Source organism: Haemaphysalis longicornis, unplaced genomic scaffold (assembly GCF_048455015.1).
Source record: "Haemaphysalis longicornis isolate Haplotype H1 unplaced genomic scaffold, Haemaphysalis longicornis Haplotype H1 scaffold_12, whole genome shotgun sequence".
In the NCBI taxonomy this organism is placed as follows: domain Eukaryota; kingdom Metazoa; phylum Arthropoda; class Arachnida; order Ixodida; family Ixodidae; genus Haemaphysalis; species Haemaphysalis longicornis.
In genome coordinates this window covers 31,855,897-31,927,985 of record NW_027526225.1, presented here as the reverse complement: position 1 = coordinate 31,927,985, position 72,089 = coordinate 31,855,897, and the positions used below count along the sequence as shown (strand labels likewise).

At 47.0% G+C, this 72,089-nt stretch overlaps 2 protein-coding genes and 1 pseudogene across 3 annotated transcripts in view; 2 read left to right on the top strand and 1 right to left on the bottom strand.

Annotated features, from left to right (window-relative positions):
- Positions 1–4,089, top strand: part of LOC144161912 (receptor-type tyrosine-protein phosphatase alpha-like) — a 12,010-nt gene extending 7,921 nt beyond the window's left edge. Inside the window, exon 4 of the mRNA XM_077692469.1 lies at positions 3,877–4,089. Coding sequence (XP_077548595.1) covers positions 3,877–3,951 — 75 coding nt within the window. The 3' untranslated portion in view covers positions 3,952–4,089. The remainder of the gene's footprint in view (positions 1–3,876) is intronic.
- A 20,564-nt stretch (positions 4,090–24,653) lies between these two features.
- On the bottom strand, positions 24,654–68,358 carry Crk (Crk proto-oncogene, adaptor protein). 2 transcript variants are annotated; one of them, XM_077693135.1, is made up of 8 exons: positions 67,706–68,358; positions 60,517–60,639; positions 59,458–59,611; positions 56,069–56,119; positions 49,351–49,479; positions 46,107–46,259; positions 40,070–40,147; positions 24,654–27,554 (listed from the first exon to the last, which is right to left on the bottom strand). In XM_077693135.1, exons 1-8 carry the CDS (start codon positions 67,738–67,740, stop codon positions 27,417–27,419), a joined length of 861 nt encoding a protein of 286 aa, XP_077549261.1. In that variant the 5' UTR covers positions 67,741–68,358; the 3' UTR covers positions 24,654–27,416. The 2 variants fall into 2 exon arrangements, with proteins under 2 accessions (XP_077549261.1, XP_077549262.1); XM_077693136.1 differs by having other exon boundaries at positions 68,288–68,354.
- Positions 37,151–38,490, top strand: LOC144162549 (uncharacterized; annotated as a pseudogene).
- Positions 68,359–72,089: the final 3,731 nt, after the last annotated feature.

Here is a 72,089-nt window from a genome sequence, read left to right as displayed (position 1 = left end):
CAAATACTTTTTTTCCGGCGTTTGCAATCGCCTACTTGCTTCCCTGCTAGGGGTCGGGGATGTAGGGAAAAAAGGCCTTAGGAAACGGTTGGCAGAAAGCAAAAAGAAAACGCTGGCGTGGCTTGACGTTCTTGGCGGAATATTTTTCAGATTGTGTCACAGGATTTACAACTTTAAAATGTGAAAAATGTCCTCCCAATAGGAAAACAAACTTTTTTAGAGCCTGACGCTGCTTTGAGGGGCAAGTCCATGGTCTTAGGATAGACTTGAGAGTTACCAGCCCTTGCTCTAGGCGTTCAATATCTTCAAAAAACGGGATCTTGATGCCAAGTAGGCCACCCATTCAAATATAATATGTTCAACAGTTTCTACCGAAGAACAGTAGTCGCAGTACGGGCTGGTCGTCAGTCCGAGGCGAAGAAGTAACTGTGGGTATAAGTCAAGTTCAGTCGCAGGCGGTGGTATAATGTTTCGGTAAAAACTGGTGGCGTACGCACGCAAGAACTATCTTTATCGCTGTGCAATAACCAGTCGGGGGTATATTTTAGGCCTGTCGACTGGCTCTACACTTATTTCCTGTACGGCGTTGGACATTCCTAAAAACAATGGGATAGTGGCGGTCTACTCATAAATCGGTTGACCTAAATAAACGAAGGCACTGTTATTCGTGCAAAAATACGTTTAATATAATGAGGGCGAATATTTTTTACATTATAAAAACCACTTTACCGAATAGACAGATTTTTTAATTTTGCGGGCTACAACCAACGCCGCAAGGCGTTTGATGCGGACACTGTTTTTACAGCAGGGGGCCGAGAAGCGTGTACGTTTTATGAAAGACCTCGTGCTGCCGACAGTTTTCTTAAAGTTGTAAGAGGCGGTGCTGCGGGATGTAGTTTCACTTACGAAATGCCAGAAAAAGGGGGTCTGCAGTACCTTGACATATGCCTATGAATCATCCGTTAAAACGTAAGCTGGGGGTATAATCCGCAATCTCAAACGGAAATTATTAGTTACAATTCGGCCCACTCAAACATTACGAAAAGGATAACAGCGAAAAACTGCCTGCTCCTTGCATTAGATAAATCGTGCGAACACCGGGTCGGCACTAGCGTCACGACACAGGTCCAGAGCCTAAAAAGGGCAGGTTTATTCCCAGAACAAACCGTTGCTGGTGTGGCGGAGAGCCATGTCGCTGAAGTAAAAAGCGGAAGAAACACAGCTGAGAGAAATGAGGAATCTGAAAGAGTGAGACCAATGGTGGTCCCTTACATCCATCAGTCTGCCATCGCCTCAAAAAAGTGGCTGAGAAATTTGAGGCGTCCGCTGTGTTTGCAGTTCCCACAAGTTGGCGCAAATGCGTCTCGAAGTGTTGTCAAACGAATCAACCTGAGTCACGGCCGCTCGATGGAAACCTTGTTTCCATCGAACGGCGGTGCCCGAGTGCTCAAATAATCAGGCCACGCGCTTTGTACCCTGTTGTAGTGGCCGATCCATGCTGATCCATGTTATCCGATCCATTCATGTTATCCATATTATCCGATCCGCTCAGCCGATCCATGTTATCACGCGGAAGCTTTTACTAGGTTATGCATGGCCAGTTAGTAAAAGCACAAAGTACCTAGTGTATACTTTGACAAATAACTGGTTAATGTTCTGTTAGTAAGTGCCGCGACCTTTTTTTCTAAGAGTGAATTGTGGTCTCCTACATCCGGCAGATCTCCCATCGCCTCAAAAAGGTGGCTGGGAAATGTGAGGCGTCTGCTGTGTTTCCGGCTCCCCACAAGCTGCAAAATGTGTCATAAAGTGAATTGTGAAACGAGTGTAATGGACCTGAGTGCTCGAAGAATCGCGCCACACGCTTTATGCCCTGTTGTACTGGTGAAGTCTATCGCATCCCCCTGTCCTGCCGTAAATGCTGCATTGGGCAGACGGTGAGATGCCTAAACGACAGACTTAGAGAGCATATGGCTCAGCAGTAGAGGCTGCCATGGGACGGGGGAACTTGGACGACCATTGTAGCAGGTACAAGTGCACTCCAGCGCAGGATACCTCCTAATCACTATACTCCCTTATGCAAAATTTGTAAATCGCGTGAACTGCAGTGTGGTCTGTCACGGTGCATAGCTGCTGTGTATCAGGAAGTGATCGTGGGATGAGCGAACTCACGGCGGCGCGTGCTACTCTGTCATTATCACGCAGCGTCTCGCCTCTGCAGAGCATGTTATTGTAAATCGTGTGTTGGAGCCTCCCGCACAAATGTTAGCAATGGTAGGCCTCTGCGTCGGCGGCGCGAACTGCGTCTCAGGAAGCGATCGCAATCTGCGTCTCGGAAAGGGACCGCGAACTGTGTGTCTCAGGAAGTCAACGCATCACCGTCGCGCGCACGACGGCACGCGCTGCAATGGCATCATCTCACAGGGCGGTGTCACCGCCCAGCATGTCTCACTGCCTCCCCCTCCCACTTTCACCATACGTCGCCGCCGAGGAGCGTCTCTCACAGCTTAGGCATATTGCCCTCCCCCTCACACTTTCGCAACCCTCCTCCGCCGTTTTATTATTATCATCGGTTCTCCCTTCGTTCGCCTCGTAACGAGGCCAACGTCGCCGTCAAACTGCAGTAGCGGGCGCCAAAGTGCTGCGCATTAAAAACACAGGTCTTGCGCAGATCGAGCCGCTAACGCGAAAGAGAAATTTGTGAGGCATACCGTAATGGCGAAGAAGGCGACGCATGTATCAGCACCACTTCCGCAACGTTGTTCAAAAAAGAAGTGTGGTTCCTGAATCACAGAATAACTCGCATACGTGTAAAATAAATAAGTTCTCTCTTTTTTTCTTTTATTGACGCATGCGCCGACAAGGTAGCGTCTTTGTGTACGTCTAGTAAAAAATATCAGTGGAAGTCTAGCGTCCGTGCCATGCTTTTCTTTTTCCGTGTTCCGTCTTTTTCTGTTTCCCGGTGGAGCTATATACAGTCAAAATCTTTATGAGAGTAAGCACGGGAGCGCGTGTCACTCATTGCATCCAGAGCAGTCTAGCGATTGGATGTTGAACTGTCGTAGTTCGTACATTTGGAGGATCCACTCCCTGACAAGGTTGATTGCGCTGTAGTATGATGCGGTAGCGGCGTTAGATATCGGGAAACGATTCCAGAGAATACATGTGCCGATGAGGAGCCTTTTATCATGCGCTAAACAGAGCGAACCCATCAAAACGTTTGCTTTCCTCTGCCGGATTGGGTGATAAAGACTGCGTTATCCTCCGTGACGTAACTAACGCAGCAGGCAGCCTCGCGATAAAGCGCTTTCAGGGAGTGGGCCCGCCCACCGCACAAACTGCGAGAGCGCGCCATCCTCTCACCAGAGCGCTCTGCATATATTGAGCGGCACGCGCTCCCGCGCTTACTGTCATAAAGCTTTCGACTGTACCCAGCAACGTTTTATCAGTTGCTGAAGTTTACATATGTGATCTCCGGAGTGAACTAGATAGCGCCAGAATGATGTCCCAAACGCTCTCTCAACGTGATGAACGCCAGCCTTCATTGTCGCCGCTTTCTTAAATGACCCGGGAACACTGAGCCACGTCGCACGAATATCAGCGCCGTCAAATTCAAATTACGAACAACCTCTAATGACAGTGTCAGTTTTGAGCGGTGCTTCGGGGAAAGAACGTGGAAGAGTTTTGTCACTAAAGTGCTAACACTGAAGGGTGTGCGGTTATGGAAAGAAATAAGTAAAAAAACTCAGTGTAAACATAATGTTCTGCTGTAAGAGTCGGATGATAAAAATTGGATATTTTCTATCGAGAAAAGTACGGTATTCTCATGGTTCGCAGCAATACTGATCTACTCTCCTTTTACCGTTGTGAATTTTGCAGGATCAGTACGCCTTCTGCTTCGACCTTGCCCTGAGCTTCCTGGACACCTTCGAAACTTACTCCAACTTCCAGTAACCGCGTTGGAACGCTTGTGTATTTATTGAAGCAATTTTATTTAGCACAGAAATGTAACACTATGAATGAAATTGTCCATGTAAAGTAAGAGCTTGCGGAAATTAAATAAAGCTTTTTTCTACGTGTCTTGCAAATCCATCTCCATGTAATTCAAGCCTCATCAGTCGCTGAGGTCGGGAAGATACCAGTTTGCAACCACGACTAATGAAAAGCGTCCAAGCGGTCATCATAGATCGGCGATATATACCGACAGACAGACAACCATACATACAGGCAGACAGACAGACAGACAGACAGGCAGACAGACCGACAGACAGACGGACGGACGGACGGACAGACAGACAGACAGATGGACGGATAGACGGACGGACGGAAAAGAAAAACAACGAAGTGAAGAGACAAGGACAGAGTGAGGCGCTGAACTTCCAAAAGGTTTTATGGCGAACGGGCAATATATATATATATATATATATACATATATATATATATATATATATATATATATATATATATATATATATATATATATATATATATATATATATATATATATATATATATATATATATATATATATATATATATATATATATATATATATATATATATATATATATATATATTCGTACACCCAGGGACTCGCCTGCTCGTGTATGCAAATTGTAGTTTTTCAGGCAAGGTGCCATAGGCCATGCTATCGCATTAAGCGTTGAAATTCGCAGTCCTCGTCGTTTTCTCTCTGTCCTTGTCTCTTCTTCGCGCTCTTTTTCTTCTACCAGACAAAGGGAAGTGCGCCAGATGACAATGCTAATATTTTTAAGGAAGGGAAACTGGTAGGAACGAAACTCAAAGAAGTATATTTGCAACAACGCCTTCCTAATATTCGGAACAATCTAGTGAACTGTAGAGATCACCGAAATTTATTCATACAGTATAGAAATCGGGGCGAAGCTCTTCTCGGATGTGCAGTTCAGCTGTTCTTCCCTGTGGCGGATCCAGGCGCCAGCGACGCGGAATGTGTCCACCGCAGAGGGAGCGGCGCGGTTCCAGGAAGTGGGAATGAATGACTTTATGGCAGCCAGCTTGTTAAGAGCGAGCGGCCTCCGGGTCACGCCGCTCGCGTGAGGACACTTAGTCTGGGGCCGCAGCCGTGTCGTCGCGTTGTTTTGGCCCGAGTGCGTGGTGTAGCCGTGGGAAAACATTGGCGGTACGGCGGCTTGAAGGGCACTCAGGGAGCTTGGCAGTAGCTGGCTCCGGGCACATCGCGTTTTCGTTTAGCAGGTTGTAAAACCATTCGGTCCGCTGCGGCTCCGGAGACGGGGAGGCTTGGAGCTGTCAACTGGAGCGAGACGGCGGTCAATTTAGGGGAAAGTGCTCTCTTTGTTGGCCCGCGCGCGCGGAGTGAAGGCGCGCGAGGGTGTGTGCGTAACGGCCCGGTGTGCGCGTAACGGCCTGAGCCGGCCGCCGTGTCCTGTTGTCCCTACGCGCTGTTTCTGGCCCACGGTCCAATTAACGGGGCATCGCCTGTCAACGGCGGAGAATCTTGGGGACGCGCCGGGTCGTTAAGACGGATGGTTATGGGTTTCAGCTGGCGTGGAGTGGTTGTCCGGTTTTGGACGAAAATCGTGGGAACAGGCGATGCAGACCGCGTTCGTAGAAGCTTGTCCCTGGCGCTCGCACATGTTTCCGCGGGTTTCCGAATGTCTGTTGTAACTGTCTCATTTGCTTTTGATATGTTCCTTTTTGGTTGGTGAGAGAGGGTGACCAATGTTTCAGAGTTACGGGGGGGCGTCGCCCACCGCAATTTAAACCCGGATGTGGTAACACGACCAATCAGATCGCCAGGGGATTATGATTGGCCCGTGTATCGGGGTTGGAGACAAAGTGATCCATTAAAGACACGGGACACGAGGTCTCAGGGTCGAATCCTCAGGGTTTTAATGTGCTATGCACGGCCGGCGTATTGCCGAGCTAGCCAGGTCAGGCTAGGGAGGATATCACCACTTGGGTAGTCTTAGGTCAGGGTCCGTCGCTGACGGGGGTGCCGCGGGCACAAAGTCTTAGCTGACCTAGAAACCCACTTTATTACTTACTCTGTCGACTTCAGTCTGTAAATATCCTGTATATGTCTCTCGCTTAAATATACAGTTTTAAAAACCCTCAACAACTCTCATCGTCGTGTCATCAGTGCCGCAACCATCAGGCACCAGCACAGACCATCGGAAGACTTCTTCTACACGCCACAACATCGGCGCATCGAAGCAAGAAACAACGAACCATAAACCTTTACTCTCCCATTGCGGCCGTCCCAACTCTGGCTGCTTCTTCGTGAGCGTCATCCACACGAGCACTGCGCAGCGTCGGCCGGAGAAGGCGGGCAACACGCCGTGCGGGTTCCGGCTGTTGATGGACACCATTTGGCCGCACTTGGGCCGGATTATGACCTGCGACATCGCCGTGACCAGAGAACTCATCACTTTTTGTCACAGAATGCGACGTTTGCTCTGCTCCCAGCAAACACATAGGTCAGGTAACACTTTTAAACTTCGTTATCACGATAGAAAAGTCTGTTCGGCTTGGTATTGCAAAAGCTATGCGCACAGGGTTTCGTGAAAGTCGCCCTACTGGATGACTGGTTTCAGCCTGTCCGTACTGTTACGGTTCAGTGCGCCACTGCCATGTTCGCGAGTGCTGCAGGTGTTGCGGAGTGCTATTGTGTTGTGTAAGCCTTCATTCACACAGCTGTTTTTCACCCCGTCGCGTAACCGTCTTCAATCATGAGCGACGATTTTTCGTGCGATTTCTCGCTGAAAACAGTGCGACGGTGACGGAAAGCCGAGCTCTACGTTTCCGTTCCGTCACCGCGACGGGACCACGCCGCGTGGTCAACCAGGCAATCACAAAACAAATTTTTACGGCTAAATTTAGCGAAAAGTGAGCCCACTGAAAAATCTAAGCTATTTTTTAGGCTAAACTCTAGGCTAACCTAAACTGGCCGAGGTTGAGCAGTTCCGCGTGGCTTCTGGATAACAGTGCTGCGCATGCGCGAGGAGCAGTGACGTCACACGGCGCACAGAACGTTGCTCGTTTTCCGGCGTCTCTCACACGTAAACGCTTACCGGAAAATGTGCTCATCATATGGACGCCAGGACACACGGGTCACAAGCGGAATGAGGCCGCCGATGCAACAGCCCGAGGTCTTCTTATCCCGGCCCCCATGTACCAAGCCCCGTCCTTGGACATGGTGAGCGTAACCTTCACCGAATATTTGAGCATACTGAGAATCAACAGAAGATTCCACCCCATGACAAAAGCCTCACTAAAGATGACGAGCACACTATCAGGAGACTACAGACAGACACATTACCCACACTGGCTAGACTGCACTGTTGGTGCCCCACGTTATATTCACCTTTTTGCCCGCACTGCCGGGAGAGGGTAGACGCGTACCACACAGTGTGGGAATGTCAGTACATACCAACCGTACACCCCCTGCCAGCGATGGCTGGTAGAGAGAGCCATAGCGGCTATGGAGGCCAGTGGAATCGCGGAATTGGGATAGCCACCTTCTTTCCTCCGTCTTATTTTCTTTCCTTTTGAATAAAGATATTTTCAATCAATCAATCACACACCCCACGCGCCCAGCGTCTTCGCCGACATCCGTTCCGCACGTGGCGGCCCGGTCCACTTGATGATAATGCGAGGTGTGGCAGGGTGTGGAACCGATGGCTCGTGCGTCGCAGCAACACCGGCGTGCGCCTGTGGAACTAGCTTAGCCCTGGGGCTATTGGTGACGCTGCGCCGGAGCCGCTTAATAAATTTTATAGGTATTATTCTTAGCACAAACAGCAGTAACATAGGCTGGACGTTTTAATAAAAAGGTGTAGTCAAGCCCCGCGTAAGAGGTGATAAAACCGAACGTTTTGTGACAATCGGTACACGGTTAATGCTCCAATCGAAGACCATGTGGACGTGAATGTATTGGTTAGTGCTGCAAAGCTTAGGAACTTGGAGAACAATTGCAAGGTGCCGCTTCGAGAACATTTACCGCAATGTAACAGAATTACAGGTATGCGGACACTATCATCTTTTTTTTTCACAACTGACTTAAATTGCCTAAGACGTCCACGTGGCCTGCCCATCGTATCTTTTGGTATACATATATCGGGCTGTGGGGACACCCTAATGATGGCAAAAGACGTTCTTTTAGGGAAGCAGAATTGAACCTGGCCACCACACTCTTGTAGCATATTGTACCAGTGACCAGTATCGAGTGAAGCAGGGCAAGTGTTTTTCAATGGGCGAGATAAAACTCCTCCGCAAACCTTTTAACGCAACACCGTTACTTGGCTAGGTCAGCAAAAGCATGAACCCTGATGGTGTCCGCGGAAAGCGTACCCACCCTTTTTCGCCCTTAAAAATAACAACAGCTGCTAAGCGTTTGCTAAGGCGTTCCATACGGTTCCACTCCTTCCATTGCACGCGTACACACAGAACAACAAACAAAATTATCAGCGCACTTTTTTCCTAAAATGATAAGAAAACAATCACAAAGGCTTTTTTTTAAATAGGATTAAGTGGTTTTGCTACGGGGGTAGTGGATAAAAAGGTATCCCCAATGTAAATGCGGTTCTCAACCCACGCGTTCACGGGGGCGGCTTTTAACACGAAAGTGTTTTATGCCAAGCTACACCAAGATCTGACCAGCGTCATATCTGTCATGGAAATGACGTCGCCAGAAAAAGTTTCATAGACGCGGCTGCTCCCGTATTGGAGCCACCAACTCTCTCGCCGCAATGGGAAGTACACAGCGCTCTGCCCACTGCACTATTTTTTTTTTTAGTTCAAGCGCAAGTTGTTCTACGAACACGCCTTATATCTTTCCCAGTACTTTCTTCATTCAGATGCCGCATAGGAGAAGTGAAGCGAAGTAGGCCATCATAACACTAATGAGCGCCTACATGGGACCTCGATGCCAGCGTCTTCGTGTACACGGGATGCGGGTGGATCTTGGGGTGGATTGAGGCACCCTCCGCCACCTACTGCTTTCGGTTTCGTTTCGTTCGCACGGTTTTCAAGGGGCTGTAGTTTCAGTCGGATTAAGCAATGTTCCGGCGCGTCAAATCCAGTTGATACGTCTAACGGTGCCGTACCGATGTGCAAGTTCATATGGGTGCACAATAAATGCTCCCGTGAAGTTCACTTTCGTGTTGTACCGATTCCTATGAAAGAGGCGTCGACCACATTTTTTTATACTTATGGTACCAAACTTCGCAGTTTGTTGCACTTGCGAAGCCACTCAACGAAAACTGTTAAAAGTGTGGCACCAGTCATGGTGAAAAGGATGCAGCACTACTTATCTTGATCCCGTTGCTGAGAATGAAGTCATCGCTGGGTTTATGTCTCTAAGCAACAGCAATTCCTCCGACGTGGACGGTTTTCAGATAAAGCCCGTAAAGTTTGTCGTTGATTTATTAGCGAACTGCCTAACACACCTTTTTAAAGTATGTTTCTGAACTGGAGTTTTTCCACGCAAAATGCAGTCTGCTAAAGTTGTAGTACTATTTAAAAAGGGAGATCGCAATAATTTCTCAAACTACCGGCCTATTTCCATTTTGCCTGTTTTTTCAGAAAAAAAATTCTGAAGCGCTTATCATCACTTTCTGATCGCTATAATATCATTTCCCCCACTCAATACGGTTTCAGAAAGAATAAATAGACTGAGTTGGCATTGCTTGATCATAAAGAGTTCATCCTGGACAGTTCTGAAAACAACAATGTCGTTCTAGGTATTTTCCTTGACTTCACAAAAGCATTTGATTACGTAAATCACGATATTCTTCTTCATAAGCTACATCGATATGGATTTCGCGGGAAAGTTCATTCTCTAATATCATTTTATCTATGCTATCGATCGCAGCTCATTGAAATTGGAGAATACTTTTCAACAACTAAACCAGTTAAGTGTGGCGTGCCACAGGGTAGCATTCTAGGTACGTTTCTTTTCATTTTGTACATCAAAGAGATTGTTAACATCTATGAAACAGTTAAATACATAATATATGCCGATGACACAAGTTTATTTTTTGCCGGTTGCTCAGGTATTGATTTCGCAAATCGCGCAAATAAGACTCTTGCATGCATCCAACAATAATTTAAAACTGAATACTAGCAAAACAAAAGCAGCACTTTTTCATCCACGTCGTAAAATCAGCGCAGTTGAACCTATTGTAATCAGTCAGACTCCAGTTGCATTCGTTAAATGTTTGAAGAGACTATGTCATGGAATAAAAAAACTGACTATTTAATCCAGAAATTATCCCAGGCCACTGGTCTTATGCGCCGTTATTGTCGTTCTTTTCCCGCCTCAGTTAACTTTCTACTTTACAACTCCATTTTCAGCTCTATGCTTCACTACGGCGTACTCATTTTGGCTACCACAACTCGGGAAAATATAGGAAAAATAACAGTTTTACAAAAACGAGCTATTCGCCTAGTCAGAGAGGTTCCATATCTTTCTCCTACACGAGAACTTTTTAAAAGTACAATGTTATTAGCATGGATTCTATTTACAGTTATAAACTTTGCCGATGTTACAAACAAGGTTCACTAATTAATTTAGCCAGTCTAGAAAAGCTCTCTCCGATAAAGCTCTCTCTCAGCTCTACCCGCAATCCTGAAACCTGGAAAGTAAAAAAATCCCGAACAAATTACGGAGAACAAATGTTGCAACACAGATTGCCGTCTTTACTCAATAATTATCAAGACATTTCTACCATTCCTTTTAACCATCTACGCAGCATCTTTACGCTTAACTAATGATGTTGTTATAAGTATAAATATCTTCTTCTTTCTCGCTATCTTATTCGTAAGCTTACTACTTTTCCAAACCCTGCTCAGTATGTATTTTGAGTGATAGTCACTGCGTATATTGTATATACGTTGCGTTTTTTGTTTGTATTGATTTTTGTTAATATTGGCAATGCCACTTGCCGCCTGTCTGCACCGGGGGGCTGGTACTAGTCAAGCTGTTTTTACGGCTTTTTTCCCGGCTCCCTTTGCGCGAAAGTGATTGGTTTATTGTTTTTTCGCGCAATAAAAACAAATCAAATCAAATCAAAACCAAAAGAAGTCGCCGTCGGTGAGTGCTCTCTTTGCCGCAAAAACTGTTGAATTCGCTCAAAAATGACGACGCTTCCGCACACAGAATCACCCTGTTCGGGCTCCTTTACGCAAATTCAAGCCTTCCTTGTGAACTTTTGCACATGCATAGACGACATTAACCTGAAAAGAAAGCTCATCGAGGTAAAGCCAAAGTTGCCCAACATTCTAATGAACGGAAATGCTCAAAAATAGAGAATTGTCGTCGAGCAGGCAGGTATGGTAGAAGTGTGGTTTACTTGTGTACGTTGAAGTTTGCTTATCAAAGAAGCGGTTCTATTCTCAGTGTTGGCCGGCATTATAGGTGCTGATGGGTGCAATCGGTATTGATTGGTACGACCGCTACATTTTATGCGAGGAGTTGCAAGTTGCACTGCGAGCAAAGCAAACCTGGTGAGGTTGGAGATTACCTTTGGCACCACGTGACAGAGTGCGCTGTCCCTACACGACCTTCTATTGTCACCAGCTGTTATGGGCTGGTGGCTAGCTATATAAAGCCAGTAGTGATTTTCTCTAAAGTGCTGATGTATGCAACTTAAAGAAAAAAAAATCGTGCCAATCCACCCCGTGAATGTGGTTGGAAAGCAAAGCTGTAAACGGCACCCATAACGATTACCCATGCGACGTCACTTAAATTCACTCACATTGCTCTGCAAATAGTAAAACCAGAGAAAAGGGGAATGCAACACACCATTTATTACCTCAAATAAATATTCTTGGTAAGGTTAAAGCATTGCATGATGCATGAACGGTGTTTGGTTGAGTGGTATTGATGTAGCACAAGAGTGGAAACTTTTTTTATAAAATTAAAGTAAGCTCCAACCCGGTGTTAGACGATCTGACTTCTCCGTCTCTGCGCTGCGGACGGAGGCGACGAGATTTGCGGCAGAGAAGAGGAGGAAGAATAAATACTTCTGTTCAGATTTCTGAACGGCCCTGAGTGCGGTCCAGGGGAGTGGATCCTTCTTCACTGTAGCCCATACACAGTCCGTGCAGCCTGTGCTCTCTCCACCAGCTGAAACTGGGTAGGCAGAGAGGGGCTCGACAGCAGCATCTCCCATTGCTCTTGTGCGGCAGTTGATGAAAATAGAGAAGGGTGCCCAGGGCTAAAGTCGCGCACCCCGATTATGTGGCAGAGTGTTCCTACTTCTGAGCAAAATTTACATTCAGCGTCGGAGCGATTCGGGTGCATTAAGTGAAGGCGCGTCGGGTGTGAGAAGGAGCCGGATTGTATGAGCCGTAGGGTAGTGTGTTGTTCTATGGAAAGGTCAGGGTAAGGAGAAGGTAGGGTCTGTCTCAGAAGGCGATGATGCTGCGTTATGTCCCTGAACGAGACAAGCGGGTGACTGTCCTCGTGCAGCTCCATAGCACGGGAGGTAAAAGCGCAGGCTTGTTGGGTGAGCGTATTTGTTGCCCTCCATTGAAGCGTGAAGGGGTATCCAGATGAGCTGAATGGAACCGTTTGGGGAGTGTTTTTTTAGCACGCGCAGTGCAGATCAGGACACCCAACCCGACTGTTAATTCCAGTAGGCTTGCTGGGAATCGGTAACTACCCTCCGAACCCCTGGTTGAGTGAGAGCCAAGGTGATGGCTGCCTCTTCTGCTGCCGTCATTTCTTGGGTCCTAAGCGAGATACAAGCAAGGAGGTTGGTTCTGGAGGTAGCCACGATGATGGCGTATTGCTGCCCTCGATGTTTGGAGGTGTCTGTGTAGATAACTGCATGATCTCCACCGAGGGTGGTGTTTAGCGCTTGAGCCCGTGCTTTTCGGTGACTTTCGTCATGTGAGGGGTTCATATTTCTAAGCAAAGGGAGCATCTTTAGTTTTAGTCGCCAAGAGTCTGTGAGTACGTCAAGCGGAGTGACATTCTGGGCTGCGCAGCCAATCTGGTGAAGCATGCGGTTACCCACCGCAGTTCTGAGTCGGACCTTCTGGTTAGAAAAATGGCCTTCTATCAGCTCTTCCAGCGTGTTATGGAGCCCTGTGCTAAGCAGCCTCTGTGTGGACGCACTCATGAGAAGTCGAATGGCCTGCTCGACCGCCTTTCTAATCATTATATAAAACATCTCTATGTCTTCCTTGTCGAGAAGAAGACAGGGGGTTGACGTAAGTGACTCTCGAGAGGACAACAGCTTCAATTAATCGAAAGGTACCGGATTCCTTTAGGCCTCGCTTCTTGGTGGCAACTCGCCTGATCATGTGTATGATTTGATTAATGCTGTTTTTAAGGCGCTGCAAGGAGACGTCACTCTTGGTGTTAGCCTCGAGATGTAGGCCCAGGATCTTGATGCTGGGGCTTGGATTGATGGCCTGGTCATCGAGGAGTATTTGAATGTATTCCTTGTTTTGGCGTGAGGGCGGACAAGGAGCTGCGATTTTTTACGCCAACACTGGAGGCCCCAGTCTTTAGCACATTGGCGTACTAGAATTGAGATGCCATGCATTGGTGTGAGTTTCCTTTAATTTTTGTAACTCTTAGCACATGAGCAATTGGTGCGCTCAGGGACGTTAGACGGGCGTGAGTGGTCGCGTGACGCTTTCACGTGGCATTCAGGGAGAACGCAGGGGGTAAACCCGTAGATTATAGATATGCTTGGTGAGTACACCACCTGTCTTCTCCGCCCTCGCGTGGGCTCGTAGTTAAATCAAGGGATGTAAGAGACCCTTTTCTTCGAACAGTATGTCAACTAAGGCTGGGCAGGGTACTTCCTGACTATGTTGTCACCCCCGAGTACCTGTCGGGGGGTATTTCTGGATTTTTGAAAGAAGTAGTTGGGAGTGTGAACTTTTTGAGTGCACGTTTCTCTAGAGATTATTTAAGCACAGTGAAGCGGAAAACCCTGTACAATGGTATTTTGGATGTTGTCTTCCCTGTGCCCTTGTACAGAGCTATGTACTGTGGAGGACCCGGCCAGGATGTGCTCAAAAGGGTGAAAAGAATGCAAGTACAGCCTGGAGTAAAGTCTTTTATCTTTCGGCTACACACGGGAACATTATTAGTCCGGGCTTTTACGGAAGAAAGGGGGCTTTTTGTGACATGGGGGACAGATTCCTATAGCTGCAAATCGCCGGAGACGATAGACCACGTTTTTTTGCATTGTTGGGAGGGCGTATATTTTTGGGATGTTTTAAAGAGGACACTTTGCAAAGACTTCCCACTAAACCCTCATGGCATACGGTATCTCTCCGTAGACAAAAAGGGTGGAATGCCTTATGACTTAGTCATGGCGCTGGGCCTCCACAGCATATGGCGCTTACGCACAGCAAGACTGTACAACGACGTAGATGCCCGTTCCGCAAAGCAGCACTTCAGAGAAAGTGTAGGTCATTATGTGGAGGTAATTAAATCTCAAGATGTCTCGCCTGTGTGGCTGCCAAAGATAGAGCAGCTTACGTCATTGTAAGAGTTTTAAAGGACATCACTAGGCCTCACCACGTTTTTGTCGCATATCATTTACGCTGTTGATATGTGATGTGTTGTGAATTGTCGAATCCAGGCAATGAAGAAAAAAAAAGGGCTCGTAGTTAAATCGGTAAGACAACGGGCTCTCGCTTTGTTAGTCTATTAGTTCCAGGTTCGATTCCCGGCGATGCCAGTAAATTATTTTATTTGTTCGCTGGAGTTTTCTGGTGACACCAACGGTCGCGAAAGAACCCTTGGGGGGTATAGGTAAAAAGCTTTGCTTTAAAGGGGCACTGACACAAAAATTTTGCATCTTTTTTTTTTTTTTTTTGCTGCGATAAGTAGCTAGTGACTTACTTATCACCTGTAGAAACCTCATTTGCTTCAGTGTGCGGCGGTTCTTTAGTTAGAGGCATTTTCAATGCGACCTGTCGCAGTTCCGGTTTCAGCGGGTGCCGCGAACCGATGGATTTTGAGTGAACAAAGCTGACCACGTGACCGTCGGAGGGATATCACAGAGGAGAGCTGTCGTAGCACTGTCGAATCCGCATAGCCGGCAGTTTCTGCGAATGCCCCCACATAGTGATCTCGTGAGCCGCTTAATTAAAAAGTGACCGTGGGCGTGACGCAGGCGCTGCAAGTGCTAATGCTACCGCGGCTAAAGAACGACGCGCGACGCTCGAGACAGTGGGTGGCGAGACGCGCGCTGGGAGCAGCCGGCCGGTCTGCCTACAGGTCCGCCTACAGATGTGTTCGGCTTAGCACTGCGGCGGATATTCGATTGCCGCTCTCGTAAGCGGTGCAGATGACAATTTTTAATGTAACCCGCCATCGCATCATTAACTCCTTTCTCATAAGCTGCCACTTGGGTACAATTTCGTGCAGCGGTAACAACCTATCACTCGAGCTACCTGCGCCGGCCTGCGCCACTTCGCGGCCGTGGCCGCCGCCTGCACAGAGACCATGCGGCTCGCTCAGTGGGCTTTCATGTCTCTGGAGCGTTTTCGCGCCCAATGTAAATAAAAAGTAATAGAAAGAGTGCCTTGAATCGCTGTAGAACTTTGGTCGCAGCCAGCTGCCCGATGAGCTGACTCGAGTTTTTGATGAGTTCTCGAGACCAGAAGCTCCGCCCTCCGGCCCTCCGATTGGAGCGGCGAGCCGGCAAAAAACGCCGGCAGTGCGGAAGCGGCAAACACAAATTCGTGACGTGTTTGGATGTTGTTTATTTACAAAATAACCGCGGGATGTCGATTGCGCGCGGCCGCGGTCCTCTGCTGGCTGCTCGGTTGCGTATCGCACACTTTAAAATTGATTTTAAATATGTTCTACGCTGTATTCGCCGCTGATATTTTGCAGATGATGTATATTTGTTCACACCAATCTATCTCTGAAGTTATCTCGCCTTCAAAATTTTGTGTCAGTATCCCTTTAAAACGTTTTTGCGCCCCAAATACCCACAAGCATGGTATCACTAGCGACTTCGTTCTTTAGGCTGGGAAAGAGATCGCAAATGAGTGGTCGTCCTGCTGGCCGCTGTGCTAGCTCATCCTGCAGAAAAAGTGCTTCCCGTTCATTCGTTTAAAGGAGCCATGAAGAGAAAACACAAGTTTGGTTCATTCAAAAGATTGTCTCGTTAGAATCATACTGACGCCACTTTTAACGTAAACTTCGCTCAAATAAGCTACATAATTGGGAAAAACGGGAATGGTCATGCGACCCACCAGCTCATTTCCCACAACAGAACCTATGATGTCACATGAGCTAAGCTCTGCGATTGGCGGAGGCTGGCAGAAGCAGACGCAAATTAGGTAGAGCTTACAAACTAGACGAACGAGCGATTTGCGCTTAAATTTAGGGCACATTCTTTACAAAGCAATAAGGATGATGGAACAAACAGTGGAAGTTACGAAAGCACATGTAAACATAGAAGTACTGATGCGTTCTGCTGTTCGTAGTGCGCACAGCATGCTTGGTTTAGCCAGCTGCACAGCACTACGGGGCTTGGGGTTGTCTCAGACGACACTGGCCGATTGACGCAAGCAACGGTGTCTTACGTGACCCCATTTGTCGAGCGAGCACTGTTTCAGGGAACGAATATTTTCTCCCAGAACAAAAACAAGCCAGGTTTAAATGCGGGCAAAAACAAACCAAACACTTGCCACGGTATGGTGGCGCCATCTAGGTTACGGAACGTAAAGAAACGCAGGGACAAACCAACACCGCTGTAGAGGGTGGAGACAACCTTTGAACGGTCCCGTGCCGCCGCAATTGGGCCAACGGGCTCAACGCGTTATTCTTTTCGTTTCCCACGAGACCTAGCAACGCGAAACAGACAATATGATTCAAACTTCTTCAGTAAACCGCGTTGCGGCGATAATTTTAGCGCGGTTTTGACACAATGACTTGCTTCGGCGGCGAGCGAGCAACCGAAAATGGCGGCGCCAGCGTATACGTGTCTCTACCCTGTACGGCGGATGCGTGAATGAAGGTACTCTAGGCTGCAGAGCGGTCGGTTCCCGTGATGTCACTTGGGACCACGAAAACGCACGATTGAGCGGGAAAATCAAAATTTTAACCTAAGTTGTTTAATTTCTCAGTGAATAAAGCACCGTTTGTATCCGGACAAGCGCTGGGGGCACTATAAAACACGAAATCTTTCGAATAAAACCAACTTGCATTTTCTCTTCATGGCTCCTTTAAGTCAGGGACTACATTTAAATGAACGATCGTTGTTTCGAGCCGCGAAACTTCGCGTATTGCGGCACCAATCTCGAACTATCTTCACGTTCACGTCCCTGTTCAGAAAGACGGAATGAATAAGCGGGAACCCAGCTGACAGCGTAAAATAAACCAGGGAAAATGTCGGCCATGCACTTAACGCCCAAGTGCGCAGTCGCAGCCGGATAAGGCGCCGGCCATGTTAGCTGCCATAATGGTGCCTAATCGGGAAGGCCGTTTAAGCAAACCCTGACGGACAGCCAATCGCGTTTTAGGAGCTATCGTTTTCCCCGAATTCCTGTTTCTGCCGCTTGTGCGTTTGTAAGTGACCAATGAAAAAAGCGGTGAGCGGAAGGCGCGACGCCTTCCTCCACGCTGAATTTGACCCGAGTTTGAAGCTGTTCGAAGCGTTTGAAGCTGTTGTCGAGCAGGTTGGCACACTTTTCGTGCTTTTGTTAGAGTAGCTTGGCACAGGAAAACAGAATTTTATGAAAACTGCGCAATATGCACAGCTGTCTCACCCCTGCATTCGCAGAAGAGGAGTTCCTGACAAGAAAAAAATACAACACCCCGAAAAATGAACCAAATCACAAAGGTCTATTTAATATAGTTTTCTTAGGCACCTAAGTAAAAAACGAATAACACAAGGATGCTGAAACAGCCCCGTGGGTTTCTAGAGTCAGGATGACACTCTTGATGAAATCATCCTCAAAAGTACGCGCTTCACTGAGTCTCACGCAGAATGTTTTCGCATTTAATTGACAACCACACAGGAGGTTTTTTCAACACTCTCCTATCGAGTGGCGGTGCCTGTGAAATGTAACGGTAGTTCTTTCAAAGTCAAAGCTTCATGTGAGATGGTGTATTAGGGCCATGCACGTATGTTAGGCTTGGTAGCACGGTCAATTTGTAGATTATTCAAGCAGTGGAATCAATATAATTGTCGACCAGTGTTCCGCTGTATTTCATCCCTGTAATTGTGTTTGGATTCGTTTTTGTGAATACTGTTATGGATCCATTACTAGCCATGTCGTGTAAGGATCCAGATGATGTTTCACCTATTTTCTGTATCTATCCTTTCTTCATGAAATGAAGCTTCCTTACATGATTACAAATTCGCGTGCGGTACTCTTCAGATAGCACTCTGGGAATAATTGTCCAAGACATCCTATTGCCACAGTACTTACACAATGCAGGCAGCGAGGCATGGTGCATTTAGCATGGTTTCCTGAGCCTCTTCTCTCCTACAGCAATGTACATAAGAAGCCATAGAGCACTTTTAGAAAATTTGAGGACGCCTAAAGGGGTACTGACAACAAATTTTTGGTGTTAATATTATTATACAGATCGCTTCGTTTACACTACAGAATACCCTGGCTGAAATATGAGCGGCCTGTGATGCGTGGAACATAATTCAATTTGATATGATTTATCGCGCCAACGGAACAGCTCGCGGAGCAGGGCGCAGCAAACGGACATCACAGTGACATCACTCTGTGAGAGGAAAAAGAAGTGACATAGCCGTCTGCCTCCAACGATCATCAGAAAGTCGTGACGTCACTTCACGCGCTCAGCCTGGCGAGCTGCGACTGGGCGCTGGCGTGTTCATGAAGTGAAACACGTAGCCAGAGCTACAGGCATAACCGCTGTCCAGAAACACAGTCTTACAAAAATAAACTTCCGCACGGGGGGAAATAGCAGTTAATAAAGCCAGAATTGCTGCAGAAGCCAGTATCAGGTCTTTTATTGAAAGCGGTCATTAAATTTCCACCGCAATGCTAGGCTTAACGCCTTCAGGCAGCTCATCCGCTCATCTCCGGCAGCAGGGTGGTCAAAACAACGCCTCCTCCGGCCTTTTCGGGGTTTCGCCATCTGCACAAAACGGTGAGGTTATTCCGTGATTCTGTCACACGCGCCCTCTTGGCTGGAAGCGCGGGAAACCAAAACGGACGATTTTCAGACCGTTCAATGTAATTTATTACCGCGCGCTCCAGTTTTAAAAGTTCTGTTTCGGGTTTGCCAGGCCATTAAGCCTTGATAAAATAAATAAAAAGGAACATAAAATTTTGGTGTCAGTACTCTTAAGCTTCGCCTTTAGCCATATAATTTGATAGTGTTACTGAACTCGGAAATGACGAAGACTGTAGTGTGCCTGGCACAGATCATGATACCTGGCCCGCATCTATCAAACGTGCATCAAGACTACAATAAGTCGCATTACACCCTAGCGCTGACGTCCTCATATACCGTAATGGCAACCTCAAGCGGTGAAAACTTTCTGCTCCTGTTAGCACGCCATCTTTTGGGAAAGCGACTTACGATTCTGAGGCTTTCTGTAGGTACCTTAAAGTGGCACTGCAGGATATTTTTAGCTTGGTTAATGCCACCGATGACTTTTCTGGGCCACAGACGTGTTGTCGCTGCACATCAAAAGAGAATGCTCGTTTGAATGGCTACAGTATAGAAGCAGGTGCCTCCTCCCTCACTGAATCCATGAGAAACGATTACGGTTCCAGCCTCCAGGCCCCGTCTGAAGGCAACATGAGTTGGCATTCGTGTGCAGTGTGGAACTGCAGGAGAAGTAACACACAAGCACACAGTGATGTAAGAGTCGGAGCACTTTGTTCAACCAAGTAAGCAAATACAAAGCGAATTCTATGCACAAAAGCCACGAACAAAGTCGGATGAAAAAAAAACAAAAAACAAAGCGAGACACGTTGTACGTCTGCCCGAAGCAGGAACATACAGCCGTGCTATGGAAAACACACACACAATATTTCAACACCCGTCATCTTCCAAGAAATCAAACATGAGCACTCGTAAAGAAGGCCACTACAAAGTAAGTCCGTACAAAAAACTTCGGAACAAGAAACCGCTCTATGCTTGTCACGACAACCACAGCACTCTCCATTTTTCAACGGGCTCAGGGAGCCACTGGTAGAAAGTAATCTGGGGCAGGGAAAGCCACGCCTGATAACGGCGCCCTCTGTGCTAAAGCCCTTGCTCTTTAGACGATGGGTAGAGGTGAAGTGTGCGGTCAAACGCAAACGCTGTGCCTTGGGTCAACTACTTAGTGGTAAGAAGGACGACGATGAAGCCACGACCGTATTCTCGCAGACATTTCCACGGGACCTCCTTCATCACAGCCGTAAAAAAACACAGTCAGTTCAATGATCATGGTCGGTAGTTAGCACACGGCAGCTCTGGCAAACAGCAATGCTATTGCATGAGGCATGTGCAAGCCTCGACAATGCTCGACTGCTGCGGATAACACTTTGTGTCCATGTGCCACGATCTTGTACGGGTGGTTTCCACTGGCAAAACCGTAGCCCAAGCTCATAACACTCGCACAACCTTTCCCACACGATTACCGAGCTCTTAAAGCTAAACTGCACCATCTTCAAGAAGAAAACATCTTCACTCTCTGCCTGCCGCTTGAACAAAAGCGATATATATCACCAATGTTCAGAAGGATCATTGAACCTGCTTCAGAAAGAGAGCCTGCAGTACCAAATAACACTGCATTTGCACCACTTGGACAGAAAGTGTGGCTCAAAACACAGCATGGGCTCAATGCGAGACTTTGAGGTTTAGAACGAGAGTAGCCCAATAAAAATTAAGTGACGGCTCCCGTGCACTGCGCACAAGGTGAGGGTTCATGGGCACTATTAGTTCCAAAACTCTTACCGTGTCTAAAATGTATCACCTCCATGGTGGCAACCCCATACAGAAATGGCCAAACGCCACAATACAAAATAACTGGCTTTTAAACTTGGCTACATGTCCGACTGCATAGGAGGGGCATTTGTAGAACCAGGACGCGTATAAAAGTAGCCCCCTTAGATGCTTCCTTCCTGGTACGTTCGTCCACCAAACACAAAAGCACGGCACTATCATTCTTTCCAGGACCGCTCCCCAACATCAAGAGTCACACGTAAAACAGTTCCGACACTCACTCACACCGACCCAAACGCGAATCCTGCAGCACCGCTCCAAATGATGGTACGCTTCTCTACCGTGTCAGGCATAAAAAAAAAAATGAAGACTAGAAATTACGACGGTCGCTCTGCTTTCGCGCGGATTAGTGACAGCATGTGCCCAGAATGAATGCCGTTAGAAGAACTTTCCCCCGAAGAAAAGGGAGAGAGTTTGAAGCACACGCGTGAACAATGCCGCGGTACATACCACGCGGTACATACCACGTTTTTTCCACTGGTCACAAAACAATTTGCCACCATCTGGGCTGTCGGCTGTAGCCGGCGGGTTTTCGCAAATGTGCTTGCAAGACAAACACGCACACGCATGTCCACAAAAGCACTCTACAACAACAAAAGAAGAGGACAGCATGAATCACCACACACGCACTCCAAAGACCAGCAGCTAGCGACAATAGGAGCAAGCCTAACTGTGCACTTTCGGTTGTTTTGGTTACACAAGGCAATCACAGGCAGAACACACACCAGTGCATGGGCTTTTTATCAGTCTACCACGGGAAAACAGACACATTGTTGGCCGCTATTGGTGCTTTGGTGCACTCTTCTCACAGTGAGCTACAGCGACACCTCTTTCAGACTGATAAAAATGTATTGGTGCAAACAACAGTTGGGAACCACCTCTCCTGAGCAGCAAGTGCCACTTGCACCTGTAGCGGTGACGCTCACACACCAAACCTGATGCCATCTGAGGACACAGGTTGGTGCTACCGTCACACAGTTTAGCTCTGAAGCCACCAGGAAAAGTCCTTCGACGAACGGGAAGCTCCCGACAGCAGGAATAGTAGTGCAACTGCACATTCACAAGACGACGAATTCCCACTATGCCACAGCGAGTTAAAAATGCGCAAGGTTTCTCACAAATTTTGACACTGCAGTTTGGCGTTTCTGTGACTGTGAGGGTGACCGGAATTGCGGCCTTCATGACTGGAAGAAAAAAAACTCGCACCGTCGGTCTTTGAACGCTGTAATACTGCTGCTTTCCATTCCTCTCACTCCTTTCCCCTCAGCCAACATCTACGCAACCCCATCTGACAGCGGGAAAGACTCAGCTGTCCGCTGCGATTGAAATGTGGTTATGAAGCAGTGCTGCCTTGCCAAAAACACTATGTCTACGCAGAAATCGAACGAACAGACCTGGAACATTATTTCCGCACACTCAGAGCACAGTGGAAAAACAGAACAGTTGTCTGTCATGTGGAAAACAAAGGCTTGGTCGTAACAGCACCACAGTGTTGCTATGCAGCACCCACAAATTTTGTTGCAATAGCTACGTTTTTGAAAAACAAAACTGCCTGACGTGAACACAGACAATACACAGTAATTTTTACTACGTTGACAGCATAGACACTCAGCTGCACTCTTTCTTTCCTGAGCAAAAGCGATAGGTCCGGAAACGCTGTTTTATGGGTGGTACTCGACACACAGCAACCATATCCGAACCCCTTCATCACATCTTGGACATGGATCAATCTCACCAACTCACGAAGAGCACTAAAATACAGATAGGACACTTCTATCAGGCCAAGCAAACGGATTTGCTTTGAGACTTTGATATGCACCCGTCAACTTTTGCCAACCTTAAACTACAACGGAAAGGCGTGTATAATACACGAGAGCTTTGCAAGACAAACTTTGCATGGAACTTAATGTTGGGCTACTTTCCATTCAGACTAAGCACCAACTGGCGATTTCCACAGATCATTGTGAAAAGAAAGACACGAGCTTTTGCCCACCTAAAGCGATACGTTTTACAAACAACCAAGCCTTAGAAACGCTGGCATCACCAACACTTTTCAAACCCATTGCTTCTCCTGTAGAAGTCGAAAAAGGATTTCTGTGGAGTTTCAAAATGTTGGTGTTTTTTGTTAAACTGCTCTCACTATGTTTAAAAGATAGTAAAGGAGCTACAAATTCAGCCCATTTGCCACAGAGCATCACAGCACACAGTCCAAGACAAGCAAGCCCTGCATAAAAAGTCACAGCAAGTAAACGGTTACAGAGAAATGCAGTGCGCTCCTTACAATAAAAAACTCCGTATGACAAAAGCTAGATTTCCAAATATGCTCGCAGTTAGCCACACGCGACGACATTCTGGTCCTCTTTCTTCCCGAAATTCAAAAGCCCGTCAAAGGCCTGCACTGGAAAGTAAAAAAAGTAACATTGACCTTTCTCCTTCGATGTCAACATACATTCAGCTGGGCACAAATCAAGAAGTCAATGAGAAGGCCTTAGAAATGCTAAAATGTTCAAAGATCCTCAATCTAGGCATTTCTCGTTAGGCTACTTCTCAATATGCAACGTTTCTGCATCTCAAGTGGGTGGCAATACATTTAACTAAATGTGGCATTGTTAAATGGCACTTTATTTTTGTGTCTACTATTACAGAGACATTACGTCTCGCAGGTTGTGTTCTGCTAATTATGCACTAATCAGCTAAGCCGATCCACTCGTCTACATTGACACACAAAATAACCATGATTTGGAGTATACCTTAGTTATGCACAATTTACTCAGTATGCGAGCTGCCAACTGGTCCAGAGGCCATGCCGTAGTACCAAGATTTCGTACAGCTCAAGACGTGTTCACCTCATCGAGTGAGGTTACGGTTAACTTAGATATTAACTTCAGGCCTAAGTTGATTTACAGTGAAGTGAAAATTCAAATGACGGCTTCAGGCAATCGAAGTCCACCAGGTACAGCCTAAAGTTGGCTCAACTTAAGTTGGCATTTTAGGCATCTTGCAAATTCATAACTCGAGACAATCATGCGACAACTTGAGGCAACATGGATTCACGAGGTTCCCCTCATGCATCTTAGTTGCACAATGCAGTGCCATGGAAATTGAAGTTATGCACATAAGCACACACCTACATCATGCAGGATTAGGAATAAACGTGAGGGTTGTACACGCGATCGGCATAAAACATCTGGCAATACAGATTTCCCTTATTTGGCCATGCCTCCAATACGCAGTTTGTGCTACCCCACAGTGATGAAACCATGGCCGAGATCTGAACTGCGATTGCTCGGGGAAGTGTAGGCCAATATACATTGGATTTCTGGGTGGGAACAGCAGCGGTAATACGATCGAACCTTGAATTCAAAGTCTTTGCACAAGGTCGGGTTCAATTTCCCCTTGACAAGCAGCCTGCACACTGTGGAAAGATCTGCTGCTGTTGCTGCAAAGCATTCTTTCGGACCTAACACTTTGCTCTCTACTAATGCGTCAAAACCTTGCACTGATTTAGCCCGAGTGCAACTACTCTCCCGCACTTTCCGTTAACTTTAATACTTGTTATTTTTTGTCCTCTTCACGATAACAGAAAAAGAAGGCACGTTCATTATGGCAGCATTAAAGTCTCATGAGATCCAGGTATGAGCAAACTGCCATGAAAAAAAAACTAAAAAAAAACTTAAGCCCAACAAAATATGAAATTCACATTTATTAAGCACAAACAAAATAACTGCAATTTACATGGATGCAACTGCATCTACTTTATAAATACCGCTACTAAAAGCTGAAAAATGAGAGCTTATTCAGGAGCCTAGACGGCTACTAACCTTCGGGTACTGGGAGTGCCCCCGACGCAGTGACATTGACACCCATTCAACGCACGATTCCAGCAAATACCGAGATGGAAAAAAAGAAAGCACACACTGCATTCCAACTCCTGTTGATTCAAGGTGCATCGTATAATTTTACGACACTGCCTTCACAGCACTTCTGAGGGATGTCCAAGCAGAGTGCACTACCAGTCGACCTTTCACAACAAACTGCATTTACACAAACTGCAGGTTGCCTGAAAATGAGGGAGGAAAAACAGCGAAAAAACTGTACACATGTCTGCGGAAAGCCCATATGCTCCCCCTTTTCACAAAACAGTGAGAAAGAAAAACATCCATGCAGCATTTTAAAGAAGCCATGAAGACAAAATACAGCTTTGGTCAATTTGTTCAATTCACTCACTCGGCCCCTTCCCAACCATGAAAGATGTTTTTAACTGAGAAAACGCGAGAAATATTGAAAGACATACAAATTCCGCACTACAGCGACGGGTTATTGGCAGGAGTGATGCAATATTGGCCAGCACTAAGACATTGCTCTCAGTGTGTTAACCGCACGTGAGCATTCTAGTTGGAAATCTGGGCCCCACCACAATCGCCCAATCGCACAAACAAGATTCTGTGACGTCATAAAATTGACAGAAAGTGGCTATGGAGTCGCCACTGCTCCATCTGTTTTCCCCAATATCCCCATTATTTCTTTGAAGTTTGTGACAAAATTTGTATCGTTATCCGGACAAAGTAGTCCTTTTAATGAACCATTTTTATTTCGTCTTTATGGCCTCTTTATGCCGCACACAGCGTCACGTTCGTGGAGCACTAGTACAGACATCAACGAGAAGTAGCTCTAAGGCACACACACACACAGACAAAAAAAGCATCCCGTCATTCCCACAAAGGCTACAAAAAGAAAAGCCAGGGAATCCACTACAGTTCGTCAAGTCGTAATTTAGCACGGTTCGGGTCGGAGTCAAAGAAAGCCCCACCTGTTGATGTTGCACATTACAAACACTTCGCAGGCATTCACAAGCAGAGCGATTACAATACAAGACACTACGTACACAACTAGCACCGCGTTCGGTCAAACAGATTCTTCTCTGAGTTGGGCACGTAACAAGGAACTTCACAATCAGCAGCAAAGGGGTGCGGCTCATTTTAAAGTTAGCAAGAACGACCGACTGGCTTCCAACCATCAGAATCCTGAAAGTTGTACGAGACCTCTTTCCCGATAGAACCATTTTGCGTTCTGAACCCTCACACGGCTTGCGATTGCGACCCGTCATTACCTGAAAACAAGCAACAGACGAAAGTTCCCACGATGCAATGCTCCTAAAAACTGACCAACTGCATTGGGAAAACTGGCGCTTGCGTCAGCGCTAACCTTGTTACAGAACCCTGCAAAAGGTGGGCACAGCCAGGATCGTTAAAGGCAATGCGCCCATTTAGTTATACAGTGCACGAGGCCTCAAGTCCGTGACATGTCACTCTAATCTACCATCTTGTGCTATCTCGAAAAGAATACAAATGCGCGCCATGGAAAAGGTTCACGGTATAAAAACAAAGGCCACTGACCTGCGTGTGAAGTCAACTCAGCTTCTGAAGAAGTAAGACATCTTTAAAGGATACGGAAATGAAAACAGCCGTAACGATTCAACTAACTTAGTAGGGGCCATATCAACGTTGCTGAATCAAAAGTGGCTCACAGGCGATTGTAGTTATAAAACAGAACTCTGCAACTACAGCGTTCAACATCCTTAGTGGTTGTTTCAAAAGCCAGCAGGCAATGGGGTTTCAGCCTTCTTGCCTGCAACCTGGAAAGAGCCCTCAGCCTTTCGGAGTTCCCTCCAAGCCAGAAGGCAAAAGAAATTTCCCCACAACAGCAAAATAACTCCCATACATGTTCTTGAAGTTCCGTTGCTAAAACAAAATGGCATCAAAACAGCAGCCATCGTTCGCACCACGCATCAAAACATAGGAGACCCGCAATGAAAAGCACCCTCGCCCCTTTCGACCGTCCTCGTCAAAATCGTGGTCCATTAACGAGACCCAAGCAGCAAAGCAGCTGTACCGTGGACACGTGCTCCCCGTTTGGCCAACACACGACGGCCGAAGTGTGGCCGATGGCCGGTCACGCTGTAAACGTTGAAATTAAGATATAAAAACAAAAAGATTTCACTCAGGTTGACACACGCCCACACGAAATCGGGGACAGATTCCACAAAGCACACACAACTCTCTTTCCTTCTTCGCACGCGGACGACGCTTGTAAGCCCCAAGGTCCTTTTGCTTGGGCACCCACGGTCGAGACGCAGTAACTCTGAGCTTTCATCGGCCAAAACGCAACCGCCGCATCGTCACAAACCTAGTCCTAGTCGGCGGCGGCGAAAGCCGGGCCACCGCACGCAGTTGGGTGCGAGGTTGGGCGGGTGCTGTCGACAACGCAGCACACAGCAAACAGTGGTGGTGACAAAGCCGGTGCAGATGCGGGAGGTGCGGCGACAGCACGTGACGGGAAAGTCGCCAGTGGCGAGGCGTACAGTTATCAAGAAAGAGAGAGGTAAAGAAAACGGCCTCGGGAAGAGGGAGAAGACGACGGGCTCATTGTAAGGCGACCTGCCGCGCGCCTAGGACTCGTCGTCGTCCGGGTTTTCCGAGTCGATGAACTCGACGTGCGTGAAGGGAAAGTGTCCCACGCGCCCTTTGAGCTCCCCTTCCCACTGGCCGTTGATGTTGGTCTTGGTGACGGTGATGATGTCGCCAACCTGAGTGGAGAAGACAACGACAGGTCGCATTTACAGAACGATCAAAGCCCCGTCGTACTGCACAACTGCATTTAATCATCACCGTTTGATGATTACCACGTTATTCGATGCCAAGCTGATGCCTTATTAAAACATTTCTCAAAGCATTTAAAGGGACAGAAAACGGATTCTTGGGGTATATGCTCTCTATCCCAAATGAAAGGGCATCACTTAAAACACCTTGAACAGAGCCAGTTTTCCCTACAGGGCCCTAGAACGTTTGAAAGGGGCATTTTTAGATCCACCATTGTCATGTTCGCTGCCAGAATGAATACCGGCAAACATGACAGTGGGCCAGCGAGCAACATAGTTTTGACTGTATGCGAGATGAAACAGGGGTGCTTAAAAACTTGTCCCAAGCTAAAAAAATACCAAAATGCAGTCCCTCCTACCCCTAAAATGGTTTTTGAATCACCCATTGAAACCGACGGAGAAGTTTGTGCCTGCATGGGCAGTGTGACATTTAGACACTAGATGGGGCAACCTTTTCAGACTTCAGAAAGCTTAGTGCCAATTAAAATGATTTCCACCAATTTATTTAAAAATTCCTTCTGATCACCCACCTATATAAAACGGTGGCTGTCATATGAACTAGAGGATATGCACTATCCAGAAATCGGTAGTCTACCCCTTTAATTAAAGGGGCCACGCAGACGAAACACAAGTTTGGATAATTCGAAAGGTTGCCTCGTTAGAATCATACTGACACCACTCTAAACATAAACTTCGCTCAAATAAGCTACATAATTAGGAAAGAAGGAAATGGCCACGTGACCCACTAGCTCATTTTCCACAACAGAACTTATGATGTCATATGCGTCCAGCTGCGCGATTGGCTGAGGCCGGCAAAAGCAAATGCAAACTAGGCAGGGCTTTTAAGCTTGCCCAATGAGCTACTTGCGCTTAAACATAATGCATATTCATTTTACAGCAGTAAGAATAGCGGGGTAAACGATGAAAGTTACGAAAATACATGTAAACATAGAAGTACCGACGTGCACTGCACTTGGTACTGGGTGCACTATGCCGTTTTAGCTGCACAGCAGTCTGCCACTTTGGAGTTGTCTTACAGGACACTGGCCGACTGGAGTAAGCCATGTTGCCTTAAGTGACCCTGTTTGTCCAGGATACCTTAAATTTCACGAAATATTACTTTCTATAGAAACAAAAGCAAGCCAGAATAAAATACGGTCAAAAACAAAGCAACGGCAGACAATGGTGCTTGGCTGAGTATGGTAGCGCCATCTGGGAGGACTGATGGCAATTAAGGCTGCAGGGCCAAATGATGCAGGGGAAGTTTGAATACCCGCACATATTACTTCACCGCAGACATCGCGAAAGCACACGATTTGGCGGGAGAATTTCTTGATGAATGCGGCATCATTTGCTGCCAGACAAGTGCTAGGGGCACTATAAAACTAAAACACAAAATCTTCCGAATAAAACAAACTTGTATTTGGCCCCCTTAAGGAGGAACAGGACTGGAAACTTTCGGAGAATAACCAAAACGTTTTTTGAAGGCACATATCTAGCTCCTATGTTTTGTATTCTGTGCATTTGTAAAGTTTTTCTGCCAAAGTACCATAGAAAAATACTTATACCAGCTGAGCTGACTAAATACCTGCACACGATAGAAAAAACTCAAATTTTCGGAGGATCGTATTTCCAAAACGCCACCAATAGATGCAGCCATTTTGGTATCAGATCGCTTGAGGTGGTAGTATTAACTCTATGATCGGCCAAGCCGTCATTGGACACCTCTTCTGTCGTTGCTCAATCACAAACACACGAATGGCAGAAAAAGACCCTGAAAACAAGCCACCAATAGATCCTGAAACGAGATAGGTTCTCCAGTCGGGGCTCGCTGAAACGGCCTTCCTGATCGGGCGTTGCTGTGGCAAGAAAAGATTGTGGCTGCGCGAAGTGACCACTGTATACACGACTGTGTAGGTCACAATCCGGGTTCCTTTTATGGCTTCGGTTGGCTCAGTCTCTGTTCAATCATTTTATCAGCTGGGGTCTCCAACATGGATGTTATCGCAAGAAGGATGCCTGAGATCGTGAGCCATAGTACGAGAAGTTGCGTGGATCGACAGACGGAGTTTGTCGAATGCGCCTCAGAGAGCGTGACTTCACCTTGACCAGTCCTCGGAGTGTGTAATGTGCTGTGTGGCCTTTGTTATATAGGTGCGTGATGTGAACTTCCGGACTGATTGCAATGTCATAAAACAATAAGTTATTGCCATATTTGACAGCGAGCTTGCTAGGCTTTGAAAAAAATGATCGATGCGTCGAATGGGTACCGCGTGCACTGCATTCCCGCACCACGTTGGGGCATCGCTTCATTGTGGAACTGGTTACATTAAATTACATTACATTAAATTGTTACACTGGTTACATTATATTAACTGGTTACACTTTAATTACATTAAAATGCAATAATTAATGCCTGCAAAGTTGGACAATGTGAAAAGTGACACAGTGAGATACAGTACAGTTACTAAAATGACAATATGATGTAACAAACGTGCCCCGAAGTTACAGCAGTGGGCCAGGCTTGCGAGCTACATCGCCTTCCTCGCACAGCATTTGCCATGGTTTAGCAGTAGAAAACAGTTCACAGCATTGGAAAATGCATCGTTTGATATCAGTATTTTCTGGAACGATGCTTTTCACAAAAATTAACAATGCCAATGCGCACACCCCTAGTCCGATACATATTAGCCGGCCTGAATGACAAGGGTATACCAGAACATCCAAATATTGGAGCTTGAGTTTGCTGTGGATATAAACCTTTGGAAATTAACACCTGCACATAAGAATGCTTCAGGCAGGGCAATACCACATTAAACTGAAAAGTTGGTTCTCAAACTGACGTCAAAAAAAAAAAAAAAAAAAAGAATGCCCAACTCCTTGCATGGCAAGGACTCAGCACAAGGATTTTGTGAACTGCAATACAGGCAACCAGCCAACCTACGTAAAAATTGTTCTGCACCACGGTCACAAAACCTGGGGCCCACTTTGTCTGGAGGCCCACACAAAGGGACCTCCAGGCAGACAGTAGGGCATCCCATGTGCAAAAGTCCAAAAGCCCAGAAGCAAAAGCAAAAGCCCAGAGCAAAAGCCCAGAAGGTCATCTGCAGTCTAAGTCAGCAAATAGAGCATTGCTCATGCGCTACGAAAAACGTGAACGGGTCTAAAACATTAAAGGAGTACTGACACGAAATTTCAAAGCTCGGATAACTATGTAAAAAGCTTCACTTGTGTATGGAGATACCCTCTTGGAAGTTCAAACCGTAACCGTTAAGAAGAACATATTTTAAATCAATTTTAATCTGTGCGCGCATGAGAAAGCTCATCCGCACCATCGAGCAAGCTCATGACGTCACCTGCACTTCGACCCAAACGGTTGACATCAGGGCTCCCGTGATGTATCGGGGCGGCCGCGGTGCTGTTGGCACGCTTTTCCGCCTTGTGAATCACGTGACAGTTTTTGAGACTGACGCCCCACGCGGCTACGACCAATCGGGCCGGTCTGGCACGCGTGAGCGCCCAGACTAGCATTGGTAGTGGTGCAACGAGAACAGTGACGTCAAACGCGCCTTCCTGTCATGGCGGCTGCCTCGGTGTTCACTTCACTGAAACCGAAACTGACACGAATGCAAGTTATCTTTAAATATTTATGTGGCGTTCGACAATGGAATGTGCCACTCAATCATTAGTGAGCTTGTAGGCACCTATACGCCTCGAGCGCGGCCTGTAGGGGCGCCACTGAAATCCCCCTAGCGGCCCGTTTCGAAAGCAGGCGCGGGAGTCCGCGCCCCGCTCCCCAGTGCCGCCGCTGCTTTTGCGGCACGTTCACGACTGAGATTTACCGTTTGTGAGCGTTTGAAATTCATGTTTGTGTGGAGCAGTCACTCTGCTCGCAAAGGGGGTGTGTTTACGAGAGTGTAAATGTTTCCGACGCGATCTTAGTGTGGTATTTTCGGTCTGTATAAGCGCCAGGTGTGTGTCACAGGCCAGCGTCGCGGAATCAACGTATGATGGAGCCGATTGTAGTTACACTGACCTGAATTTACTAGCCGTGTCTCCGTAACCACCGGTTCCTCAGATGTTCATGCTACGGCTATACACTACGATTTAAATCGGTTTTGTGCGCTTACATAATCAGCGGAGCACTCATACCTGACAGCACACCAGTTACGTTTGCCAATATAATACCCCAGATATTGATCACCACCATTTACAAGCCAGTCTGTGTTAATTTCGGAAATATTCAACAAAAGTACGATGGACAATGCATAATTATACTCGGGGATCAGCACACGACAGAGTCGTCTTGTCGTGAGGTGCGCGCCCGCAGACCTTCATCTGCTTACATACCGTATTTACACGATTGTAAGACGACTCGAATGTAAGACGACCCCCCCAAAATCGCATCTCAAAAAAAAAAAAAAAAAAAAAAAAAAAAAAAAAAAAAAAAACGTGCGCATTTTACACAAGGCCACTCGTAAAGGAACAACAACAATAACAACACAAGGGAAATTTATTCACGTGCTTGCGGAGGATTACTCATCGTCGCTGGAGTCGTCCTCGCTGGTGCTGCTGCCGTCATTGCTGCTGCAGTCCCACAGCACGTCGTCGTCAAGTGTGAGTCCACACTTCGCGAACGACCGCACCACGGCATCGCGTGGTACGGCCGCCCATGCGGAGAGGACCCACCCGCACACAGTAGCCAGGGAGGCTCTCCTCACACGCCCGCTTGGCGTAAGTTCGCGGCTTCCTGACGAAATCCACTCGTTGTACTCGCGGCGCAGGAGGTCTTTAAAAGGCTTGTTGACCCCCACGTCGAGAGGCTGAAGCTGCCCCGTCAAGCCACCGGGGATGACGAGCATGTCGGTATGCTCCTTCTGGAGCACCGCTTTTACCTTGGCGGTAAGGTGGCCTCTGAATGAGTCCAACACTAGCATGTTGGGGATGTCTTCCTTGAGGGATGCCCCCGGCCTCAGGAGCCACACTAGACGGTACCATTCCACGACCATGTCGTCCGTCATGAAACCCTTTTCATTCACCCGTACCACCACGCCTTTGGGAAGTGCCTCTTTAGGCATCGTCTTCCGTTTGAAGACGATGTACGGGCGGAGTTTGGTGCCATCAGCCAAGCACGACAACATTACAGTGAAACGGAGCTTTTCGTTGCCCGTTGTTAGTAGGTTTACATCGCGTGCACCCTTCACGCTCACTGTCGTGTTGCTCGTCATGTCAAACTAGACGGGAGTTTGGTCGGCATTGCCGATTTGGCCAAGCAAGCACCGTCGGGTGTCGCGGAGTTTGAGGAAGTGCCTATGGAAGGCGAGGACTTTCTCCTCGTATGCGGCCGGCAACTTCTGGCACACGCTGGTGCGGCGACGTAGAGAAAAACCAGCCCTCTTCATAAATTTAGACGCCCAGGCCCTACTAGCTTTGAATTGAGATCTTGGTATCCCTGCCTGAACAGCGTAGACACGGGCTTGCTGCGTGACCATTTCGCAGGTGACCAACAGCGATCGATCGCGTAGGTCAGTCACGTAGGCCGCAAGCTTCGTCTCTAGTTCCGGAAAGCGGCCAGACTTCGGCCCGCGAAAGCCACGGCGCTTGGAGTCGCATGAGAAAATTTCCTCGCGCTGAAGCCGCCACTTCCGCACCACACATTCACCGATTCCGAACTTCCGTCCTGCTGCACAGTTGTTTGTTTCCTCAGCATGAAGAATAGCAGCCCGCTTAAACGCTGCCGTAAACGAGCGCCGAGTGTTCTTCGAGCCTACGGCACTCATGTCAGACAGAAGTGACTCGAGAAAGCCGGTCGTGGACACAAGCGACAGGAGCACGCGGCGACGCGCCCGCTCAGAAAATTGTATCACAAAGAGAAGCTCTTCCGTCAACTACCAATACCCCCCTACGGCGGCTCTTCCATCGATTATCGGTGCTCCCTCAAGAGCCGTGCACTCGTCATAAAGGCACTCGTAATGCGCGCAGTAGATGCTAAAAAAAGAAAAGCTTTTGTATAAGCACGCGGAAAACTATGCGCTTTGGGTTGAGCGGGAAACTATTCGAGATGACAATCGAAGCGACCGGCAGCAGCCACGCGCGATCGTGATTACAACAACATGCCGGCTGACGGAAGCAGCCGCTCGCAATTTCCGTGAGCACGTTACTCGCTTTCACGAAGCATTTTGTTCGTCTCTAACACGACCGGCTTTATCGTCGTGGTCTCTAATAAACAAAACGAGTATTAGCGAATCCCTTTATTCAATGCACGGTGCAAATGTAGCCACTATCATATCACGTTGCTTAGTACACTTCCGAACGCGATAGTGGGAGGTTAGTCGCTCTAGGTCCAACTTACAAAAGGTGCATCATTTTTATTGACGCCAGAATGTATGAAATGGTTACCGTAACCATGGAAATGAGCGTGCAAAGCCGTTCACACGTCGAAGCACCCCTGATTTCTTGTCTCTCTTGTCGTTGCAAGCGGCACATGGTTCGACTTCGATTCTAAGACGACCCCCCCAACATTGGATTGTCAAATTTGAAAAAAAGGGTCGTCTTACAATCGTGTAAATACGGTATATCCTCTGCGAGCAGCGCGGAGACGGGCTTACAATATAATCCGCGTCCGCGACTAAATGCTTCTTCGAAATATCGTCATATGGCACAGGAAGCCTGCAGAATAAACCAGAAACTGAAATCAGAGGGCCTTATCGCATACCACACTCTTCCAATGACACATTTGATCGCTTGTTGAACAGCCTACCCTGTATACTTCCAAAAATGCATCTGCCGTACGATCAGCTCTTCGTTGAAGTAGAAAAACAAAAGGAAAGTGAACGTGAGATTGATGTGTGGGATTACTAAAACGTTCATTGCTTGATTCCGCTCCGCATTTGTACACAGCGTCCCCCTCCCCTCCCCCCCCCCCCCCTCCCCCCCCACCGATTTCTCGCGAAATAGCAGTGCATTTCGCGTATAGTTGGTCTAGTGAAACCTACCTGGCTTAAGTTTAGACGAACGTCTTTAGCATGCCAGAAGCTGCACTGTTTTTTTTTTTTTCTAATTTCCGTTAGAGCTTTGTTTCTAAATTCCGCATTGGCATAGCATTTATTTTTCTGTGGTTTCATTTCCTTGGTTCTTGCTATATGGCGTGTGTGGGCACATATTTAACGACGCACAGGCTTGGAATATACTTTACATTCTCGCATGGTTTATATTCTTATAAAAGGCATAAGTTATTGTCCGGGATTGGGTAATCACTAATCACATCCCCGAAACATATTTTTCTGCGGCGTATATATGCGAAACGATGCCGCATTCGTTGTCCACGCTGCAAAATGACGCCAACCTCTCATTGTGCCAGTATCAGGCCTAAACGAGGCGTCAGTCGAATTCATTTGTGCCTGATGTTTTGGAGGTGACATGGGTGATATGTTGCTGCCGTCGCCGACGCCCGGAAGAGCGGCGACGAAGAGCACAGAAGCGCGTCCCCGGGTAGCTCTTGCAGGCGATCGCGTACTCTACGAAGACGCAGCTGCTTTTTAAGTGACCTAAACGTAATCTTTGCCTATAGTCGTCACCATAATAAGTTTTTTTAGGGCGCGGAAAGGCGAAAAGAAGCAAAACAGAACCAAAACACTGCACGAGCCCCTATCAGTCACGCAGCGCAAATCCCGTCAACGCCGCGGAGAAGCGGCGGCAGGTGGCGCAGCGATCGCGAAGCTCGAGGCGTATAGTCGCGAAAAATTACGACACAAAGATTTTGTGTGAGTACTCCTTCAAGAGACATTTTCTGGAGCCTCATGCTAACACCACAATGACTGGAAAGATTTTTACATGTTTGTGTTGCTCAATCCTTTGGGTGTGCTTCACGTCATAGCTCCTATAGATTTTTTTGTTTTTGCAATGGCACCACAAAACACCCCAGAAGTTGCCGCAGAATCTGGAGCAGCGGATATAATGCTGCATATAAATTAATGAAGGGTTGGATTTTAAAAATTTTGCGACTGTCATAACATGAACCATACCTTAAGGTAAACACGGAAGGTAATCGCAGCTTCTAGCATGTTGCATTTCTGTGCTAGGCTCGCCATAAGCTAACAATGTGCAAGCCTTTGCACACAAAATACTGCTTATATCTAGGTGAAACTTTATATTTCCAATGTATTGCCATTTCCAATGTGGCTATTAAATTTTGTTGCTTGAAACCAAAAAAGCAAGAAAGTTTACTTTTAATTAGGGGGGACGCGGGGATCAACTCGAGAAAAACGACCCAAAAATCACTTTTTAGAAAGTTCAAGATTTTGAATCTTTGACCCTTTTTCTATAATTTCTCCAAATATTTCCGCTGAAAACGACCGCTAAGTACCACAAATAATAATATTCATGAGGCAATACAGCGAAAAATTCGCGAAAATCGGTGAAAAAGTCACGGTTTTCAAGTGTGCCTAGCTCCGGAACGCCGGTACACAACGCGGCCATTTTGGTGCCGTTGAAAAGCACGCCTCTTCGCCTTGCGACACCTCTCTTTCGTTTCCTGATAGAGAGAACAGCAAGCACAAAAACACAAAAAGTATCAAGGTCGCAGAGCTCCTTGTCGCGGCCGCCGAGTGGCTTGCTCAGTCACGTGCGTTCTACAAGCCTCCCCATTGGCCGGTTCGGAGAGCGAGAGCGGCTGCGGCGTCTGCTTCTCGGGCTCATCCGCGCGCCGGCTGCTGCTCATTTGTCAACGCGTTGGTTGTTTGAGCTACGTCACTGCTTCATCGCTTTGTTTTGATTTGAGTTTTCCATTTTGTTTTGTGCTTGCGATCATGACTGGGCGAACGTGGACGACGAAGTTTGCGACCAAGCACCGCTTCGGCAGCCGCAAGCGCAAACCGCCGAACATCCGAAAGATAAGTAGGCCTAACGGAAATGTATCCGTGCATGAGCCTCCAAGTGAGACCGTCGACGTGTTGCCGAACAATTTGCAGGCTGTTACAGCCTTGTGCTCCAGTGGGGACCATATTGAACAGATGAGCGCATTTTCGAATTCTTCCTTGCCTTCAACGTCCCGTAAATGCGCCGTGATGCATGCCGATTCCACCGCAGCCATCACAAAGATGAACGGCAAAAGTGCGGTTCAAGCGCGTACGTCTGCCGGAGGTGAAGATGAACCATGCACCAGCAGCGGTCGCACCGTTCAAGCGCATCTTGAACCTCGGTTCACCTCGTCGCAGGAGTTGAATGTGACCGCCGCTACTGTTCGCGAGTCACTTGATTCTGTGCCGGCAACCGAACGGAAGTTGTGGCTGACGGCTGGAGGGGGAAGTTCGGCGGCAGCGGACTCTGGCAAGTTTTTACTTGTGAAAATTTCAGCCCTGAATGCGCTGCTCGGCAAAACCCTCTGCCATCAGTGCTTTCAGCCGGCGATAGCGGTAGTGCCGGAAACCAGGCTTGGCCTTGCTGTGAAGATGGCTTTACATTGTTCCGCGTGCGGTGCCTCAGAAGACCAGTGGTCGTCACCGAGAGAGGAAGGAAGCCGGGCCTTTGAGGTGAACTTGAGGTCTGTTTAGGCCATAAAGAGCATTGGGAAAGGTTGTACTGCCCTTACAGACTTTTGGTCTGTGATGAATGTGTCGTACAGAGGCCTCCATCAGAAGACGTTTCAGGGGCATCTAAAAGCGAAATTCCGGCCTGCTGCACGCGAATCTGCCACTAACGTGTGCGCTGATGCTGCTGCAGCTGTGAAAGGCGTGTACAGTGACATGGACCCAACATTCACGAAGAACATCACAGTCGTTTATGATGGCACTTGGATGACCCGGGGTCACAGTAGCCACATTGGCGTAAAGGCTGTGATCGAGTTTTACAGAGGCCTAGTGCTGGACTTTGTGGTCCTTTCGAACTACTGCCATGGGTGCACGTTGGGGCCGAAGCCAGGTGACAGTGGCTACGACGAGTTGCGGCAAGCACATCAGTGTCAGAAAAACACACACTCGAAGTCCGGGAAGATGGAGGTGGAGGCCGCGCTTGTGCTCTTTCGGCGTTCCCTGGAAAAGCACGGCCTTCGTTACACCACCATTGTGTGCGATGGAGACTGCCGGACTTACTTGGCGCTCTGTGAAGACAGAACGTACGGATTCATCCGGTTCACCAAAGAGGACTGCGTGAATCATGTAGAAAAAAGGATGGGGACGAACCTGCGCTCTTTGGTCGCCAAGAGCGACAGAGACCAACCACTTGGCGGCCGAGGGGACCTGACGCAAGACCTCATAAAGAGACTGACCAGCTATTACGGACAGGCGCTGAGAGGGAGTGACAATGTGCAGGACATGCAGAGGGCAGTCATGGCGACCTTTCACCATGTCACCTCCACAGACGGGGAACCACACCATGAGCTCTGCCCTGCGGGGCCGACAAGTTGGTGCAGGAACCGAGCAGCTGAAGCAAAGGACAAACCTCAGCCTGCTCACAAGTACAAGCTGAAGCCACACGTGGCTGCTGCCTTGTTGCCAGTGTTTCGGCGGCTCTCCGAGCCTCAGTTGCTGGAGCGTTGCAAGGGGCAGAAAACTCAGAATGCAGCAGAAAACTCAGAATGCAGCAGAAAGCCTCCACTCCGTCATCTGGTCCATTATGCCGAAAGACAAGCATGCTTCCCTGATTGCAGTAGAGACCGCGGTAAGCGAGGCCGTGTGTCGCTTCAACAGTGGCACTCTTCGTGCTTACACAGAGTTCTGCACCTCACTCGGCGTGCAGCCTGCAGGACACGGACTCCGTCGAGCAGCTGAAAAGGATGCCTTGCGCAAGAAGAGGGCACAGAAATCACATGGAGGCAAGGAGATGAAGTCCAAGAAGCACAGAGATTGACCCGACACCAGCAACTACAAGGCCGGTGGTTTCTAGGGTAATAAACATGACCCCAAACTTTGAACCCCTTTTTCTTGCAACTTTTTTTTCACCACCAAGGTCAACCTGCAAAGCCAATATCTCAACAACAACTATGAATATTTTTACCCCGTTTGTTTTGTTACACTCCTTGCACATCACTGCACACAATGACATGTCTTGTTTTCAAAATTGTTGTCTTGCTAATTTGTTATTTTTATGTTTCCACGGTCACGATTTTCATGTTGCTTGAGCAGCTGACAACTAAAGAGAATTAAAAAAAAATCGGTTACGTCAAAAAAATTATAGTAATGTCATTGTGTGGAGAATGGCTAAAGGTGTACTATGAGTGTGTGCTAGATCTTCTACCATCATTTTACAGGTCAGCATCCATCTTGCAAAAATGAGAGAATAAAGTACTTGAGATATTCCAGCCATATTTTGGTGGTTTTGTTTATGTAACATTACTAACAACTGTACCGAATTTCATCAAAATCTGCTGAAAAATAAAAAAGTTAGCTTCGATACCCATGTCCCCCCCTTATACCCCCCCCACATCCTTATTAACGGGAGACACTACTCGAAAACAGGTTTCCTTAAGTTTTCAAGTTAGGACTTCAAAAATTTAGCCAGTGAGAGATATTTTCTCGCATATCCCACAACTGTTATCAGCATCTTATGTAGTCTCATTATTACGTTCTCATATGTGCGGCAGCAAAAAAAGGGTTTTTTACTCTTGCTTTTTCGACATCTTAATATTTGTCCAGGTAATCATGTAATAACTCGTTATGCTTGTTATGAACCCCGCTGTGCACTAAGAGCTCAAAATTATGAGAAAGAGAAGTTTTTACCAGAAAAAATGACCAGACCTGCTTAACTCCTCTTTTTCAGCGGTCCTTGTATCCTTTCTTGGTAGTTTTACACTGATAATGAATGTACAGTTAAAACCCGGTCTAACGAAGTCACCGAAAATTGCGAATTATTTCGTTAAATCAAGAATTTCACAAAATCAGGACTGTCGTTTTAAAAGCAGTTGATTCTATAAATTCGATGTCTAAAAGAAGGCGTATCACAGAAGCTACCATGACATTGTAATTGCGGCGGGCACGGCGCTTGCCTGCCAATAATTTAGCAATGCGCTAAAAGTTCATAGTGTAAATAATAAGCCAGCCAGGGTTTGCCCTGAAGTCGCCGTACCCCAACAGACGCACGAAACAGCCCTTTTTGATGTACCCTTCCTCACTGAGCGGAACAAACTTGGCATTTTAGATGCGAAGCATCTCATGCTCGGGGCCGTATACTTTAATCTTCTTTAATTGTCACTTGTTTTAGCAGTTTAGGCTCCTGCAAAAAAAATTGATTTCGATTTTTTTTCTGTATTAATCAGCATTTTTTTCACTGGTATCGTTAAAAATGGGGAATTCGGTTAGTTATTTTATTAAGCTGCAATACACGCTAAATTATTTGCAGTGGAAAAAGAAAGAACAGCATTCAGAGATTCCTGATAAACGGTCGATGTTCCACGATTGTGCAAGAGCAAAGGAAGTGGCGCAGTCGTCATTCTACCACTTGCCACTCACCTCCAATTTGAGGGCCGTCTTGTCGTAGGCATTGGGCACCCGAGCCTGTTTCACGCGGGCCCTAGCTGGCAGCTTCCTCTGAAAAAATAAAAGAATACAATAAGCAATAATAATAAATAAATGAAACAGCAAGCGCAATGCTGGTCGATGGTTCAAAGAACCAAAATTTAGCACTGAAGCTACCCCCACACACCTCAATGGACGGCTCGGGATTAATTTAGATCTTTACAATACCAGGCCCAACTTACTTTATTATAGTGCCAGACCCAATTTTTCAACTACGAAAGCAAAAACTAAAAACAAAGCATCCCTTTTTTTACAACTGCCTCAAACTGAGGTAGAGGATACAAGTTTTCCAACAAGATAAAGGGAACGCAAGATAATAATAGCAGCGAAAAGCGTGACATTATGTGATGCGTTGTCAAGGAAACGGCTGACAAGTGACACACGTCCATCCACAAGCGCTGCAGGGCAGAAAAATTCCAACCCAACACGATTCCGGCCCAAAGTGTGAAATGCAGAGTGAGCAAAGACCAACCCAAACCAGCACTGGTCAATCAGTCAACAACAAAAAAAAAGCATATCGGGTGCCTGCACCATGGCAGTCCGCTATTAACGATCAGTCAAAACAATTTTGGCTCAAAATTTAGTCTGTTGTATCCGATTGTCTGCTAACGCCGCTATAGCAGGCTGTCTGCTATAGAGAGGATTGCACTTAAAATGCATGGGGACCAAACAAACCAACCGAAATGGTCTGTTGCAACCGGAAGTTCGTTGTTGCCAGATCTACAACAATGGGCGTAGACTGAAGCACATTGCTCCATGCTGCGTGGTAAAATTTACGGCCTCTACAAGGCATGCTCAAGAATGCACGATTTGGGTTAAGCTTGTCGAGTAAATGAAAAATGAGCAGACAGTACAGAAGCAGCGCATTAGCGCGTGCCGACATCTCGCTTTTGCAGAGCCAAGCACGTTCAGAAAATCTACTCGACTACAGTAGAACCTCGTTGATACGTTTTATATATAAAAAAAAAAAGTGAAGGGGAAACATTGTTTTGGGGAAAACATACGATCTGCCGCAGTAAAAAGAAAGCAACCAAGCGACGAACATATGCATTTAATGTCCTTTTTCACTTACACATGTCTGTCAATGTATGCTGGCGCATGCTAAAGCCCTTTGAGAGCAAGAGCTCCTTTTCAAAACATTGCAGACTTTTGTCCGCAACGGGATAGTCCTCCGCGCGAAAGCAGCTCCACCATGGTGACCCAGGCGGCCTGGCTGCTGCTTGGTTCATGCTTATTGCACCGCGCGTGCCGAGGCTTGGTCCGCACTCACGTCAGTATGTTCATTGTAAAATGTATAATCCAGTCGCAGTTGGATGAAATTTTTAAATTTTGAATGTACTTAGCCCGAAATCAGGTTATCGAGGCATGTAGCAACCGGGCAATTGTATGAACTGGGAACATATCAACGGCATTCTACTGTATTGAAAAAAATCAATACTAGTCCACTTATAACAATATCTAAGTGCCAAGGAAAACCCATCGTTATAACCGATGATTATTATAAGCGGGTTCCACAAAAAAAAAAGGCAAAACAGAAATAACATTTTATTCACATGCAACCAAGGTCGTACTACAGTAAGCCTCGTTACAAGAGACACTCAAGGGACCCAGGAATCATGTCTCTTGTTACCATGTCTCTTGTATTCAATTTTGGTAGCGTGGCAAACAGAAGAAAACCAACCAAACCATTTTCATTCAAATGTCTCTTATGACCTAGTGTCTCTTGTAACAGTGTCTCTTATAACGAGGTTTTACTGTACTACTTATTTGCAGAGCAGATGTCACAGCCAGTTGGCTTTGTTTGCTTCACGCAAAGCTACGGCACATCTTTTTCAAGAGCATCTGTAGGTGCTTCCCCTAGCTGAGCGAAAAGCCCTTGGTGGAAATGAAGTCCCTGGAGGGCTGTATCATGTGTTGGGCCTCCTTCAAAGACCCTACCCGAGTAGACTGCGCGACCGTGACATCCAAGTGTCACTGTCACTGCTGTCCACAGCACATTTCCACACAACGATTGTCTCTTCAGTAAGGCCCTCGGACGTTCCTAAAACATCGACCCTGACATCCCTTTCGCGGAAAAATGAAGGCAGTTGAAGAGGCAACCAGTTATATTCAAAGTGGTGTGCACGTGACACAACAGGCAAACGCACGAGCGAGTGGCGTCACGGCACTGGTGGTGTGAGTTCGCGAGTGGGCGCGGGGACGATACCAAGGCGGTAGTGCTGGGAGGGGGGTTCGGAAGAAAAACTGCTCTCCCCCAGTCCTCACATCCTCGTAAGCAGCGCAGTCAAATCGATTTCTGAAGAATGGAAGGGAAGCGATGAGCATCGCGGCTCATGGTGCATGCCATCAGCACGGAGAGGCGGCAGCAGCTCTAATTCTCGGTACGAGCTACAGTTAAACTTCGATATAACGAAGTCGTACTTGGGGCCGCAAATTTCATTAAATCGAGAATTTCGTAAAATTGAGGTTTCGATTTTACAGTTCATTTAACCAGTTATTGGGGTTTTAACACTTTGGCCCTCGCCAGGCAACAACTGCTATGTAGTTACCTCTCCAATTAAAGCGAAATTTGTACTAAAACTGGCCGCGAAAATTGTGTGAATTAAGAGTTTCAACACTTTGGCAATGGAATTCGGATAGCCGACGGTAGTTCATGTGTCATCGTAAAACCGGTGCTTTTTCCGCAACGCCTCATTAAATATGATAGCAGACTAGGTTTCCACTTTTTCTTTTTTCATTTCGGTCACTACTAAATGCCGCTGTTAGTCAATTGAACCCGCGTCCATGTCCCGTGAACTTCACCCCGCCGAGGTGCTCGTTCGAAGTTACGCCTCTTTTCGTCCATTCAGTGGTAGGCTTAGGTGCGGCGGGCCAACAGCGGAAGGCTGCTATGAAACTTTCGAAAGACTTTTTTCATGTACAAGGGCTCCGCAGTATGGGCGCGTGATTCAACCACAACACTCGAGATAAAACCACGATTACGAGTTGAGCGGAGTACACGCGGACCGCTTCACTGTGTGGAGCAGCGCTTACGTGATCCGGAAAGCGGAACGCTTACATTAAAAATCTTCCGGCCAAATTCGATTAAGCAATTACTTTTATGCCCACTGAGCCCTTACGAAACTGATTTCTCCGCACCGCAGCTGTCTAATGAACGCTGGTGAAACGAAGATGACCACGTTCAAAGAGAGCAATTTATTGCCACCAGCACTCGATGTTCAAGCTGTAGTGAAGAAGTCCGTAAGCAGTGCTTGGCGTTTCTTGACCAGGGCGGGCTTTATGTGACGCTCGTATGCTGACAGCGCTAACAAGGTCTTAAACATTCGTGTGCACCTGCGTGCCTCCGCAGAACATCGATGGCATCCATCACACTTCGGTGGCTGTCAGTTTCACCGAGCTTCCTCAGGCTCTTGTTCGGAACACTTTACTTTCTCTTGGAGTGCTCATGCTGCTTACAAGACTCACCTAACGATGCACGAACAAAATATTAATTTGGTTATCAGCGAGCACAACCTAGCGCAGCAGCACCGTGAGCAATGACGCGTAGAAAAAAAAAAAGCTTGAAGTAGGCTTCGGTAGCGCCTAAGCATAGAGGGCGCTGGCGTAGGCAACGATGGAGACGTCAAAATAGTTCGTGCACTATTAAACCGTCTATGACCGCTAGCGGTTTGTGCAGCTTCGTTCTTCGCTTTTAATTGTTGTTAACCGTAGATTTCACCGCTTTTCTTTCATTTTAGCCTTCAAGAGTCAATTTGAGTACTGAATTTTTTCAATGTAGGGCCTGAGAGGCAAAATAAAACGTGCCTCGACCGGAATTTCGTTCTTCCTTTCTTGCCGTGACTTCGTTAAATCGAAAGCGCCGCACAAAATTACTTCGTAAAATCGAGACAAAAATACATGCATTTAGCAAAATTTTGTTAGAAAACTTGAAAAAATTCGTTATATCGCGAATTTCGTTAAATCGAGGTTCGTTATATCGAGGTTCAACTGTATAACCATATTCAATTGTTATATCCAATATCGCAGCACTGGGGCATTATAATAACCCGTTTATTTTACCATACAACGCATACGAAAGTGAACATTGCCAAAGTTGTTCATCGTTATATTGATATATTGTTATACACGGTGTCGTTTTAAGTGGACTCAATTGTAGTAGATATTTAATTTGCGAATCAAACTATTCGCAGCAGTACTATTCGATTGGTACGCAAATATTCGAGTATTTGCCCACCCCTAATTCCCAACCCTGTTGAAGCTGTTCAACTGGTACCTTCCAGAGACACTGTCCTAGCTGTTCAACAAGCACATGTGCTTCCATGCACCACTGTGTCCTGCGGACAAAGCCAAGGCTGAGGCCTTCCATTCGACATACAGACCTTTCCATTGTCAATAAACGCAACTGCTGTCACGTGTTACCTGAACTGATGCGAACGTGCGCATGCAATGCGCGCTGCCACTTTTTTCGCATCATCTCATGCGCACAAAGTGTTCGGATAGAATACGAATGCTTTTTTCCACGCACTAGTCCAAACATCCCCATGATCAAACAGTTGGCACGCCTGCCTGGCGAGCCAGGAGAGAACAGTCTGATCCCCAGCATGCAGTTTACTCCGGCCGAACTGGGTCACTCCAAACTAAGCGACACTCGCAGAGTAATGGGCTAGCTGAGATTTTGCCAAAGAATGTTAGTCATACCTCTTAAAACCATCTAACAACTCCTCTGAGTCAGCGCCAAAGAAAAGTTGCTTGAGAATGCATGGTCGAACCGACTCCGCCAAAAGTAAAACGAGAAACTAGATATCTGGCTATCGGGCTGCAAACCAGGCTTGGATTGGATTAAATTATAGACAATCCGTGGCACGCCCAGTGTTGCCTGGGCACAGTGGATCTCGGGGCGCAGATGAAAAGGGGAGTGGGGGCTTCCCCGGAACGGTGGGGGAATTAGAAATTGAAGTAGATTTAGGGGGGGCCTTTGCACGGGTGGGGGCGTTTCTTTAGAATTTTAAGATAGAATGCAGTGTAGACAGCTTTTAACTTGTGTCACAGGAGCTGCGAAAATCTGGCGGTACCGCACTATAAACAAAACATGCGAATCTAACAACATTGCAACTTACCTTTCAGTCCGTCTTGGTTTATCATCACTCAAACGAAAGCCTCTCAAAAACAGAGACACGGTCTTTATTTCGTCTTTTTTCTTTTTTCACATTAGCCTCTGCACCGGAGTCTTACAAACCACATATGCGGCTATAACTTCCCTAGTATTTGTGTTTTGAGGGAGCACGGCTGCATTGCTTAGCGTCTGTGAATGGGTGCCGTAGGACAAATTTGATAAGAACACAAGCGGGATTTCTTTTTTTTTTTTTCACCCTTCCTAGTGTTTGCAATGATGAAGGCAGTTGGTTATCAGCACAATGTACACGTAGTGGAAACCCCTGGTGTCGTGACTCTCGCTATCTCCAGATGTTCGGAAAGGGAAAGAAGGGTTGCTTATTCTGCACGAAGTCCTAGCAGAAACAACTTACTATGCAGGGGCATAGTAAGCACATCTTCTGAGGTGTGCTCAGGGAAGGGCAGTTGTGATAATCACGTCAGTGCAAACGGAACACGTGAACAAAAGGGTGCCTATTTTTATTTTTGACGCAACCTGCACTGCAACACAGCCTGCGCCAGGATGGCTTATTCCGTCTTTCTTTTTTTTTTCTTTCTTTCTGCGCCGGTTGAATGGCGAACCCGCCAAGAAAACCACACTATAAACAGTATTAGGCCTCGGCCAACCGCGCTTTAAGAAGTCTGCTTATGCATTGAGTTCTATGGGAAGCAAATTGGTGGTCACAAAAAATCACGCTATATCCAGTCTCGCACTATAGGCAGTCACATTACAAATGGTCTACAGTGTATATTATGTAGTATTAAACCCTATGGAGGTCGCCACCCCCTCACGTGACCTGTGCCCAGAGTCCAGGCATACCTGCACGTTGGAGGGCGTGTTGTACTTGATGGGGTCGCCTCCGGCCGGCGTCGTCCGGGCATTTGGAGGCGCCACAGGCGGCGATCCCAGCTGCGGCGGAGAAGTGGGCCCATTCCAGCCGTGTCCGTCGTTTGGCAGCTGGCAGTCGTCAAGCTGCAACGGAGACAGCAGGCGGCTCTCGTTTACAAAAGGCAGTGGCTTTGAAGCTCACAAGGTGAGGGGGCAGGAGTATATGCACACTCAAACTCCGCTTCAAAGGCAATTCTGTTACAATGAAGGATTTCTGGTTCCCCATTAATTTGCCATGGCAGGCAACGCACCAAAATTCTCTCGTTATTGAACAAACTTTTCAGGAACACTTCGCTTCAACAGAAGTTTCGCGAAAAAAAAATGAGAAAGTTTGAATACTGGGAAAGAAAGCCTCTCAAAATCATAGATTTGCAACATTGCAAACGATGCACAGAGTGAATACTGCATTGGTTTTTTTTCTCCGTAAAACAGCTCCTAATGCCGCACCACTACACTTGCTGCCGTGGCTATGGAGGACACCATTGTTTGATGTCAATGACGATGTAACTAAGATTGCTACGATCGCTTGTAAAAAAGGTAACTTGAGCCCCAGCCAAGCCATACCGAGATAAAGACAGAAAAGTGCAAAATCTCGGCACCAGACGTTAGCAGCAATGGTTTCACAGGTTTGTGAGAGAGTACTTTGACTTGTATGCGCAACACCGTTAAGTGAAAAAGCAGAAGTCCACTGAACGATCTCTAGAATCATTCGTGTGGCACGCCGTGTTGTTACTAAATGGCGCTTCTGTCAAAAAGGAATGCGTAGCCTGCACGAGATGATTACTGCACTTACCTCGCACGCACCTTTCAAACGTGCACAGTGTCAAAGATTCCACGGCCCGCAATCTGTCGAATTTTCTTTCTTTATTTCTCCCTTTCTTTATTTGGTACCCACAGCGCCTTTTTGGCATTACAGTGGGGGGGAATAACAAAAAGCAATACATCAACTAGTCACATTGACAACCAAAAATCAAAAATGTTTCAGAGGCCGTGAGCCCCTTTTAAGATGCATTCGTACACACAAGGAGGAAAATAAAAATACAAAGAAAGGATGTGCCATGCTCTTCAAATTTCGGAACTAACGGTTGTCAGTAACAGCACAAATGGTACAGAATATCAGCGAGCTACAATAACTATACAAAGAAAAGGCCGCGGCAAGTCGCTCCCTTGCTTTCCACTCAGTTACGGTCACACAGAAAATATTACACACTGCATCAACGACAACACGAGGAATAAATAATCGAAAAGTGAAAGTACAATGCTGCCCTAACATGTCAGGCAACAACGCCATTCGAGTGTCACGTACACGTACACGTACACGTACACACACACACACACACACACACACACACACACACACACACACACACACACACACACACACACACACACACACACACACACACACACACACACACACACACACACACACACACACACACACACACACACACACACACACACACACACACACACACACACACACACACACACACACACACACACACACACACACACACACACACACACACACACACACACACACACACACACACACACACACACACACACACACACACACACACACACACACACACACACACACACACACACACACACACACACACACACACACACACACACACACACACACACACACACACACACACACACACACACACACACACACACACACACACACACACACACACACACACACACACACACACACACACACACACACACACACACACACACACACACACACACACACACACACACACACACACACACACACACACACACACACACACACACACACACACACACACACACACACACACACACACACACACACACACACACACACACACACACACACACACACACACACACACACACACACACACACACACACACACACACACACACACACACACACACACACACACACACACACACACACACACACACACACACACAAATTTTGCGAGGTGACATAAACGTGTCACTGAAATGTGCCAGCCAAGTGAGGGGGTGCACTACGTATGCTCAAATGCTTCCAGTAGACACTCTCCTCTGTAACCTATGCCACATGGAAGGCACAAACGAAATTCCTCTGTGCGCTTATGTGCTCTTAACGAGGAAGCACAAGAACTTCCCTTGGCAACACTTGTCAAATACTTCTTCATTGCAGCGTTGTGTTTGCGTCCCTTTATTTGGTTCGTCTTTAGGAGTGAATTACTTTGACAGCAGACACTAAATGGACAGCTCCAGCAGGATCCGAATTGCGCTGATGCCCCCACTGTAGTCGTGAAGGCACACCAAATCTTTATCACTTAATTTGGCTTTGTTCATTACCGTAATCGCCACCAGCTTTTAACTCTAGGTCCCACCCCTGCGACTGAACAGGAACATGTTAGTCGGGTTCGTGACGCTCCCACCATACTAGAAGCAATTACCAAGTACGCCCTTAAAAACGGACTCTACAAATGAGTGTAACAGCCTGGTCGACGTCCCCGTTCTACCTACAATGTGAACTGACTGCAGCATGCACTGTTTTCACAGTGAACCGCATTGTCTACAGTGTGAACTGTACATTTAAGTGCGAGCTGTGCATTTTGGTGCCACTGACTGTTTTTTATGTGTTCATTTTGTGATTAGGACCCCAAGACTGAAACTGTGTTCATTGTGCGAGTTGTGACCTTCCCCTTTTCCCCTCATCCTTGCTCCCCCCAGGGCCCCACGGCCTCTCGTTTAATAAAGTTTTTCACTCACTCACTCCAGGCCACAGCTTCCACGAAATTGTGTTCTGCATTGCGGGGGTGCGCCTCTTCTACTCATGTGCCATCATACTTCACCGGCCCCACTAACAACGTAACAAGTACACGCACTACGCCAACTCTTCTTCCACCGTTGGCAACATGCTTAGGTAGCCTGGTAGTAGTAACACACTTCACTCCAACTCTGGACAGCCACGTTCAAATTCCACATCAACTCAAACGGTTTTTTTCTTTACTCTGTACAGTGACGACCATCTTTTACACCTGACAAACATAACACCAGTTTTTCTTACAACGGGGCGCTTTCGCCCTAGAAGAAAAGCCTTCCGGCAGCCCATACGCGAAAACTAAGCCACAGTCTTTTTCGCAGTGCCGCAACACCGCCCACCCACCTTCTCGACGTAAGGGACCGGGATGGAGCCCGTTTGACCGAGACTGTTGCGTGCCGTCCACCACTGGTCCTCGTCTTTGGAGATGACCGTCAGCACTTCGCCCTTCCTGAAGGGCAGGTCGTCGGAATCCTGCACGGTGTGCACCACTCAAAGTTACAACTCCAGCTGCACACGCCACTAACATTCTACGGGGAGGGGGGGGGGGGGGGAGAAGGTTAGGCAAAGCATATGGGCACCAAACTGCTCTGGAATGAAATGCTCACAGCGCGGTAAAAAGAACGACAGAATAAGACACATGACACGGACAACCGCTTTGCCTCTCTTCCGTTCTTTTTTGCCATTCTTTTTTCCGTGCTATTAGCGTTTCAATAAATTGAGCACCAAATAGTCCAAACTTTCTCTTAACCAGTTGCATTTCAAACACGGCTTCCATATTATAAACGGTTCTCATGTCAGACCCAGCTTGCCGAATTCATACATGATCAACTACAGGAAATGGACAATAGGCCCTTTGCAAAATGGCCAAATCGTTGGCAGAAAAGCAGCGAGCCACTCTGGCAACACTGTGCACCCGCTGTGCCGCCATTAGAAAGGAAGGGAAAAGGTTGCGAGAACAGAGTTTCTATGGGGTAGCTACCGTCCTCCGTCCACGTAATTGCATACGCGTCCCGCGAAGTGGTGTTTCCCACTGCAGGATGGGAAAATAACTTTGCCGCCCTCCCTTTGAAAGAATAGCGGCATATTCAGGATTTTTATTCTTCGAGGTCGACCACTAAAAGGTCCTACGAGTACGAGCGATCATACGTCAGCGTGGAGTCCTACGTTACGCCATCGTCAGTGTTGACAAACAGCAGCAAGCAAAGGTAGGATTTGTTGCTAATAAAGAATAGCCTTAGCGCTGCCTCCTTGTTTGGTTGTCGAGTTTTAATTGTGTTTAATCGATGCGCCCTTGCCCCGTGGTAGCGGCGGCTGGCCACTATGAACGGGCCATGAAGGGTCCGTCTCTGCTGAGCGCTCACTTTGCGTATGTTCAAACTTTGAAAACTATTCGCGAAAATGACCAAAGCATGCATAATGAAACTGATTTTGATGTCTCTGCTAAAGGTCGTGTTTGTGATTCACCGCCTCTGTACTTGCGGCGCTTAATTTTTCCGTCGGTGAATGCAGTGCTAATGCGGGAGGGATAGGTCGCACACGTGCGTCAGCAGCGAGCAGAGGCAGTCGACCTTGAGAGGAACTCATATGAAGGAACGAACACAGAAGAAATAGGAGAAAAAAAGGGCACATCTCGACTCGCCCCAGACCAGCCGTTGTGCAGCGGGGTAGATAAGCGGAAGCGATTTGACCAGCGTTAATCTTCGATATGACTACAGCGACGGGGCAACAGACTCGTGAAGCCGTGGGCGAAAACGTGCAACCGCAACAGCGTTGCTACGACCTGCTTCCTTTCTAATGGCGTCGTCACGTTCACCACCAGTGTTACCACCGCTGAATTCTCAGTGTTGTCCGCCTTTTTGCAAAGGGTCTATACCCATTAAGCAGACGCAATTTTCTAGGATTTTTCTAAAGCATTCGATCGCGTCAGCCACAACCAACAACTAGCTAAGCTATCATCACTAAACATCCCTTCTAGCCTGATATCATGGATCGAACACTTCTTCAAAGGATGCACGCAATTCACCTCGGCTAATGAGCACAAGTCTTGTTTAACCAGTGTATCATCCGGTATCCCGCAGGGTGCAAGCCTATCGCCTCTGCCCTTTTTATAGGCTTGTGCGAATAGTAATATCTAAGTTTGAAGCGAATTCGAAGCGAATAGTCCTTGGGGTCGAATACTTTCGAAGCGAATTTAATAGCTATCAGGTGTCGCTGAGCTTCCTGTCACTGAGACACTGAGCTTCCGGGCCTGGCGGGACCTTCATAAAAAAAGTCCCACACAGTGGAATCTTGACGATACATTTCTGGGTGATGCGAATTTCGGGATAATACGAATTTCTGATAAGTCCCGGCGAAATTGGATTGTTTGCAATGGGAAAAATTTCGGCTCTTACGAACAGACCTACGTGGCCCGGCAGATGATACGACCGAGCCGGCGAGGCGCTTGACCGCCGAGCGAGCAAGTGACGGCCATGTACAGGCTCTCTTCCCTTTCTTTGTCACTCTTTCTCCAGGAACAGCCAGGCTGTTGTTATCTGCTCACGAAAACACGCCGCGCACGTCACAAGCGTGCTGATGCTACCGCGGAACCACCCGCACGCTGCACGCGGCTCGGCAGGCGGCACCAACATGGCGGCGGCCGCCACCGCAAAGTGGCGTCGAGAGCTCAAGCGACCGCTTTTAAGCGCTCTCTAAAATGCCACTATGCTCAAAGGATTTGTTCCTTTATTCCCAGAGTGTCCACAGCCCACGAGCAAGATGTGCTCCCAGCCACTCAAAGGACAGCAAAGTTAAAGCCCCCCAAAAAAGAGAACAGAGCTTTGACCTTTGGATAATGCTTGGATCGCACTTTCAAAGTAAAGACAAATTGCCGACTAATCACAACTACATGCCCATCCTGGAAAAACCGACAAATAATGAAGAAGGCGTCCAGTGGAAGAAGTGGTTACAGTGGAAAGGGAGTTTACTGGACTGCAGGTTCGTTTTCTGGACTTGTTACACCTTCCTGGCACAGGATTTCCTGCCTTTTCAAGCACGTGAAGGGTTGGGCGGCGCACTTCGCTCCGGTCTCATCGCAATTTTTCAGTCCACGAAAGTCATCATCATCATCACCAGCCTATCTCGCCTACTGCAGTGCAAAGGCCTCTCCCATTATTCTCCAATTATCTCGGTCCTGTGCTATCTGCGACCAATTTATCCCTGCAAACTTCTTGATCTCATCTGCCCATCTAACTTTCTGCCGCCCGCCGCCACGCTTGCCTTCTCTAGGGATCCACTCTGTTACCCTTAACGACCAACGGTTATCTTGCCTTCGCAGTACATGCCCTGCCCACATCCATTTCTTCTTCTTAATTTCTACTAGTATGTCCTTAACACGTGTTTGTTCCCTGATCCACTCCGCTCTCTTCTTGTCCCTTAATGTTACACCTATCATTGTCCGTTCCATTGCTCACTGAGTCATCCTTAATTTAAGTTGAACCCTCTAAGTGAGCCTCCGAGTTTCTGCCCCATAGGTGAGTACCGCGAAAGAGTGGCACAGTTTAACTCTTTCGTTACCGCAGGAAATTGACCAATTTTGAGGGGTCTGACAAAAACTTTTTTCTGTGCTATACATATTGGTTAGGCACACATTGAAGTGACATGAAATGCAGATGATTCCACGCACTTCCCAACGACACCAGTTTTAATAATGTTTTCATGAATAATGATTGCGAAAAAAATTATCTCATTCGAAATTTTTGTCAAGGCGTCGAAAAAAATATGTGCATAATAAACCACCAGTAGTACAAAAAAAATTATAATATACATTTTGTAGCTAAACATTTCAAAAACCTGTCCTAGAAAAAAAAATTGAGTTGCGCGGTACAATTTGTCAGATATAAAAGAAAATGTTAGCCCGCGTGGTGTACGTGCCTTGTGGTGAAGCCTAACCATTATTTCAAATTTTGCTATTTTGGATGGTTCTCTAGACGAAATCTGGTGGTTTTACATTATAAAGGCCCCAATTAGCCTCCACGTGATGTAAAAACACCTGGTCAATGATTATGACCAGCACAATATTGAAGGCAAGCAAGCGATGCGAAAAAATCTGCTTGGAGTTGAAAACCAAACTCTTCGGTGAATGCTTGTTGAAGTTCGGATAAGCACTTATGAGTCAGAAATTTCATTTCTGGTTTATTATCATGTTTTTACTCGCTATGGTAGCCCTGCTTGCACGAACAAGGTACGATGCGCTAGAATCGTGCCCAGCAAGCTTTCACCAAGCCGCCGTCATGCTATGAAGCGAGTTCAGCACTACGAACCTACTACATTTCAGCGCCAACTAACAATTTCCAAAAGAAACAAATACAAGGCTGTTGGAGACTTTGTCAGAATAGACAGCACTACTAAGCAGCGACACTAGACCTCCGGAAATACCCTCGTATGAAACCGAAACTGGCCAGTGAACAGCTGGCGGTGTTCAAGGCCAATTGGAAGTGTTCTCCTCGTCTGAACTGATATCCGACGACCTGATGTTATCTTCTGACTTTCAGCGGAAGATCTTATCGCAGAAGCAAGGCGTAGATAACTGGAAGCACGAGCGGCATGCTTGTTTCGAGGAGCAGTAGCAGGCGACGGAGGCGCCATGGAAAATGAGCATGTAGTTGGGTAACTGCGTAGTAGCGCCAAATATGAATTTTGCAACACAAAAACGAAGCCGAAACTGCTGGAAACTGGCTGAAAATGCCAGGCATACTTGCTGGACATGTGGGGGACCAGCAGAAATAATCTTTGGCAGAATAAAGCGACTCTTTCTCCGAACCAAAGATCACTAGTGAATAGCTGGTGTCATTTTCAAATAATTATCACCTCTCAACGCTGTCGGATTACAAAGCTGACAACATTATTGGGTACTTTTGACAGGAGCCTTTTGGCAAAAAAATATTATGGTAATGCTGCCTAGCCACGATCTGCATCCTTTGTCAAGTGCAGCAGCCACGCCCCCTTTCTCAAAAACAAACGCACCTCAGCTCTCGAAAAACGCCGTCAAAAATCTTAATGTCGCCGGAGTAGGAAAATTTAAACTGATTCTACAAGTGCAGTGCCTAGACTAACCACTGCCCGCACTAGGTGTATGAGAAATGACTACAACATGTCGAAATAGGCAATATAAATCATCGATCACCAGTGATCGATTTGAATAGGCGTGGTAAAAGCATGGCCCAGTGCACAACAATAGGCGAAAGACGAAGTTACAAGATGCGGTTACGAGTTCCCGTCGATACCAGAACAGGCTTCGTTACCATCCAGTTTCCGAAGTACAATAAGAAGAGTGAAAAATCGAGTGCCGATAGTCCGCCCTTTATTGTTCTACCAAAGCTACGCGACTACTGCCCTGACCGGGGACACTTAATTTCGACGGACAACTCTCATGCACACATTTGTTCTTTTGTACCTCAAGGAATGTGAGGCACTGCTTTTGGCACAACCTGAAAAGGCCGTCGTGGCTGTGAACTCAAAAAACTACCACATGGGAGTGGACTGCAAGAACAAGGGTCCCCCGTCAGTTGTGAGACCTGGAAGCTTTGTAGCTTTAACGGACGGACTAACTCACACAGTCTCAGGCGAGTGGGTAAAAGATGAACGACTCTAACTTCCTTGATCTACCAGACACAGGTTCGAATCCTGCCGGTGATTTCTTTTCTTTGTACTCTTCCGCTGATTTTTGTGAAAGGCCGGAATCAACGAATTGCTAACAGCTTTGCTGCTAATATTGCAACCTTCAAGGCCCCCGCGCATTGCCATTACTTCATCTGTTGGACTGACCTACTGCAACTCCTGGAGCTTAAAAAAACGCTCCACAATTTGAAGGACATCTCCCTACAATGTCATTCCTCAGATCTGTCCAGCACAAGGTTGGAAGGACGCAAGAAGGCTGTAGAGGCACAAAATTCTACCGGCATAGCGAAACCGAGCAGAAAACAAACGCTGCCAGCATAGCATGCGATGTCGACGCGAGTTTCGCAGTGTGTAGCCACTTCGCCAATTTATGCACAAATCAAATGGAGTGATACGCTTTTTATACCCCAAGTGCTTCCTTCGCAATAGCCCGGATTTTCGGAAAAATAGTGCCTCGGAAAGCTCTAAACCTTTTTAGTCCCTCAGATATCAATTTGGTTGTTCTTTGTTGACATTTTTTTCTTTATAAGATGCAAGAATACTGTCCTAAATACCCTAAAAGCTGCATTTGTTATGTCTGCCTGACAGTTTCTTTTGCAGTACTCATGGTAACATTTGCGTCATAAACTGTATCATTCAAAAGCAATTGCAGTATGAACACTGGTGGATATTTCTACACTGTAAACATTTTACTCTATTCTAGACAAAATTCTTACCCAACAAGTGTGTAAAGTGACAAGTTTTCATCGGGTTCAAAAAAAAATTTGTGCCTCAAAAACTAGTTGAGCTACGACACTCATCTCATCTGAGTACAACTGCAACGAGAAGTGTAAACAATCTATAAACGTCGGAATTTGTCAAGTACAATTATCTTGTACATTTGCTAGCCTTTAAAAAACTCGTACACGTTTTTTTTTTTAGTCACTCCAGTTTCTTCTTTTGCAGTCATTAAACGAATGACTTCTTTTCAACACCACAGAGTTCGTAGAATTTTTGGTTACAAGAGACCTTGGTTACAAGAGACATGTTTCCCGGCTCACTTGAGTATCTCTTGTAAGGAGGTTTTACTGCAAAATAACCATTTTCACCTTCCTCCATATGCACACAAACACAGTAAAGCCTGGTTCGAATTTAACTTCACAAGGAACAAATTTACCACACTAAGTGGTGCAAATTCAACCATAAATTTATAGATGCAGCAGCACTCGTATCACAGAGTGGCCCCTTTTTGCAACTCTGGAAAATCGCCAAAAAAATTCTTTGCGAGTGTCCAGTGTAAAAGACCACGTGATTTGCAAAGATAGATTTTTGCGAGAAAACACCGCGAGTCGCACAGACTCGGCACGGATCCGTTTGAGGAAAGAAAAGGTGAAGGGAATGCGGCTACACAACTACTACTCACGCTTCCGTCGAAGTCATACTTGGCCTTGACTCGCTCGACTCTTTTGGCAGCCTGGAAAAAGAAGCGGGAAGACCGAGAATTACCACCTCCAAAGACTGGTTGCGCAGCACACCGACGAGAGCGATTGTTGCAGGGGGGGAAAAGGGGTAAGAATGCCACAATACTCATATACACAATGCTCCGGAGCTCCAGCATCAACAGGCCCTGCAACCCTTTCCACTGACCAATTAGAGCGCCTTTTGTGATGAAAGTCCTCTGCCCTTCAAATCTCCACAAAATAAACACTCAGTTTCAGCTGCTGATATGCGCAATCGCTTTGTTCCTCCCGCGCTCATCGTGAGGTTCCACCGACACACAATTGTCACCAGCCGATTTCGGTATGTGCAAAAAAAAAAAAAAAAAAAAAAAAGAAGAAGGCACTACATTCCTCGTGCTGTATGACTATGCCAGCTCACAACCCCCCACCCAAAGCTGGCCAAAAAAATCGAGGACCCACATAAGTGTTTCTTAAGGTTTATAGATGTGATAGCAATAGTGTCCAATGGAATTCCTGCAGCGCTTTGCTCGCGCCTAGCATTGTCGAACAGTGAAGTGAACACCGAGGCAAACGCTATGAAGGGAAGGTGCATTCGACGTCACTGTTCTCGCTGCTCCACAGCCGATGCCGGTCTGGGCAACTAGTAACGTTTGGTCTGGGTAAGGTGGCTAGAACCATTCTAACCACCTTAGTCTGGGCAAGCTAGCCCGGTTCGACCAGCACTACCGGCCATAGTCGCACGTGACGTCAGTCCCAAAAACTACGACGTGATGCACAAGGCGGAAAAGCACGCGTCAACAGCACCGCAGCCGCCTCGATACATCACGGGAGAACTGACGTCAGCCATTTGGGTGGAAGCGCAGATGACATCGTGATCTTGCTCGATGGCATGGATGAGCTTTCTCGCACACGCAAGAATTAAAATTAGTTTAAAATATGTTTTTCTGAATGGTTACGGTTTAAAATTCAGAGGAAGTATCTCCACATACAAAGAAAGCTTTTTACATAGCTATCTGAGCTTTCAAATTTTGTGTCACTACTCCTTTAACGCTTTCAAATGGCTTCCATCTGTCTCATAAGCAGTGCACCGCTGCTTGCTCCCAACACAGTGTAATGGGACAGTGAGTTGACAAAACTGGTGGATTTCGCTGTTCACCCGCCCGGCAGTGTTCTTCGTCTCCCTAACTACCTGTGCGGAGTACTGGTGTCAAGCTGAAGTACGTGCTACAGAACGCCTTGTGCTATGGAACACGTTTACAGCACATTTTCTAGGAGCCGCTTCACTGCTGCCAGCTTTTTTTGGTAAATGAGACATTTAGCGGATCAATAAATAAATAAAAATTCCTCCTGGTTTCATCTGGACCACGAGGAATGTTTCTTCATCTGTGAAGTTTCTGAGAAAGCTGTTAAGCTTTCCTTTGTAGCCATACGGCTGCATTGAGGTGGATGCCAAATTTTCTTTCCCAAGTTTGTTCTATTCGAAAGATTTGACATTTTATAGTGCCCCCAGCACTTGTCCGGCAGCAAACTTTGCTTTATTCCATGAGAAATTAAACAATTTAGGCCATAATTTTGATTCTCCCGCTAAATCGTGTTTTGCGACGGCAGCGATGTCCTATCCAGGGCAGCTACTTGAAGCAATTGTTCATACACAATGACTAGGGTTCCAATGAATGGCCAAGCGTGTTTTGCTGCCTCATTTACCGTTCGTCCTCCCGGACGGCGCCACGATAATGCTCCGTACCACTGTCCGCACTCGCTTTGTTCTTGAGCGGATTTGTACCTGGCTAATTTCCATTATAGTTGATAAAATTGTTTCATGAAACATGTTTGACAGAGTCACAGAAGAAAATGTTGCTCATGCCAGTTGGCCAGTGCAACCTCAACGTGACGGACAGCTGCACAGCGATAAGCGGCATAGTGAGCGCAGTCCACATTGACGCTTCTATGCTTGCTTGTGTGTTCGTAACTTCCATTTTTTTCCCACACCATTCGTACTGCTATAAAGAGAATGTGCATTAAATTCAAGCGCAAATAGGTTTTCCTACAAGCCTGTAAGCTCTGCCTACCTTGCAATTTGCCTTTGGCGGCCTCAACCAATCGCAATGCTGCCCATAATACGTCATAGGTTCTGTTGCTGGAAATGAGCGAGTGGGTCGCATGACCATTCTTTGTCCTCCTAATTATTGAGCTTATTTTAGTAAGGTTTGCGTTAAAAACAGTGTCAGGGTTATTTTAACGAGGCGATCTTTCGAATGAACCAAACTTGCATTTTGTCTTCATGAGCATCTTTTGGCACCGAATGAACGTTGAAACAGCTATGGGACAGTGAGAGTTGCTGGCTGTCTTCCGTGTCCCTTTAATGTGCCTCCGGCGGATAAACAACACATTTTCAAATCCAATCCGCCATCGTGGACAATAAAGTCGTATGCAATATACAGCTCAAACAGACATCAGGTACCTTCTCAGCCAGCGCTGAGCCTGTGATGTTGTTACACTTAATGCGTGTGCAACGAATGTGCAAAGCTTTACCAACACGTCTGCGTGTACGCCAACCACAAGCTTGATGAAAACATAATTTTTCACTAGCTGCCTCCTGCACACAAAAAATGCAGCTTCTGTCCACGTGTACATTCCACTTTGCTCAGTCAGTTCCCAAGTAAGGCGTACAAATAGGCAAAAGCCCACAAACCCCCGTTCCGTCTCAAATGCAAAAATTTCACCAGTCCACATGATGTCAATGAACACTTATAAAAAAGCTCAACCTACCAACGACATAAGCACTATACCTCACACTCAGTTTGGGTCAGGTTCAGTTACTCATCTTAACACCGATTGTCTGCACAGAATTATGGTTGCTTAGTTTGCAATCCTTGCATTCTCCGCCTTCTTCTTCATTAAACAATGTTTCTTTTTTCCCAATCCTTCTTTGTATCGCACAATTACCAAGCTAAACCTCGAACCCAGATTCAATATAGACGAAACACACAGCCCTCTCCCACACACCATAACAAAATGCCCCCTCTCCTGCCAATAAAGTGCTTCCATGCAAGAGCAGCCACTGTTCTAGCCAGTCACCATTCTCCCCCTTCACCAGATCACAACAGCCCCAATCACAACTCCCCTGAGGACCGCCAGATCACAACAGCCCTAAACACAACTCCCCCGACAACCACCAGATCACAACAGCCCCACTCACAACTCCCCCGACGACCGACCACAACATCACAACAGCCCCACTCACAACTCCCCCGACGACCGACCACCAGATCACAACAGCTCCAATCACAACACCCCCGACGACCGCTCACCAGACCCCCAGAGATCATCCCCCGTGAAGAGAGACACTGACCGGCCTGACGAGGGGCGTGGTGTCCAGGTAGTGGAGCTTGTAGAAGTTGAGCAGCGACGGGATGTCGGGGAACATCTGGTCGCCGATGCGAAACCGCGTCTGCTCCGCCTGGCTCACCCGGTTCACTATGTAGTGGCTCACTTTGTTCTCTTCCCTGTGTGCGCCCAAGAAGGGGGGAAGGGGAAAAGGAGAGGGACAGGCAGCCTCCTCGTCAGAACCGTCCCGTTAAAAGAGAGCGCAGCACTAGACGAGATTTCAACCGGGGCTTTAAATGCGAACAAGAGGTGTAAATTTACGCCACCTAGAGTTCGTCAATGCACAGTGAAATAAGAACAAGGATTTCGCAGGAGCAGCAGCTGCAATGTTGGGAATCGCTGCACTGTTTGCTGTGATGAGGTTGACGCATGCTGCAGTTGGGTACACTTTGCGCGCATACAGAAAAAGCCCACGCCAACGAAGGGGGATTGGCCAAACCGTGGTAAACCAAAAAATCACACAGGCAGGAGATCAACCAGTCAAATAAGCAATCCACAATCTCAGCCAATCTGTAAACAACGTCAGATGACCCTTACTTTGTAGCATCCCCATGTGTTCATACCTCTATTTTTATTTAGCGTCAAATAGAACACAGCTTGCATTGGTTATCCAGTACAGTATAGCCCACTCACAGCGAACCAGGTTTTAACAAAATAGTGGCTATAAAGAACAAACCTTCGTTTCCCATTACCATTTGTATACATGGATTTTAAGTCCAGATATAGTGAAAAACAGATATAACGAACTGATTTCTGTTTCCCAATGTGTGTGTAAAAACGGGCTGGACTGTATATAATTTGAACTACGCAAGTAAGAACTGCCGTCCCCGTGCAGCTAACATGTGGAGCCGGCCAGGCTTTTTGCCTCCAATCAGCTCCAAACTTTCCCTACCGATCCAGAGCCTCACTGCGGTGGTCACCACGTCTTTACAACCAACTTTACGTTGGCCCTGCAGCTTTTATTTTAGCGCTAGAAGGAGGCACCAAAGACACAGTTCTCAAAATTAGTGGCGGAGGCACTCACCGAACACAGAGAACCAGGTCGCCAGATATGGTTGTGCTATTGCGGACCAGAAAGACGCCGACTTCGTTCTCGGCCATGAGGAGGTCCGACGCCTCCTGACGGGACATGGGCCCGAAGAACCAGCTGCAAGCAGACACACACACACAAGTCAGGCTCTCGCATCAGGCGGGAAATTTAAATGCCGGTTGGAACATGCTCAAGCCGCCTCCAGTCTATGAAGTGCACTACAGCAGGGCACCAATTAGGACAAGTTGGCTTACATTGCGCTCTTCTTTGCTTCAAGAAAAACAGCAAGGCCAGTTTTCCAACCAGAAATGTTCAGTTTCACAAGAAAGTGCTAGTGCCCGAGATATGCCATAATATGGAGCAATTTTTCCCCAATCACATGGGAGCCGGGGAAGGTGAAAGGACCATTTCAATACCGGTGTGCCAGTCACGTTTCTGAGCCTAAAACCAGTGATAAAATGGCATGCATACCAAAAGTACTAAACAAAATTTAAAAAATAAGTCCTCCACGGTCAGCTGTACGAAGCTGACAAAACTTGTAATAAGCTGACAGGCGACAGTTGTATCTATACGCACACAAATTCACACAAACAAACATTACCGAATCTGCTCCTTTTTAAAAAAATGCAAGCCGCGTATAAGACACTTTACGGTTACTGAGAACTGGGTGAGTCGATACTGACACACAGACACGAGTTGGATAAACCACACTGAACCCTCAAAAGACAAGGTTCACGATTTAACACCCCGGCTACACTAGGGTCCGAATTTCATTTGAACCAAAATGTCATGCGACTCAAATGGGGTGCTTCGAATGCCATTCGGCATCCGCGGTGCTACACTCCAATTTCGATGGCATCTGAAAGCCTTCACAATTGCTCACCGTGGTGTAGTGGCACTGTTGTCGCCCCGTTCCGTTTTCATACAGTAATACAACAAATTTAGGAGCGGTCTAAGGCAGTAAAATGATATCAAGTTAGAAGAAGCACCAGTTTTCACTCTAATGTGGCAGCAGTCTTGCGGAGTTTTTTTTTGTTTTTGCAACTGACCCACTCGTTTTGAGAGTATGAAAATTAAATATGCTTACTTAATATTTTAAGTAAAGCAATAGTGAACAAAATTCCACAAACAAAAATATTTTGTTTGTTTTACGTACGGAAGTATTATATTTTTTATTGCTGATCGAAGACACTGTGTGTGAGAATGCTAGAAATGGCATTTGAAATCCCGAATGTCTTTCTCGGTGCTCATTTGGCTTGAATGTCATTTGAGCCAAATGGCATTTCAAAACCCAGTGAAGCGGCACAACTTGGCATTTGAGTCAAATGACATTTGGTTCAAATGACATTCGGAAGCTAGTGTAGCAGGGGTATAACACCTCACTAGAAATGCACCACAATACCACACATTAGCACAATGGCAATAACCCCAGAGATGCCACAACAGACGTTCACTCTGGTCAGGCATGCATAACAGTTAAATTGAGACAATTCGAATGCACCATATCAACCGTAAGACCCCAACGCGCACGAAATTGGCAACCGATGCAAAAAAGCCAGAATTTTTTTGTAAGTGAAGAAACGCATCACGACTGTCTCCCCCTGGTGCCCGCACACCACAATCTGCACAATTCTCCATTTTTTTACACTGTGCGCTGCTGTAAAGACTCACTGTCAGCCTCCTAAAACACAGTGGTAGGCTCCTCTGCTTGCCTGTTTTTGGTGAAAAGTTAAGGTTGCCTTTTATACCACGAGGGGCACAATTGATGTGTAACCTCCCTCCCTAACAGCACCAAAAATTTTCCCACAGGAAATATTATTTTGAATGTGTAGTACATGCCTCCAAATGAACTGTGACATGACCGCCAGCCCCGCGAAATGTGTTCTCAATCAGTTAAGAGTGTTTAAAGGCCAACTGCACTCAAAATTTCAACCTCTTGAGACCACTATTTCCATATAGTGTGCTCAAAAAGAAAGCAAGACGCAAAATACAACAGTTGAAATACGCGCGTGGACGCCGCAAGCGGTCAGCAAAACTCAGTGATTTTGAAACTGAAATCGAGAAGAGCACGGCTATTGAAGTTACACTCCAGCCGTCCAGCGAGCGGCCGGACGGTCAGCAGCTCGTGAGCAAGCCTGCACGCAAGCTCTACATGCCCACGGGGCAGCAAATGGGTGAAGCATTCGCAGCAGAGCTTGATCGGCTCTCCAGCTGCCTGGCTGGCCCGAGGAACAAGCCTCCATCGGCTGCAGCGTCACAGGCGCATCCTGTCTGTTCACGCGATCCGCCGGCAGGTGCGGCGGAGCTTTTTTAAACGCTTCTGACTGATTAACGAGGAGTTTCACAGGGCTACCACTTGTGTCCCAGCTGATTTGGTGGCCCGTACTACAAATTAAAAATAATTTTGGTCGAGGTGAAATTTGAGTGCAGTTGGCCTTTAAAATAGCATCTTAGCGGACAACACTGCACTAGCCGGCAGATCGTGCAAACAGCCATGAAGTTCAAGTGACACTGTGGTCAGCCGGGTGCTTGGTCCGCCGGCCAGCCACGCAGCTGGAGAACTGGTCCACCTCCACTGGGCACGCACGTGACAAGATTGCACGCAGGCTTTCTCTGAAGCTGCTCGCCAGCCGGCCGGCCGTCCACTGGCCGGCTGCAATGTCAGTCCCTTCAGCCTCACCGTAATGACCGTACTCTTCTCAATTTCAGTTTTAAAATCACTGACTTTCGCTGGTCGCTTCCAGCGGATTTGCTTCTATTTCAGCTACAACATTTTGCATATTGACGTTTTTTTTTTTTTTTTTGCAGACTATGCAGAAATAGGGTTACCAAAAGGTTGAAATTTTCACTGCAGTTGTCTTATAACACTTTCCTGCCCACACCTATTCAAATTGATAGTACACCATCTACACTTTTAAGTTCAAATTTTGAAATTTTCCCATTCGCACTTGGTTCTATCTGAGTGCGCTCTGAGAGCTGGCACCATCTTGTGAGTAGTAAAAACACTTACATCCACTTTGGTTCGTGTTTCAGCCCTCCACGGTTTGTTAAAGCACTGCCGGTGTCATGTGACGAGTGCTCGGATGATACGGGGATAGTGTCAACATCGTGCACTACAGCGCCGCGGAAATGCCGCACTTTTACTGATTTAAACGACTGTACACACAACTTTTTGGCACACATTAGCAGCACTTACTACAAGGACAGCTTTTAATCATCGGATTTCGATACCAAAAGCAACAGTGCACCAAACCGGCCCAGAACCTGATACCCCTGTTCAACACAAGCCCCAGAAAATGCAAAAGTATCGAAACTGTAAATTGTGCTGTGAACAAAAAAGAGTGGCATAGAAAACCAATTTCTTTCTGCGATGGAAGTGCAGCCAACCTATGTTTCGAGGAACTGCTTTGCACAGTGCAAAAAACCCACCAGTGCTAACATTTCTTTTTTTGTAAGCCAAGAAATTTTACATTTAGACGTTTGACATTTTCAGGAGTTTCGCGGTGAGAGTATATGTAAATAATGCATATCTTAAATATTTTTGTGTTTTTTCTCTGTGGAGCAACATCGATGTCGTTGCTTTTTTTTTTTTGCGTTTGTCCCAAAACTTTTATGTACAGCTTTCTTGTTTTATTTTTTCAAATAAAAAATTCCTATCTGAAACCATCGCGACTGCAAAAGAAATTTACTCTTCTACGATTCGATACCATACATCCTATATTTTGTTCGACCAGGAGAAATTGCCTCCTAGAATTCCCAAAATCACTGCTTTTCCCGAGGGCTTAGGAAAGTGCAAAGAGTGGATAAAGAATTGGTATTAAATAGTGAATTGCACTGCCACCCATAAGACTGACCCTGCAGTCCAGTTTCGCACATTGAGTAGAGTGAAGAGTGGAGAAGCTGCGATCCCACGCTTCGGAACAGCGGTGAGAAGTACACGATTGAGTAGAAAGACCAATAACTGTCCTTGCTGCCAACATAATTCCCCATAACAGTCCCGAGCTGTCGTAATCCATTTTCTTACCAAGCCTTCCGGAAAAAAAAAAAAAAAAAAAAAAAAACTGTACACTTTTTAAAATCTCACTTCATTCAACTATGCAAGTCAGGAGCCCTCAAGAATTCAGATACAAAAGCTTCAACGACATCATGTTGATCTACAATATGGCTGAAAGCCAACTGCACTCAAAATTTCAACCTCTTGAAAATGTTATTTTCGTATAGTCTGCCTAAAAATACTGCGCGATACCAAATAAGACAGCTGAAATACGCGTATCCGCTGCGCAAACGAGCAATTTTGAAAGCGAAATTGAGAACAGCGCGGCCATTACGGCCAGACTGAAGTGACGCTCCTGATGGCCCAGCCGGCGAGCGAGCGGCCGCACGCAGCTGGCCGGCCAGCGTGAAGTTGCGCACAACACTTCACCCTCGCTGCAGTCCTAGGAGAAGAGCGCCCACCGGAGCTCGACCGGCTGTCCTGCCTGGCTGTAGGAAAAAGCACAGGGCCGGCCGCAGGGTCCCTTTCGCTTCAAGGCTGTTTGCGCGATACGCCGGCAGGTGCAGCGTCGCCCGTGACGGAGCTATTTTAAATGTTTCTAACTAATTAACCACGCATTTCACGGGGCTACCAGTCACGTACCAGCTGGTTCGGTGGTGCGTACTGTAAGTTCAGAGTAAATTTGGACGAGGTGGAATTTCAGTGCAGTTGGCCGGTAAGGGGGACTCCACGCCTGTGAACATTCCTATGGACCTTCAGTAGTTAATGACACACGGGCTTAAAAACCACCATGCACTTTACGAAAAGTTTTGCCGATCCATGAAAATTCCCCGAATGGCCTAGTTTGCTTATCTGGAAGTATGCCACTTCTGTACTGAAACAAAGAAATAAAAACTCTCGCTTGATAGACAGCCAGTGCCATCTAGTGAAAACTAGATAAACCAAGATGTATTTCTTGTTTACCTTTTATTTCAGTAAATAAATGGCATATTTCTAAAGGAAGCAAACTGGGCCATTAGGAACGTTTTCACTTATCCCTAAAACTTTTTGATCGGTACAGGATGCTTTTTAAGTCTGTGGGTCACCAATTAGTAAGTTTCACAACAATGTGATCCGGTCATTAAGTGGACGTGTTTAAAGGGGCCATGCAGACAAAACACAAGTTTAATTCATTCAAAGGATTGCCTCACTAGAATCATACTGACACCACTTTTAACGTAAACTTCGCTCAAATAAGCTACATAATTAGGAAAAAAGGGATTGGCCATGCGACCCACTAGCTCATTTCCCGCAACAGAACGTATGATGTCATACCAGCCAGCTCTGCGATTGGCTGAGGCCGGCAAATGCAAATTAGGCAGCGCTTATAAGCTCGCAGAACGAGCTATTTGCACTTAAATTAAGGGCACATTCTTTTTATAACAGTAAGAATGGTGGGGTAAACAGTGGAAGTTACGAAAGTACACAGTACTGATGCGTACTGCCGTTGGCACTGGACTCGCTATGCTTGTTTTAGCTGCACAGCACTGCAGCGCTTTGGGGTTGTCTCAGGCAACACTGGCTGATTAGCGTAAGCGGCGGTGTCTTACGTGACCATATTTGTCAAGCGAACACCATGTTCCACGAAACGAATATGTTCTACCTTAACGAAAACAAGCCAGGTACAAATACGGCCAAAAACGAAGCAAAGGCAGAAAACGGCCCTTCGCGGTATGGTGGCGCCATCTCGGTTAGCTAACCGTAAACGAGGCTCCGCAATCGGCTGCAGAGCGGTTCTTGTGATGTCATCGCGGACATTGCGAAAACACGCGATTTCGCGGCAAAATCAAAATTGTAACTTAAATTGATTAATTTCTCAGTGAATCAAGCATCGTTTGCTTCCGGACAAGCGCTGGGGGCACTACAAAACACGAACTCTTTCAAATAAAACAAACTTGTATTTTGTCTGCATGACTGGCCCCTTCAAGGCTATTCTGATCTTCTACATTCTTGTTACTGATTGAGTTAGTGACTGCCGTTCTTGTCCTTCCGGCACTATGTCTGCGCTGTGTCTTTCGTACGCAGATAAGCTTCTGTGATAACTTAGTGCTGCGAAGGAAGATCATCTGCCCCCGAAGCTATACACTTCAAGCTTACGGAAAAAAACGACAGTAGGCACACAGTGGCTTGAATACACTCACGACTATGATATGCTGATATGATACGAACACGCCTACCAAAGAACTTGTGGTGTGGGAAGATGGCGCGTTATCAATGTGTTCTGTGCATTCAATAACACAAACGAAAAGAATAGGATAGCACTTCATGCTCGAGTCAAAATCTAAGGAGCCAGCAGCCATCTCATAACGCTGTATTATAAACGAGCTTCAATGCTAAAGAAGTGCCAGTCGATTAAAGTTGCAAGAAAAAATGCATTTTAGCAAAAATCCCCAACAATATTCAAAACTGCGACGCGACCGGCTGATATTTTCGCAAAAAATTTCGCGGCTACGAGCTCCTACCCCGCGTGAATCCCAGAAAGTAAAAAAAGATTGCCGCCCTTTTGAAGAAAAAGTTTCTGGAGGTTCGATATTTATACAAGGTATGAGACGAGTTCATTGCCACCGCTGCGTCAAGTCCGTCCACAACGTCGGGGCGAAAAAGACGCTTTCCGAAACTTTCAGACGCGGAAAAAAAAAATCCCCCTCGCTGCTATTTCTGCGTCGCATTTTCCATAATAGGTTAAAAACGAACGGAGTAAACGCAGACGAGCACTTTTAAAACGGCCCACGGGAAGGCTTGACGGGTGACAGTCGCTTCCAAGGTTAATGCAAAGCCACGGAGCGTTTTCGTCACGGACATATCGTGACGCAAAACTTATCAGCGCACGACGGACACGGCAAAACGACTGTAATTTGAGGACGCGTAGGCCTAGCACGAGAGTGGCCCGTGAAACACGATCTCCGTCGGAGGGGGAGATCCCCGAAATAAACGGGCCCTCACGGGGGAACGCTTGTAGCGGCTGTCTCGCGAGCACCACGCCGAAAACGCTGTTTGTTGCCGCAGACGGCACAAAGAATAAAACAAAAATAAAATTAGAATGAACTCCCGGGACGGAAACGTTTAAATGGTGATTGTCGCAGGCGTGCGGTCGCTCTTTTTTATCTCGGCACACAGCGCTGACCGAACAGTGTCACAACTCATACTGACCTGTTCTTATCGTACGGATCAAAGCTCCCGGCCATGTCGTCTATGTGTCACCTCACTCGCAGTCAGGACACAAATGAAAAGACGAAAGCACAGGACGCGACACACGCCGCGTGCGTTGCCGGTCTTTCGCTAGACGCGCTCTCGGAACACACCGACGCACGGAATCGATCAGCTCGGGAGTCGACGAAACACGGCAGCCGCTGGGAGTGTCATACGTTCCCGATAAAAGTCGCACGTCGCCGCAACGCCGGCATCAACCGCACCGTCAGCGGAGTCTGGGTCTGGTCGACAGGAGAACGCACGCCGGTGGTTGAGGGTGTACGATTGTTTGGACGAGTTTCAGTCAGCGCATTGAAACGGACGAGCTAGACGGCGAGGGTCGATCAGGAGCTCTGCGAACGGTTAGGCCTAGCGCACATCGGCGAACCACCGTCGTCGAGCGACGAGATCACACGCGGAAAAGTACGCCTTCCGGGAGACACTAAAACGACTGCGACGCGCTGGCTGGGGATCACTTCGCTGACACGGCCATCACTGGGCATCATCACAGCGAGAAGCGTCGCATATTACAAGTCCACTCACGGACAAACCCCGACAACGCGCGGACAGATAGTCAGGCAAAACAAGCAGCCAACAAAGCTTTCGCAGCTGCCGCCAGGGCGAAATCAGCGGCGACAAAACCTCGTACGTGAGCAGAGCATGGAGAACCGACAATAAGAAAACCTCCGCTCCGAACAGGTTGAGCGGCCATTGTTGAGTCAGCCGCGTAAAAGTGCTGAAGTGCTAATAAATTTCAACCGTTAATCGCGCTTTTGTAAACCGCTCATGAAATTTGTCTGAAATGGACTTTAATGTACCCCATCAAATTTTGTTTACACCTCCGCAATAGTTTTTGCTACTCCCATTCACTGGTTATTTTCATGTAGTAATTCACAATTCACTGCCCGGATCAAATTGGTTAGCCTCGGCGTTAAGTTGCATCTATTTTTGCGTAAAAAATCTCCAGCGGAAGGGAAAATGCCTTTCATACTGCGGTAAAACATTGTCGGAAATTCCTCCCCTGCATCCGTGGTGCATCCACATACAAAAACGATTTACAAAAAAAAAAAGGCTTGGTTATGGTGTTTGGTGATGACAAAATTTCGGTGATTAATTTGTGTATTCTATTGATACCATTAAATTTTTCTAGTAGCTGCGCATGCCGCAAGCTTGTTGGCCGCAGACCCTACAACCAACGTGCCAGGAATATCGCCTTGTTTAATTGTTTCCCTGTTCACTTAATTGTTTGATGCCTTGATCAGTGAGGCGTTGTGCGAAATCTTTTGACGGTGCAATAGACCCTATGCAAAATGCGCCCGTCATCTCCCGCCGACTCTGGTAACTAGGTCCGCCATTTTGGTACGGTCGTTTGAAACCGAAACCAAGTAGCAAAACGTAGAAGTCGGGCATTGACCGCTTTTTTTGATGGACTACAATGCCGGAGCATTGCTGCGTGCCGCAGTGCACGCAACGAGGAAATGCCGGTCCAGATGCCGGTCCAAATGCCGGACGAACTTTCTGACGCGAACTATGCCGGCGCGAGCAACCTTTGTGACACGCTGGGCGCGGTGCGCTGGGAGCGAATATTTGTCATTGGTTCGCTAAGCGCGGGATTTCATAGTCGCTGTCCGGATGAAAAATACAGCTGCGTTGGAGTTCCCTGGTTCAGCCTTTGTATTCTAAATGAAGCCTGAGCGTGCGTCACCTATTTATGACTGACAGCGGCGCTCGAGCGGGGAAACAGTACCACACGTTGTCAAAATTAGGCTTTATTTCTTCACTCGTCCCTGTGGCTCTACGCCCGCTTCATTTCATTGTTAAATGGTTCCGCTTAGCCACTACACGAGCCTTTATCTTACCTAGGGCTGTAAACTTTTCTTTGCCGCACTACGCCGTCACGGCGCGGTTGAAAATTTCCTCTGCAGCGGGCGCGCACGGTATCGGAGTATGTTGTTAGTTTCTTTGCGGTGCATTTAGCCGCGTGTCGTTGCGGAAGTGGCGTACATTGTTTTATGATGATCTGACGTAGGAAAATTCGAGTTTCTGCAGTTGGTTCCCGATTTGCCGGGCTGAAAGGTTTGTTTACGTCAAGTTAACTTGTTGCCCATTGTCATTTCTGCCACGGTGTATTTGCCGTCGAATATTTTGCGACTAAAATACAGACTCACTCCTCTAGTTTGTCACATACTGCATGCATGCCTCCGACGTAATGATAGTGACCATTGATGTAGGTAGCTGAGGCAATTTTCAAGTTTTCATCAAAAAAAAAAAAAAAAAAAAAACGGCCAGAGTTGCATCCGTCCGCCGCGCATCAGCTTGAGTGCTTTTGCATTTTTGTATCCACAGTGAAAATCCCAGTAAATTAAAATACTTCGCTGATTTATAACGCGTGCAGTATAGCAAACTGTGGATATAAATGGAACAAAGGGAAGCATTCGCGCACCCCTGCATGCAACGGTCTAGTATACACGACGTTGCCCAGCCTCTGCGTGCTCGCGAGATGACCACGGCGCGATGTGGCTTGAATGCTCGCTGGTAGCTCATAGGTGACCCTCCAGGTGCCATGCCAGTCCTTGTTTATGTTACTGTGGGGGGTGAGGCCAGCAAAACTGAGGCAAAAAACCCATTCCAAAGGCTAAAAAGGTTTCTCCCAAGCGCTTGCACGGCACTTTATTGCTACTCGCATTGCTCCTGCACTCGACGTGCGCCGAACAGACGCATTGGCGAGGGAAGGGAGGGGCCATTTTCTTGCGGGCGTCTCCAGTCAATGTCTTGGACACTCGCTGGCTTGATGTCCTGCTGTCTCAGACGTCGCCACTGTTGTGGCAGCTGTGCACGCAAGCTCCGGTGGCGCCTCTTTAAAACCTTGGGCTTGCAAGAGGACGAGTAGGTGCACAGCCGCCAGGATGTGACTGCATGCTCCACTGCAACCCGCCGGGCACTCGCACGCTGCCTCCACAATCTCCCCACTGTCCGTCTCAGAGGTGAGGCACACAACATAGGGCCGGCCAATTTTTCTCTGGAAGCGAAAGCAGTTGCTGACCACATGGATGAGGCCCAACCTGCAAGAACAGAGAGAGTAACAGTAAATAGCACTCAGGGAAGAACAGGACTAGTCCGCTACAGTTTATGCTAAAGGGACAGAGCAGAAAGCAGTGGCCGCAAGAAACAGACTCAAAATGACCAGATTTTGTCTTGCTTAACGCTGTTGCAAGGGCAATAATCTACACCTCAAACAGCAATGATGTCAAAATTGTTTTTCAAGTTCGAGCGTGCAAGTATCGCTGCATGCTTTGTTAATGTACTTTCAAGAGAAGGAAGTTTAACATTTACAAACCTCACCGTGGGTAATGATACCAGTACCCGCATATTCGTGTTCGTCATAACTTAAAGGGACCCAGAAAAGCCTTCTGTAAAAGTTACAAAAGGCCTGTATTGTCACGTAGCACCAATATAGCGATGCAATGCCGTTGGAATTATTGATCTACATTCAGTATTAGCTGCGCCAGAAGCAATTAAATGCACCTCTCCCCACTTGCCGATCGACTCCTCCTCCCTCTCTGCCTCCTTCAAAGCAGCTAGCTACATTCCTCCGCCTAGGCTCGCGTCAATCACTGCGGACCCGCCTTTGCCGCCTTTGCCTCGGGATCGCGCAGGAAGGAGGAAGAGCAGCCGGAAGCCAATGGCAGTGACGCCGCCGGCGGCCGACCTTGCCGGCGATTGGGCGAATCAGGGGGCGCCTTCGCCGTTGCGTCAGCAGCGATCGCCGTTGCGTCACCCGCGGTCGCCGTTGCGTCACCCGCGGTCGGCTCGCTGCGGCGTCGCGCTCATCGGTTGAGAAAGGCGATCTTCAAAAATTGTTTACAAATTATCTGTACAACATATGGGGCTCACACTTGGTTCAAAAATCCCCCGTTATGTGTCCTACCACCTGAATGCATTTGATTGCCACCTTCACAAAGCTTTTCGGGGTCCCTTTAAGCAAGCAATATTATGATTATCTGGAACTCACTTCCAAAACCTTTCGAGATAAACAGGTAAACATTCTGGCTATACCGATGACCCATCGAATTAAAGAAAAATTTAGTTCAGTGAGTTCGAGCTAAAGGTTTTACGGTAATATCTGTTCAGGCACACTCAAAACATGAGCTTTAGAAACTACCACGACCACCCCACTGCCAAAAAAAGGACAAGCCAGACGCACAAACAGATTTTTTCGGTAGGACATGCGCAATAAATAATGAAAACACACACAAAAAAGAAAATTCAGGGCGCATGTGCACTTTTGTAGCTGACTTCGCCGCAAATCACGAATGCTTTGCGGCAAACGCGCGGGCGGACGACC

Bases quoted from the DNA above. Each gene is read 5' to 3' on its own strand.
- Crk (XM_077693135.1), bottom strand. From the start codon at position 67,740: ATGGCCGGGAGCTTTGATCCGTACGATAAGAACAG. The intron at 56,120-59,457 runs GTCAGTGTCTCT...TTCTTTTTCCAG, and splicing joins CCACGCCCCTCGTCAGGCCG to GCTGCCAAAAGAGTCGAGCG. The intron at 49,480-56,068 runs GTGAGTAGTAGT...CACACCGTGCAG, and splicing joins AGTATGACTTCGACGGAAGC to GATTCCGACGACCTGCCCTT.